This window comes from Castanea sativa, chromosome 12, assembly GCF_040712315.1.
Source record: "Castanea sativa cultivar Marrone di Chiusa Pesio chromosome 12, ASM4071231v1".
In the NCBI taxonomy this organism is placed as follows: Eukaryota; Viridiplantae; Streptophyta; class Magnoliopsida; order Fagales; family Fagaceae; genus Castanea; species Castanea sativa.
This window is the reverse complement of record NC_134024.1, coordinates 18,519,709-18,591,797: the sequence shown is the minus strand read 5'-3', so window position 1 is coordinate 18,591,797 and position 72,089 is coordinate 18,519,709. Positions and strand designations below refer to the sequence as shown.

At 34.2% G+C, this 72,089-nt stretch overlaps 3 protein-coding genes and 4 pseudogenes across 3 annotated transcripts; 4 read left to right on the top strand and 3 right to left on the bottom strand.

Moving 5' to 3' along the window:
* LOC142620297 (benzyl alcohol O-benzoyltransferase-like) overlaps window positions 1–1,184 on the top strand; it is a 1,338-nt pseudogene extending 154 nt beyond the window's left edge.
* Window positions 1,185–5,699: 4,515 nt separating this feature from the next.
* LOC142620296 (benzyl alcohol O-benzoyltransferase-like) lies at window positions 5,700–7,664 on the top strand (annotated as a pseudogene).
* Window positions 7,665–11,769: 4,105 nt separating this feature from the next.
* On the top strand, window positions 11,770–22,603 carry LOC142619348 (benzyl alcohol O-benzoyltransferase-like). The gene is made up of 2 exons (XM_075792424.1): window positions 11,770–12,433; window positions 21,396–22,603. The coding sequence occupies exons 1-2, from the start codon at window positions 11,978–11,980 to the stop codon at window positions 22,326–22,328; spliced, it is 1,389 nt and encodes a 462-aa protein (XP_075648539.1). The 5' UTR covers window positions 11,770–11,977; the 3' UTR covers window positions 22,329–22,603.
* Window positions 22,604–25,018: 2,415 nt separating this feature from the next.
* On the bottom strand, window positions 25,019–29,688 carry LOC142618398 (benzyl alcohol O-benzoyltransferase-like; annotated as a pseudogene).
* A 19,008-nt stretch (window positions 29,689–48,696) lies between these two features.
* On the bottom strand, window positions 48,697–49,128 carry LOC142620295 (uncharacterized). The gene has a single exon (XM_075793689.1). It carries the CDS (start codon window positions 49,126–49,128, stop codon window positions 48,697–48,699), a length of 432 nt encoding a protein of 143 aa, XP_075649804.1.
* A 1,109-nt stretch (window positions 49,129–50,237) lies between these two features.
* On the top strand, window positions 50,238–59,369 carry LOC142620294 (benzyl alcohol O-benzoyltransferase-like; annotated as a pseudogene).
* A 2,273-nt stretch (window positions 59,370–61,642) lies between these two features.
* LOC142618432 (benzyl alcohol O-benzoyltransferase-like) lies at window positions 61,643–65,844 on the bottom strand. Its single transcript, XM_075791371.1, has 2 exons — window positions 65,389–65,844; window positions 61,643–62,542 (listed from the first exon to the last, which is right to left on the bottom strand). The coding sequence occupies exons 1-2, from the start codon at window positions 65,842–65,844 to the stop codon at window positions 61,643–61,645; spliced, it is 1,356 nt and encodes a 451-aa protein (XP_075647486.1).
* Window positions 65,845–72,089: the final 6,245 nt, after the last annotated feature.

The following is a 72,089-nucleotide window of genomic DNA, read 5'->3' as shown; positions in this document are numbered from 1 at the left end:
TATGTCGCTATGATGTGTCAATGGAAGGAAGAGACCCTGTGAAGATCATTAGAAAGGCACTTGCACAAACACTTGTGTTTTACTACCCATTAGCAGGTAGGCTTAGTGAAGGTACTGATGCTAAATTCATGGTAGAATGTACTGGTGAGGGTGTTATGTTCATTGGGGCAGATGCTGATGTTACAATGGAGGAGTTTGCAATTGGTGGTGCTCCTCATCCTCTTACTAGTGATCAGGGTGTAATGTCCATTGAGGTTGACAATGATGTCACACTGGAGAAGTTTGGTGATGCACTTCATCCTCCATTCCCTTGTGAGGAAGAACTCCTTTATGAAGTGCCTGATTCTGGAGGGTTGCTAAATTGCCCATTGCTGCTTATTCAAGTAACAAAATAACAATACAATATAGTACAACTATAACTACCTATATTGCTTTCTTTTGTGGACACAGACCAACACTTTGAACCATATTATTTGTGCATATTTTGTTTCTGCTTTTTCTTTTCTTACTCTCAAATTCAAGGTCACTTTTAACATTACATATATTGGAATATGATTTTTGAAGCCCCTAATTAAACTCATATTTCTTACAATGATGACACCATTGATGGTTTGATGGTCGTGTCTTGTGAAACGAAGATCATATATTGGTATTGTTATGCAATATTAATTACTTCTATATAACACATAACATGTATTTGACCATATATATCTACTCCATGGTAATTTAGCAGAAAGTCTTTACTCTACGTTAATTGGTATGATACAGGTGACGTGGTTAAGGTGCGGAGGCTTTATCTTTGCAATGCGTTTCAACCATGTCATGATCGATGGTACCGGCTTAGTTCAATTCTTGAATGCCATGTCTGAGATGGCACGAGGAGTATGTGCACCTTCCATCCCACCTGTGTGGCAAAGGGAGCTTTTGAATGCGAGAAACCCACCAAAGGTCACACATCATGAATTTGATGAACTGGATGAGACCAAGACTTTATCACCCCCACCGATCACATGGCTCGCTACTCTTTCTTCTTTGGCTCAAACCAAGTAACTGCTATTCGAAAAAGCATCCCTGAACGCCTGCACAAATCTACCACATTCGAGGTATTAACTGCGTGCTTATGGCGATTCGTATCGTACAAGTCAATTGCAAGTCAATTGCAAGCAAAATTCTACAGAAAATGAAACCCCTTTTGGAGAGGCAATAGATCTTACCTACTGTTGGAGTAAAAAAGGACTAATAATAATGGTGAGTCGAATCAGGCACGGCAGCCATTCCAAGGCTTTTATGCCACCATTCCGGCCTTATTTAAGATAGGAGAATGAGGTTCAACTAAGAGACTCCTGGTTTTGCCTAAGCCGAGTAGCAGATTCCTAGTTGGATCGGTTCAAGTGATTGAAAGAGGAAAGACCGATCGATAGAGGAAAGACCGATTGATAGAGGTTGGACAGATGACCATCTTACCAAATCATTAACATTTCACCAAAATACATCCTGTCTTTATCTTTCCGAGTATCATCCCGATGTTCATTGCTATACCATCATTTGCTCTCTTATACTCAATGGACGAGGTAGTAGTAGATCCAGCCATTACTAAAGGGGTAAGCAATGAAAGAAGCAAGTGAAATTTTAATGAATACCTTAATACATAATTAAGTGCTAAATGTAACCAATGAAATATAGACAAACTTGACTTACATCTTAGGACTCTACAACCTTAATTTATCTGTCTTTCCTAAGAACATCAACAATCTCAAGAAACACATTGGATACAATACTACAAAAAACTGGGGATATAGCAGCATTTTTAAACCTCGGCTACAACCACAAAAATTGCTGGTATAGGTCTAAATGGGCTATCCCGACAGTTTTTTCCCCGTGCTTCCTAGCACTGCTTAACGAGTGTGACAATAGGTCCCAATGGTTTTGAAACCCTACCCCGACGCTTTTAAAATCTAAGAAATGTTAACACTTATAGCGGCGGTTTTAAAATTGTTGTAATCGGTCATTTAAAATATATATAAAAAAAAAACTAATTTTAAGCCTATACTGGCAGTTTTGAAATGCCGTAATAGCTCTACCTATTGTGGAAGTTTCTTAAAGTGCCTCAGTAGGGTATCTATAGCAGTGGTTTAAAAAGTACCGGCTTTAAACTGCCATAATAGGTCAACCTATTATGGTAGTTTTTAAAAGCGTTGTTTTAGGTCTCCTATAGTGATGGTTTTCAAAATCCCTGGGGAAAAAATGCAGCTATAAAACTAGTTTTTTGTAGTGAAATAGTATAAAAATAAACAAAACCATTAAGTATATCCAAAGATAATATGATTAAACCACATAACATAACCATATGCTAAACAATCAAAATTCGACTATAATGATCAATAAATCATTAGAGTGATCATTCAAACATGTTCATCAATAAGCGCAACAAGCAATGATTCCAATGTATATCAACATGCTCAACATCAATAATGGTTACATAGCTCAATCTAGAGCAACCAAAGTATATAATCAATGCTACACAAGCATATGAAATATCAACTTAATGCATTGAATAGAGTACCAATTTTTTAGAAATTTTTATAATAATAATAATAATAATAATAATAATAATAATAATAATAATAATAATAATAATAGGTAAAACTGAGAGAAAATTCAATTAGATTTCAAATTGGAATTCAATTAGAGTCTAATTTTGCGCCATGTGTCCCATCTAATCTAAGTTTTTAAATTTTGGTACTAAGTAAGTTAATTTAATGTAAAAATTTGATTTCAATTAGAGTTTTAGTTTTGCGACTTGTGTCTCTTTAATCTAAGTTTTTTAATTTTTGTGCCAAATGAGTTAGTTTTGTGTAAAAAAACGAGGAATCCAATATAAGTAAACAATAAAAACATAATTTTTGAATGATTTTATATTTATGAGCTTTTTTTATAGAACTAAAAACAATTCATGCATATGTATGAGATTACAAGCTAATTACAATTAGTACGTATATCACATTCTAAACTTGCATAGTGCATGCAGCTTGATCCTAGAGTTCCAATGTAAAGTGGATGTGTAGACCTCATCAATAAGGGAATACATTGGTACAAAAAACTTCTTTCTTCTGGGATGTAGTATTGGCATACTTGCATTGTGAGTCTAAGCCTAATCAAAGGGATATAGTGTGAGCACAATCATAAAGATTGTTAAGTACGTGAAATTTGATTGGACATGTGCATCGTTTCAAGTCCATTGAAAGCTTTGATATTTTGGAATTCATGAAAATTATTTGCTAATTTTCCAATTGAACTAAGATACTACTTTCAAGCCTATGAATTTTATCCCAAAAAAAGAAAAAAAAAGAAGACAAGTAGTCTAGTTAGAGAAGAGAAATTAAGGTTTTTTTTTTTTTTTGTCAAGGTTTTTTGGAGTAACAAGTTTGGGCTTTGTTGATGTGGTGTGCGTGACAAGAGTATTAGGATTTGACACTAGTGTTTAGTGACTAATAGAATATTTGAAAATTTTCAATTTATTTGTCAATTGTGATTTTTTAGGCAAATTGTTTTAGTTGTTTTTATTAAAGATTAATTATCTTGAATATTAGCTTTTTTTAAAAGAGATTAGTTAATGAAGTTTTTATATAAAACTGGATCACTTTTAGAGAATTATTATCGAATTCTAGTATTTTAATGCACACTTGTAAGGTAAAGGTTTATGGGTGGTGGTCGTTGTCACAAGTCGAACTTATACATTGATCAGTTTGAGGAAGATACTAAAATTTCACCCTCAAATATGAAGTGTCCATTTCAAAAGTGAATTGAGACACATTTGTCATTTAAACTTACTTTTGTAAAGTTAAACTTAATTACTTGGCATTATTATTACAAAATGGAATTGAGACTCATTTGTCATTTAAATTTCACCCTCAAATATGGCCATTCTCGTTAATTACTTAAAGAAAAATAATAGAAAAGAAACTAAGAGAGAGAGGGACACTATTCTTTTATGATTCATCCTAATTTTTTCATGAACTTCCAAACGAAATGTAAGACACCCATCATGTTATTGTTTTTTATCCCCGTTATTTTTCTTTCTTTGGTCACAAGCTCGTATAGGATGATCCAAAGAATTACTTTGAAGAGCTTCATTTCGTTTTAAGCCGTCCTTTGAACACATCTCTCTCTTTTTTCTTTTTCTTTTTCTTTTTTCTTTTTGTGTGTGTGTGTGTGTGTGATATTCTAAAAAACTTCTTTTGTAAACGCCGTCTCTATTTTTTCTTTCTATGAAGTCTCTCCTCGTTTTTCTTTGTGTTTGTACTCCGTAATTGAGAGAAATTCTGTCTTTGTAAAGTTAAACCCTACTTGGCATTATTATATAAATTTATTGTAGACACACGAAAAGTGAAAAATATTGCTAACATTTGCAAAAAAATGTACAATATTTAATATTTACCACTTTTTGCAAAACATTTGTCATTTTCTGTTTTTCTAAAATGGAATTTTAGATTACAAGTACAATGTAATCAAAGAATTATCCATTATTTATATATATATATATATATATAAATATTATTGACGGACGCAGGTAGGGGCCTAAGGGGTCGGGCCCAAAAAAAAAAATTAGTAAGTAAACTTTTCCCAAAAAAAAACAATAAGAAGGCTTGGGCCCCCCTTGCTTTTTAGCCCAGCCCCCTTCCAAAAATTCTGAACCATCCCACTGAGTCGGCCAGCCCAAAGCAAGACCCATTGACTATGTACCTACTGCTTCCACAAATGGAAGCACAGCCTGTTGAGAAATTTTCTTTATCTCGCTGGAAATAAGGTATGCATAAGTGTCATAACCAACAATAATGAACTTGTTTTTAGTGCTAGAGATGGTGAAATTGAGGCCCAAGTTGAGCCACACTATGTCTCATATACTAGGATCTAGCACACCCTGTTCATCATAACAGTCCTTGGCCATATACATCAAGATGTTGGCCAGCCTAGAGCCCATGTAAATGTAAAAAAAAAAAAAAGGTAATGCTAAATAAATCATATAATATATAGTAGATTGTCATGTAAATTTAAGAAAATAATAGTGATTCACTTGCGCCTATTTTTAACTCATAATGCTAAATTAGATAAATTTATAAATAGAAAAGAAGTGAAAAGGACAAAATTTATACATTGAAAAGGATATAACTTTGACATTTAATTTGGATTCAATCATAGATAATTTTGAAAATTTAAAAGAACGTCGAGTTTTCTTTTTATAGATGATTGTAATAAGAAGCAATAGTGTTTCGTGTCTTTTGTTTTTGTTGATAGTTGATTGTATCTTAATATATTGAGAAACAATGATTTTTGTGTATTTGTCTTGGTTGATAGTTTTTTAATACTATATGAATGCGTATTTGAAAAAAAAAAAAAAATCGCTTAACTCCGGCCCCCCAACTTGAAATCCTGAGTTCGTCCCTATATATATATATATATATATATATATATATATATATATATATATATATATATATATATATATATATATATAGACACACACACACATATATATATATACACTAATCACTCAACGGTATAAATCAACAAGGTGGATTTATATAGTAGCCCACATCCGGAGTATCTCAATCATCCTCATTGTTGCTTAATCAAAATTTAGTTTTTGTCAGTATTATTTCTTTGTCACTGAATACTATCGCACAACCATTTTTGTGGCAATGGAAATTCTGGCACCGTCACCCACTTCTCTAGTGTTCAAAGTTAGGAGGTGTGAACCACAACTAATAGCCCCAGCCAAGCCAACTACCCTTGAATTTAAACCACTTTCCGACGTTGATGATGTGGAACGATGTCAAATTCCTGTCATACAGTTTTATCGCTTTGATCACTCAATGCAAGGGAAAGACCCTGTAATTGTCATTAGAGAAGCACTAGCACAAACACTTGTGTTTTACTACCCATTTGCAGGTAGGCTTAGGGAAGGGCCAGACTCAAAGTTCATCGTAGAATGTACACGTGAGGGTACCAAATTTATTGAGGCCAATGCTGATGTTACACTATACCAATTTGGTGATGCACCCCATCCTCCCTTCTCGTTTATGGATGAGCTACTCTTCGATGTTCCTGGCTCTGGAGGAATGCTTAATTGCCCATTGTTGCTTGTTCAGGTAATGCATGCTTGAGGTTCCATTCAAACCGAAGTGATTTGATCTGTTATTCATCGTTTTGTGTAGATGCCAAACTTAGTTTTATTCGAGTAAACATACAATACCATAGATTGTAACATATAAATGAGTTTATGTGGTTCAACTAAAAGGTTTAAAATTGTTTGATTTAGACTTAAGTTTAAGTCATCTATAATCTGAGTAATTATTAAATACTCAGTAGCAATAAACTCTCATTTCACATAATAATAGGCCCGTTAATTGAAGTAATCAGTCCGTAATGTAAGACGAAGGGGTAATTTCCTTACAGGCTAGCTTAAACGTGTCCACATGATTGATCATTCTTGGTGTCATCGACAACCAGCACAAAAATTTCAAAAGATGTGCTCATTCGATATTGTGCACATTTCATATGGAAATGGATAATTAACTAACAAAGATTAAGTAGCTTGTACGTTAAATCCTCAATTCTTGACTGCCAATGTGCTCACAATAGTCAAATTATCATAAAATGCAATAATTAAGAAATATTTTAATGAAAATGACGATCTGCTTACATATTTGTGTGCTCATGCTAATTGGTATAGGTGACAAGACTAAAGTGCAGTAGTTTTATTTTTGCCTTACGCTTCAACCATTTTATGACTCATGGAATAGGCATAGTTCAATTCATGAATGCCATGGGTGAGATGGCACAAGGCGCAACTGCCCCTTCCATTCTACCTTTGTGGCAAAGGGAGCTCCTCAATGCCAGAGACCCACCAAGAGTAACATGCACACATTATGAATTTGATGAAGTAGCCGACACAAATGGCGGCTTGTCCAACGCTTCCAATGGCATGGCTTGCTGCTCTTTCTTTTTTGGCTCAACACAAATATCCACTATTCGAAAATTTATCCCTCACTATTTGCAAATATGTTCAAGATCTGAAATATTAACAGCGTGCATATGGCGGTGTCAAACAATTGCACTTCAATTAAACCCGGATGATGATGTGCGCTTAATATATATTGTTAATGTCGAGATAGATTTTGTCCTCCATTACCAGCAGGGTACTATGGCAATGCAATTGTAGCCTCAGCAATTCTAACTACTGCTGGGAAGCTTTGTCAGAATCCTATCGAATATGCTTTAGAGTTAGTGAAAACAGCAAAGGCTAATGTCTCTGAGGAAAATGCACGATCCCTTATAGATTTGATGGTGATAAAATCCCGACCAAGGCTTCCCATGGTGAGGTCTTACATTGTTTCAGACTTGACAAGTGTGAGATCCAGAGATGTGAACTTTGGTTGGGGAAAAGCTGTTTATGGGGGATAACCAAGGTTTTCCCAGAGCCTAATAAAGAGCCTATAAATTTTTACGTTCCATTGAAGAATAGTAAAGGGGACAATGGGATCCTGGTGCCAGTTTACTTGGAAAGCCTAGCCATGGAAAGATTCTTGAAGGAGCTGCATTGCATGTTAAAAGATCAATCAGATAGCAATCCAATGTCCAAATTGATCATATCTTCCTTGTAGGATGCATGTGTGTACTTCTATAGAGTTCATTGAATGGTAAAATATTACAGCAAGTATTGCACCAAAGGTATGCATGGTGGGTAAGTCTAAGTTCTTTGAGGCATTCACAAGCTGAAAGGGAAAGATTTTGGAACAAGCCGGCATGGGCTGCTACTGTGTACCATGTGTGGATCCAAAGAAATGATCGGGGGATCAATGCATAGGATTCTCAGAGAGGAAAGCATATATAGTTTGATTGATAAAAAAAAAAAAAAAAAAACTGATGAATAGAATAGCGTTTTGCAAGAATGTACAAAACTCCCTTCTAAACAGGGTCTTTCATATGTGGCAGATGGAATATTTCCTCTTATTCCTAATGGAATTAGTCAAAGCAAAAGATTTGGAATTTGTTGATTGCTTTAGTTGCTTTGCTTGGTCGGTCTTGTTTGTAATGCTTGTCCGATTTTTACTTGTGTTTTAAACTTTTAATTGTTTGTATTGCTTGTTGTTTCGAGTTTGTTGAACTTATTGAACATTATTGTTGTGCAGCAACACCCCCCACATTCAAACTAATAGAGTAAGACAAAAATAAATCAATGAGTACACAGAAAAAAAAAAAAAAAAAAACTTAGAAAATTACATGGTTTGATAAGATGCATATACATCAATGGGAAGTGACAAGGATAAAATTTAACTGTAAAAAAAAAAAAAGTGAGATTATGATATTAGTGGCACAAAAATTCTCTAAAAAAAATACTCAAACCCTAAATATACCCAAAGCTCTGTTTCAAATTAATAAAGGAATTTTCTGTGTGTGCCAAAGTCACACGACATGACACTCTAACAAGTACTAGAAGTTACAAGCAAAAACAGATATTGGGTCCCGTTAAATTTAGCAACACTACAAGCAGAAAGATCCGGACAAAGTTTCCACCCGTATTCCAATGTATTAGTGGAGACAAAATGTAATCATGTGATCAATTTTATGACGTGTTTGAATGGTGTGTAGTGTGCACTGTGCCCAAACCATATCCAAAAGAATAAAATGACTATGAGTCCCTTTAAAAGGAAAATACAAATGGGAGTGCTTGTTATACAAACTTTTTATTAAAAAAAAAAAATCTGAATTTATGAGTTGAAAACCGATCTCAAATTAGAATCATGTCTTCAACTCATAATTTTAGTTAAAAAAAAGTATATAATAGTTTCCATCTAATTAAATAAATAAAAAATTTTAGGACCACCAAAAAAAAAAAAAAACACACACACACACACAACATTTGTTCCAATTGTTTATATGGTAGATTGTGAGAGATGGATCTATGTAAAAGCATAACTTTAGGTATAGTCCTAGGAGTTCAACTTCAAATAAACCCCCCAAGCTGGGGAAAAAATTATATGTAGTTTTTTTTATTTATTTAGCCCTCCTAAAATAAAGTTTTGAACACTTTGGATCTAAATTTTTTTCTTTTAAGTCCAGTTTTAATAAACTTGAATATGATCATCTTAACAATATTTTGGTCTTTTTAAATACAAAAAAGACCCAACTACAAACTAATTTGATCTAAAATTTGATGAAAAAATAGAAAACCCAAGTAGAAATTTTTTCATCTAAAACCTCAGAAAAAGTTCATTTAAATCTTAACAATTTTGAAATAAAAAATAGATAAAGGTTTATTGTATTTAGATCTCGCTTGCAGTTCACTTAACAACATTTTTTTAAGGAAAGTTAACAGCATTAATTAATAGAGAAGTGTTATATTCACAACATTTTTACAATACTTTTATAACAAATTATAAATGGCAAGTTGTTAGATTGTGAGAGATAGATCTATGTAAAAGCATAACTTCAGGTACAATCCTAAGAGTTCAACTTCAAATAACCACCCGAGCTGGGCAAAAAATTATATGTAATTTTTTTTTATTTAACCCTCCTAAAATAAAATTTTGAACACTTTGAATCTAAATTTTTTCTTTTAAGTCTAGTTTTAATAAACTTGGATATGACCATCTTAACAATAATTTGGTACTTTTAAACACAAAAAAGACCCAACTACAAACTAATTTGATCTAAAATTTGATGAAAAAATAGAAAACCCAACAACAAAGTAGAAATTTTTCATCTAAAACCTCAGAAATAGTCCATTTAAATCTTAAAAATTTTGAAATAAAGAATAGATAAAGGTTTATTGTATATAGATCTCGCTTGCAGTTCACTTAACAACATTTTTTTAGGAAAGTTAACAACATTAATTAATAAAAAAGTGTTACATTTACAATATTTTCACAATACTTTTATAACAAATCATAAGTGACAAGTTGTTAGTGGTTCTAATTTAAAGCTACTACTAAAATTACTATTTTTTTTGTTAATAACAACCCATAATAACCTGGTTCTTAATATTTGTTGTGAAAATATTGTGAACGTAACATTTCTCTAATCAATAAGTTTATTGTACATAGATATAATAGATGATTTTTAAAATTTAATCGTAGCAACAATAATTAGTAAGGTCATTGTACTAAGAAACAACATGTCAAATGAACTTGTGGTTTGTGTTTTATGAGAAATGTTATGTCCACATTATTTTCATAACAAATCATAAGTGATAAATTGTTATTAGTTCTTTTTGATGGGATAGAAAAAGTAATTTCAATAGTAGGTTTAAATTAGAATCAATAATAACTTATCACCTAAAATATGTTATAAAAATGTTATAAACATATTACTTCTCATGTCTTGCTAGTATGTATTTGTAATAATGAAACTACATAAACTTCAATTTTTTTTATTTTTTATTTTATCCAAGATTCATTTTTATACTGACACTAAGGCTGTGTTTGTTTTGGCTGAAAAATATTTCAAGAAATCATTTTCCTTTCCTTGCCGTGTTTGGTACGCTCAGAAAATTGGGTCAACGAAAATTATTTTACGCGTTGACCGTAAAATAAGCCTCCTCACTAGGAAAATGATTTTAGTTTCTATTTTACATTCAAATCACATTTTATGGACTAAAAACAAAGAAAGAGAGAGAGCACGAAGAGAGAGAGAGAGAGAGAGAGAGAGAGAGAGAGCACGAAGAGAGAGTGAGATCGAGGAGCGCCGTCGAGCTCAGACCACCGCCCCAAGCCCAGACGCGACGTCGAGCTTGCGTCGGCGAGATCGAGCCGCGAGATTGCCAAACTGCTTTCTCGATCGCGCCATAGAGCTCTTCGATTTGCTTTCTGGGTTAGATCATCTCCTCTCGATCTTGTCGTCTGCCACTCGCCGATCTGCTTTCTCTTTGTGATGTTTGATTTTTTTTTTTTTGTTGTTGTTGTTGTGGTGGTGTTTTGGTGGTTTTTGTGTTGTGTGGTGGTGGGTTTTGTGTGGATGGTGGTAGATTTTTTATGGGTGCTGGGGTGTTGGTGGTGGTGGTAGTAGATCGGAGTCCTGCATCTCGTTTTCACGTCGTCGCTGAAGATCGTCACTCAATCTCTCAATCTTTCTCTCTTTGATCTCTGATTTTGTTGTTGTTGTTGTTGTGGGGGTGGTGTGGATGGTGGTGTTTTGGAAATTTTAGTGTTGTGTGGTGCCGGTGGATTTTCTGTGGGTGTTGGTGGATTTTCTGATGTAAAATTTGTTTGGAACCTGAGAAAATGTGAGAAATTAGTAGAAAATTTATATTTTCAAAATGTTGTCAAACACTTAAAATTATTTTCTAACATAATTTTTAAAATGTAACCTAACACCAGAAAATATTTTTCTTTTCTAAAAATATTTTTACCTAAAATTATTTTACACTCAAAAAATATTTTACATTAAACCAAAGGCTGCGTAAACAAAAATCTTGAAGCGGTCACGATGCGAAAATGATAAATAATTAGTTACAAATCGGGATAACTGTGACAAAAAGTCGCGAACTTTTAATGAATAAGAAAGTTTGCCTAATTGCTCTAGTCACGAGGAGCGTTCAGACGTCAAGTCGCGAACTTTCAAAATTGCACAACATGCGCTAGCATAGCCCTGCTGACTATTTGATCTTATCACATATATCACCGGCTCGCATGGGGCGTTTGGAAGAGTTCAAAATTCAAACGCAACTCTTGTTGGCCTTTCTTACCCAAAAAAACAAAAACTCTTATTGGCCTTTAGTATTAAATAATGAAACAATGAGTCTGACACAGTGATAGTTCTGACAAGTGTTTTTATAAAAAAATAATATTTTCCGAAAGATGGTCCAGGATTGTACTATTACTAAAATTTCCCTATGCTCGAATCCCAAGAATCAAAACTTTACTAAACTCCTCTCTTCTCATAGTTGCTGTAAGCTCTGACTCCCGTTTGATCATCCATGGCAATCATGGCTCCATCATCCCGTTCTCTAGTTTTCACAGTGAGAAGGTGTGAACCAGAACTTTTAGCTCCAGCCAAGCCCACCCCTCATGAATTTAAACAGCTTTCAGACTTGGATGACAGAGACAGTCTTAGATTTCAGGTCCCAAATATACAATTCTATAGATACAATCCCTCAATGCAAGGAAGAGATCCAGTGAAGATCATCAGAGAGGCACTGGCACAAACGCTTGTATTCTACTACCCTTTTGCAGGTAGGCTTAAGGAAGGGCCTGGGGGGAAGCTTGTGGTAGAATGTACAGGTGAAGGTGTCATGTTCACTGAGGCTGATGCTGATGTTTCACTAGAGCAGTTTGGAAATGAAATTCATCCTCCATTTCCGTGTATAGATGAGCTCCTTTATGATGTTCCTGGCTCCGGAGGAATGCTTGATTGCCCATTATTGCTTATTCAGGTAACATGTAGTGATTTACTGGTTTTCCTCTTTAATCAATTGAAATGATTTGATGTATTAGTATGCCTAATCTCACTCGTTTCAATGTTTTTGATCAAATAATAAAATTCCCGTAAGGTGTTTTTTTTTTTTTTTGATATGCCCGTAAGGTGTTTGATAAATAGCACCATTTGTTATTATTGTTTTTCTATTCTGCAATTTTTTATATGTTTATTGCTTAAACACGTATAAGAATCTTTAGAAATTAAGGTCAGTTTGTTATAGCTTAAACAAACTTTTTTTTAAAATTTTTTTTAACAATATTACATATATTTTTACCCACGCATATTTCAAAAAAATACCAATAACGTTACTCAAACTCAAACTCTTCTGGGCGCTAATATTCTTTCGTATCTGATCTTTTAATATGCCAAAAAAATTCCATAAAGAGGCACGCAAATTAAGGTTCAATAGTTGAAAAGTTATTTTAATCTGAATCAGTAGCTCACGTGGCGGGGTATGCAAAAGAGACAAAACATGCTAGGCACACAAAGCAGAGAAAAAGAAGTAAAAAATATAGTAATCAAAATAGTTAGAAGAAAAGGCAAAAAAAAAAAAAAATATATATATATATATATAAATATATATAGTAATCAAAATAGTTATATAGAAGAAGAAGATGGGGGTGACCAATGACATTGATGTGGCCTATGGAATTGGCAATTTTTATTTATTTATTTGATAAACTCAAAATTTATTTTATATCATTAGGATACATCATACTTTGGAATTTTTGCTGTTGTTGAGTTTTTTATTAGTACATTGACTTGATTGTTAATAACATTGTGTGATTCATGCTAATAACTAGGAGACATTTGTTACATGCAATCTATATATAAAATAATTCTCTCCCCTCCCCCATAAAATAAGTCCTACTTAATTTTTATTTAGATATAGAAATATTTTGTTTGTGGTGTCTAAAAACTTCTCTTTCATTCAACTAGAGTCTCTATATCAAAAAACAAAAAGCAAAAACAAAAACGAGAATCGTGGTGCTGTTTCTTACCACTATACCATTTTTTTTAATTTTTATAATAGTGACTTGTCATAATATATTGCTATGATTCACACATTAGTTCTCCCAAACTTCCCTATAAAATAAAAAGTTCTCCCAAACTAAAAGTGAAAAAAAAATAAAAAATACAAAAAACAAAAAAGAAATCGCCTAAACTTTGTTTGTATGTCTTTTATCTCTACTTCAAGGCTTCTCATCAAACAATGCTTACATCCAAAGACACCTCTCAATTATCAAGCTTCTCCTCTCTCGTTTTGTTTTTCTCTTTTATATTTTATCGAATTTTGGGTTTTTTTTTTGGGTATGTAATTTGATCACAAAGTTGGGCTCATTTGCTTATTTAATTCGTATACTTTTATCAAAGTTTTGTTTTTAATTTGTAGGTGGTTTGAAGTAATTCTTCGTGACACTATATATATAATAAATGAGTTCAAGTTACATCTATTGTAAATTTTATAACTCTAAATTTGTTAGAGATCTTATAATTAAAATAGAGGTCAACTGCCCATGTTATTATTAAAAGTTTATTGCTTGCTACATCAGTTAACTTAATTATGGAGCTTTTTTCCATCTTTTTACCTTATTTATTACAACCTCCTATAGCAATCGAGAGAGAGAGACATTTAACACGGTAGAATTTACAAACAGATTGAAATGTGAACTGTTGTCATTCGATAAGACTATTTTTATAACAATATTAGAATTTGATAGTTTCTATTTAATAAGGATTAGATTTTGATATTTTTGGCTACCTAAAAAAAAGGTTTTTCATAGTTTCTATCTTATCAATAATCTTTACAATTTGATAATTTCTATCTCATATCTAAGGATCAGACTTGGTGTGAACTTTTGCTTTGATTTCGGATTCTATGTGAGGAGGGTAATGATTTGAAAGCTTAGATTTGTGCTAAAACACAGGAGCTTGTTTAGACTCCCAATTAAAAATTATGGCTAGAGTGCTTTTACTCTTAACTTAAACAAAGTGCGTTACAAGAGTAAATAAGTCCAATGAACCAATAACATTACCCTAAGCCATATTTAGCCATCATCAACAATATAATGAAAGCTTAAAGAGTAGGGAAGAGAGATGCAAATACAAGATAACACCAAGACGTGTTATCGAAGAAGTCGGCGAAAAACTTCTCTGCGACCCTCCAAGTTGAAATCAATCCACTAGAGAATAAAGTTGGAGTACACGAATAACAAAAGGCCTTCCAAGCCTAGTTTACCTCATGTACTAGAGCCCTCCAAGCTTCTGCTACCAATGAACTTCTCGAAGTCTTGTCTTCTCTAACTTTCTGAATCTCGCAATTTATCCCGATTGCATCCGCCACTAAATGGCTCCTTCCAATACTTTCCAACAGCACCGAAATTTCACTTGACACTCAGAATGGGTGTAGTAAGTGTTTGAGCTAACAACCTTTCAAGAATCTAAAAATTGAGAGGTAGGAGTTGAGGAAAATCACAAGAAAATGTGTAGATGATTGTGGTTATAACAATCTCTAACTCTCAAGTGTATTTGTTAGGGTTTTCTATCTGAAAAACACTCCTTACAATTCATGGGTAATGAGGGTATTTATAGTGTGGGTAAAGAATTTGGTAAAGCAAATGAACTTTTTGCCAAACAAAAAGTTTCGTGGGTACTTCCTGGGTACTTCGTGGGATGGCCTTTCTTGTGAAACACTCGCGAATTTGACAGTCTGACATGATTCTTCAGCTGAAGAATCATATGCTTCACACTCGGCCTTTTCGCGGGGCAGCTTCTTGCGAGCTAGTCGCGAATTCCACTGATTCATATTTTGAAGCTTAATTCTTTACCGATCTTTTACACTCATCCCTTACAAATAAACCCACATACATATAAGAAAAATGATTGAAGAAATTACAATCAAATTTGGTACGGAATTAAGGTTATTACAAGTTAGTTGGAAATCGCAAAAGAGTCGTGAGAGAGTTGCAAAACTCTGTGTAGAATTTTGGAAGAAATAGAAATTAGCTTCCTCATTTTCGCGGATAGGTTGCGAGATGACTTACTTGCGAAAATGCTTCTGATGGAGTTTTTCAACAAAATTGATATGAATTTTTGGAAACACTCCTTAAAACTCAAAAATGCTATACAAAAATACTTTAAAAAACTTATAAAATACTCAAAAATCTTTTTGGGTTTGATCATCAAGCAATTGAGTATACACAAGTTACATTTGAACACATACAAACACACAAATGAGATAGACATTCGTTAAACATTAAACTTGTGTATTGTGTGTGTAGATTAAGTATGAACTAGTCCATAGTCTAGTATGAAGCTTCAATGATCAATATAATTAAGTAACCTATCTCACTAATAGAAATGAACATATATGATCCCCCACCAAAGTGTTTATATTTGATTGAAAGCTTTTTACTTGGCTTCCATTTTTCATACTTTTTTATCCATACAACTCAATTGTTTGAGAAGCAATGCCATAGAATTTTTTATATTTCTTTGACAAATAAGCTTTTGGCTTTGGCACCATACATTTTGAATACAATTTTTGCTCCACCTTTTCCTAGTCAAACTAGTTTTTGAAGTAGAACTTTTTCAGTTCTTTCTCTTTTATAGGTTGACGTTTGTAGAACTTTTTGACATAAAAATAAATGTGAGGAGATATATAGGCATAAGTTTACGCATGTATCAAGATAAAATAAAACTATTGACTAATAATTCATGACAAGCTTAAAGATCTATTTACAACAATCAAACGTAGATTTTTAGATGTTGCTCACGCTTAAGATTGTGTATACATAACAAGCTAAGCTTGTAAATGCACTACGCCATTAATATGAAGGTACTAGGATAAACTTAACATGTGATATACACAACACAAACAATCAAACTTTATGAGATTTTTTACTTTTTATGGGTTTTTGAATTTTTTAACACACTAAAAAACAAGGCATTAAAGTAAGATTAACAAAACATGGTAAACATACAAATACCTAAAAAGAAACATGCTAGGATAGAAGCAATGATACAAGAGAATTGCATATATCATGATGCATGAAATTGACCCTAATACGTTGGAAGTATTAATGCATGAGCATAATGAGTGATTATGTAGGAGTGCATTTTTTCACCTACACTGTACGAGTGCTTTGGGTGAGGCCCTTAGAAGGAGAGGTACGACCGACATAACTCTCAAACCTTGGGGTGAAGCTAGCTAGGCATGATGAATGTTCTTCAACATCTCCAATGAGTTGTCTCTCATTTTCTCCTTTAGCTTGATTTCTTTTTTGGTATTCTTCTTGAGTTATCTTGACTACGTAGAGAGTCAGCCTTTTTAAGAGCATGAAACTTGAAGCAATTTGGTTTTGTGTACTCTCGCACACCACAATGATGACAAACATATTTCACTTGAGGTCCCTTTTGACTTTTGGGCAATGACTTTCTTTTTTCCTTTGGTTTTAGACCAATGGTTCTCTTTACAGCAGTGGGGATCTCAACCTTGGGCTTTTCCATTTTGGGCATCTCTACATTCTTGGCCAACACGAACTTCTCTTCCTTTTTGGGTCCGCTACTTGAGCTTCCTTCACCGGTATAGCCTAAACTGGTCTTTTCATTTGAAGGTTTTTGAGAAGAGAGAACACTGTCAAGCTTCTTGGTGGAAATGCGCTCCACTTTGACATTTGCTTGAATTATTTCAAGTTCAAGGAACTTGATTTTAGAGTAGGCATTCAACAACCCTTCCTTCAACTCTTCAACTTCACATTTAGCTTCCTTTAGTTGCACAAGAATAGATTTGTGCTCTTCTTCAATTTTCTTCATCTTTTTAATAGCATTCTTCACAACTTTGTCATATTTCTCACAATCTTCAAGCAACGCATCGTATACTTCTTGAAGATTCTTTTCACCCTCGTTGAGATACATATCCTTATCTTTTGAAACATCAACTTCTTCACCTTCAGAATGTACACCTAGTTCATCAACCAAGTCGCTCAACTCATCTCTAGAATTGATAGTGGTAATTTCCATGAAAGCTGAATAGTTTCCATCACCATCACATTCTCCTTCCGCATCGGAGTTTGAGCTCTCCAAATTACTAAGGGTAGTAGCAAGTATTTTACCATTTCCTCTCAAATTGTTTGGACATTCTTTTTCTTTCTTTAAATGCCCATGACCATTGCATTCATAGCACACAATTCCTTGGATTGATGACGAGTCTTTTCCATCCTTCTTCTTGAACTCCCTCTTGTCATTTTTGAAGGATGAGAACTTTCCATTGCCAAACGACTTCCCATTGTTCTTCATCTTGAGAAATTTCTGGAAGTTCTTTGCAAGAAACGCCACCTCTTTTTCTACATCGTCTTCATTGGAGGAATCACTAGTTCTCTCATTTATGGTTTTGAGAGCGAGTGATTTACTGGACTTGTGAGAGGGCAGTCCGAGCTCATAGGTTTGGAGAGAGCCAATGAGTTCTTGAATCTTGATCTTGTCCAAATCTTTGCTCTCCTCAATGGTGGTTACCTTTGCTCGGAAACATTTGGGTAAGGATCTCAAGATCTTCCTCGCCACTTTGGCGTCTTCAATCTTCTCTCCAAGATTAAGCTTGGCAATCACAATCTCATTTAGTCTTTTATAAAAGGAATCAAATGACTTATCGTCACTCATCTTCACTTCCTCAAATCAAGTTGTGAGCATTTGTAGCTTGGTGTCCTTAACCTTCGTAGGTTGTCTCAAGAATGGTACACGCCTCTTTGGCCGTCTTCACATGCGAAATCCTGTGAAACTAATCAATAGAAACACCACAGAAAATAGTATTAATAGCTTTGCTATTGGCGTTTGCCAAAGCAAGAGCAGCCTTATCCCATTTAGATTTGGCTGTTGTGGGTCTTACCCATCCATTCTCATCAAATTCCACACCGTCTCATGAATAGCACAAAGAAAAGCACACATTCATGCTTTCCAAAAAGCATAGCTACTCCCATCAAAGTAGGGAGGTGCAATAAGGGATTGAGATCTATCCATCTCACACGGGGTCTTGGATCACATTAGGATATTGAAATCCGACAAGTGTACCCGCTCTGATACTAATTGAAAGCTCAGATTTGTGCTAAAACACAAGAGCTTGTTCAGACCCTCAATTAAAAATTACGGCTAGATTGCTTTTACTCTAACTTAAACAAAGTGCAGAACAAGAGTAAATAAGCGCAATGAATCGATAACACTACCCTAAGCCATATTCATCCATCATCAACAATATAATGAAAGCTTAAAGAGTAGGGAAGAGAGATGCAAACACAAGATAGCACCAAGATGTGTTATCCAAGAGGAAACCGAAAAACTCAGCGAAAAACTTCTCCGCGATCCTCCAAGTCGAAATCAATCCACTAGAGAATAAAGTTGGAGTACACGAATAACAAAAGATTCTCCAAGCTTAGTTTATCCCATGTACTTGAGCCCTCTAAGCTCCTGCTTCCAATGGACTTCTCGGAGTCTTGTCTTCTTTAACTTTTCGGATCTCGCAGTTTAGCCTGATTGCATCCGCCACTAAATGGCTCCTTGCAATGCTTCCCAACAGCACCAATATTTGACTTGACACTCAGAATTGGTGTGGTAAGTGTTTGGGCTAATAACCTTTCAAGAATCTAAAGATGGAGAGGTAGGAGTTGAGGAAAATCACAAAGAAATGTGTAGATGATTGTGGGTCTCTAACTCTCAAGTGTATTTGCTAGGGTTTTCTCTCTAAAAAGCACTCCTTATGATTCATGAGTCATGAGGGTATTTATAGTGTGGTTAAAGAATTTGGTAAAGCAAAAGAACCTTTTGCCAAATAGAAAGTTTTGCGAGTACTTCGTGGGATGGCCCTTCTCGAAAAACACTCGCAAAGTTAACAACTTGGCATGACTCTTTCGCTTCTAGTCATGTGCTTCACACGTGGTCTTTTCGCGGGTTGTTTCTCGCGAGCTAGTCGCGAATTTCACTGATTCATGTTTTGAAGCTTGATTCTTCGCCGATCTCTCACACTCATCCTTTACAAATAAACCCACATACATATAGGGAAAATGATTGAAGAAATTACAATCATATTTGGCACAGAATTAAAGCCAACACAAGTTAGTTGGAAATCACAACTTTACATGATTAAACTTAACAAACTATTGGCTGGAAAAGAAAAGAAAAATCCTGCCATTTAACCGAGTCATCATGACTACAGGAGGAAATTTGACTTAACAAAAAAATCTGATACATCTACTATATGATGAATGTAGCATAAGTGCATAACTCACTTTGGTGTATTGCTAAATACTACTAATTTAATCACACCACAGTACCTTTTCTGTCTTCCTTATAATATCCCTAACCTCTTATATTATTTAGTGTTACAAATTAAGCATAGATGTGTACAGATGTATAAGTATCACCTAACCACAAGTTTTTCAACACAACTTAACACCTTTACGTTTCAAATCATATCACATCACAACATGGGCAGCTAACTAATGACTGGGATGGGAAGAATTATAGAATTCAGGTTAATATTCCCATTCCAATATACACACACAGACCCTTAGAAGGAAATGGGAAACAGAGAGTGGGTGTTGTTGCAGTAATGAGAAAAATGAAATACAGCTGTTGGTGGTGGCACTTTGCAGCAGATTAGCAGAGCTAAAGCTGTTGTTAACAACACTTGTGATACTGTGCAGTTTAGACACCTTTTCAGTTTCCTCCTTCTCATTTCATCATCTCCATTTCCATTGGATGGTAGATTTAAAAGGAAGTTATCGATTTAAGCGTGAGGTTCACAATATCTGATGTTATTTATTTTGTTCAATTTCCTCCTGCTATGGGAGTAGATGGATCATGGATGTACTATATATTGTGGAAGCAATTCTTAATATTAAGTTTCTTGGGGTTGAAACTACAGAGGAAGTGTTCTTGACGTCTTGCTTTTCTTTTTCTGCTGGGTGTTCGGATGGTTCAGTTCAATGAAGGACAATTTGCTTAAATTGATTTTCAGTTCAATGAAGGATAATTTGCTTAAATTGATTTTCTTCTCTTGCCGGGTGTTTTTAATTTCTCTCTAAACATAAACGTTCAGATTTTGCATAATAATTTTATTCTTCCTCCCTCTAAACATCTTTAGAGAGACCCAAAAAAACAAATGTCCATAAATTTTTTTTTTTTTTTGTTGAGAAGGAAATGTCCATAATTAAGTTAGCTAAAGTAGTAAGCAATAAATTTTTAATGATAATATGGGTAGTTGACATTTTTCTAAACCATTAGATTTCCTATAATCTACAGTTTAAAAAAAGTATAATTTTATACATAAAAGTTACAGCAAGTGTAACTTGAACCCTTCTATCATCATAATTTTAGTTCTAGTGGTAATTGATGGTTATGCAATTGAAGATATGAAGTTTCAAATGATGCTTTTCCATTGGTTATGAATTTATGGCTTTTGTTAATGTGTGCCATGATGGCATAAGTTAGGGTGCATTTGATGATCAATTAATTGATTTTATTAATAATTTTTTTTTAAAGTCAAACAATACCAACAAAAATACACATAACAACAATAAACATGCTATTAACCACTTTGACAATGTGTATTTTTCTTTTTTAAAAATGTCCGTTGCAGTTTGTAATTGCATATTCATTATTCTTTAATATGTTCTTAGTGGTATAAACCCATATGACATAATGAGCTAGAATGAATTTTCTCAAATCTTATTGTATCTAAAGATAACAATACTAATAAGAAATTGTATGTGTTCTTTATTCTCGCTGGTCGCACCAACATGGGAGATGCATTACACTACTAACATATGTGAAATTAGACTAACCAGACAACCAATGTATTCTTTACTGCCGAAAATGTCTCTAATTAATGTACAAACACCAATGTTTTTAATTGTGATATTTGGCAGGTGACCCGACTAAGGTGTGGTGGATTTACCTTTGCCCTACGCCTCAACCATCTCATGAGTGATGCTCCGGGCTTAGCTTTATTCATGAATGCCTTGGGTGAGATTGCACGAGGAGCATGTGCACCTTCAATCCCACCTGTGTGGCAAAGGGAACTTCTTAATGCTAGGAACCCACCACAAGTGACATGCACACATCACGAATTTGATGAATTGGTTGAGCCTCAGACCTTGATCATCAACCCTCTTCATGAGCTAGCCTGTTGCTCTTTCTTTTTTGGATCAACCCAAGTATCTGCTATTCGTGAAAAGATACCTCACCACTTGGGTAAATATTCCACATTTGAGATACTAACTGCGTTCTTGTGGCGAAGTCGTACCATAGCACTTTCACCAAACCCAGAAGACCAAGTGCGCTTGATATTTATGAATAGTGTGCGAGCCATATTGAACCCTCCATTACCAAGAGGGTATTATGGCAATGCATATGCGATCTCACTGGCAGTAACAACAGTTGAAAAGCTTTGTGAGAACCCTTTAGAGTATGCATTGGAATTAGTTCGAAAGGCAAAAGCTAATGTCACTGACGAGTACGTTCGATCATTTATAGATTTGGTGGTGACTAAAGGCCGACCTCGTACCACCATTGTGAAATCCTTCGTTGTGTCAAACACGGCACGGGTGGGGTTAAGAGATGTAGACTATGGGTGGGGAAAAGCAGTTTACGGTGGACTAGCTAAGATTTTTGAAATCCAAAGTACTAGTGCAACTACATTTTACATTGAAGCAATGAATAGTAAAGGAGAGCGTGGGATTATGGTGCCTGTGTGCTTACCAACCCCAGCCATGGAAAGATTTGTTAGGGAGCTGAATAGTATCTTACAAGACCAATTAGATGGCGGTCCGATGTCCAAATTTATAATTTCTTCCTTGTGACTTATATAAACATATATCTCTGGAAGACATGATGGGGGAGAGTAAAATGTAGTCTGCATATGCTAATATGCATTAGGCAATTACTTGAATTCATGTTTTACGGGTACTATATATCATGCATATGCAATACACATGATTCTAGTTTTCATCTTTTGCTAGCTCTTTGCTACTTGTGCAAAATCACTAGAACGTGATGATAAAAGAGGGTGGTATATGTAATGTATATCATGTATATGTTTTATATGGTTAGTAATAGAATCTTTGTGTTTGCCATATATGGGGATAACTTTAGATTTAATCTTAATTCAGCAGAAATAATATCTACATTACCTACATAATTCTAACTTTAAAAATGATATATGAATAGGAAAAAAAAGGACCGTATATCTATACATCACATGCTTTCCTTTAAAGGTATAAAATAGTAAAATAAAAAACAAAAAATTATAGCCTTTGCTACTATTCGAAAGAGATTGAAAACACTAAAATCAAAAAAAAAAAAAAAAAATTAGAACCTTTGCTACTATTCAAAAGAGATTGAAATCAATATGTACTCTCAACTCAAATTTGTTTTTTCCCACCAAAATTGACCGACCAAATAGACCAAATGGACCGAATGTTCCAAAAAGACCAAATTGAACCACATAGACTGAAGTTGACCTAATTGGACCGATGGAGACCGAATATAGTAAATAAACTAAAATGACCGAATTAGACCAAATTAGACCGAAATACTATGTTTTCAGTTTTTAGGTATTAAACTTGAATTTACCTAATGAATTTTTGTAGGACGTGTACAATTGCACTCCAAAAAATGAAACAAATAACTAGTTAAAAAAATTAGTATTAGAATGATAATAAAATATGTAATGTTGTTATTAGTTAAAAAATTGAAAATAATACAAGAAAAAGTGCAAACACGAAAAGGACTGAGTAGCCTTTTTTTTTTTTTTTTTTTTTTTTGGGGAAAAAAAGCACCAATGGAACTCAATAACTTGATTTTAATAATATCGTTTTCCTTTTTTTGAAAAAATAACATACAACTCAAATTTGATAAAGTCAAGTTCCACTTGGCAATTTGTTTTTAAGATAGCCACATCAACCACTACCACCTCAATAGAACTCAATTATAAAAAAAAATAAAAAATCAAGATGCAAGGGGAACTCAATTTTCGCAAAGTTGAGTTGCAGAACAGAGCCACTTACCCAAATATTTCAAGAATAGGGCTTTTGGCTAAAAAAAATTACCAATGAAAGTTAAACGGCTGATGTTCCTTGTTTTACTAGGACTCACATTGCCAACAAAAAAAATTAGATTTTCTAAAGTTTAGATTAAATGAACTTGTTAGGGTTCATCCAAACTTCAAAAACTTTTTAACGAATTTAATTTTTAATCCAAATCTTAAAAAAGTCAAAATGAAGCAAATAAAAAGTTTGTAGAATTGAAGTGTATTAGGGACAAACTAAAACCGGTAAGTTTTTTTTATGAATCTTTTTTTTTTTTTAGTTGTAATTACCGTTTGAGTTCTGCTTTATGTGTATGTTTCTGAACATAGCTCTGCTGTATTAAAGCATCCTCGTAGTTCTTGTCACAGTCCCTCTTAATTTCTGCACTTTTTGACCATACAGATCATAAAATGAAGACAATCTTTTTTTTTTTTTGCCCTCACTAAATTCTGCCAGTAATTAAGCTCAGGTTTGAAGGCAAGAGTAAAATTTTCTAGCTTTGATATTGCACAGTACTCCCCAAATTTTAGGGTATCCCTTGTGATCTGATGGTGCAGAATATCATTCCAGTAACTACTCACGAAGCAGTCTAAACTTGATGAAAAGTTCAAAACATTTTCTTTTCTAACTTCTGTTCTCTTGTGATGCTAACTCCCAAGCTAACTTCGTTCTACGTACATTCATCAACATGAAATTATGAAATACTTTCAACATTAACTTCCCAGTTGAAAAACATGGTTAAATAACTGCACCTCAAGAATATGATTTAGTTGAGCAGAAAAATGAAAACAAAGTCTACACATACGCATGTAGTAATACATAACATCAAATACATGTATATTGCCTATATTTTCATTTCAGTCATCGCATTTAGCTTCTCGAATCCAGCTCACAACGTGCACATTGCTTATCTTCATTTAGTCATCGCACTGGCTATCTCATACTCTAGCTCATCACAACAGTCATTGGTAAACGGCTTTCGCTATTAGGTGTCTTTACACACAAGTTATGAAGACTTTAAAACGGTCTAACTTTTATTAATAGACAATAAAAACTAATAAAAATTTAAATGTAAGGACAAATTCCGTTAACCTACCTTTAGGTTAGGGTTAATGTCAAACAAATCCAAAACATTTCAAATTTGATCAATTTGAACCCTTAATCCAATTTGGTCACTACTAAGAGAGGAGAAAAATAACTAATGAATTTAATAATGTATAGAGTAAGTTGGGTTTAGAGACCAAACTATTCATTCTTTTATATATTTTAGACCTAATTGACAATAATTCAAGTCTCATGATAAGTTAATGGAATCTAACCCATCTTAGGACGAAAGTTACTCGATTTCTTAAAAAAAAAAAAAAAAAAAAACTAATGGATATAAAATTCAAATTTAAGGCACATGCACAAATTAAGATATCTACTCTTAGTAAATTTGGTTCAAAAGCTTGAGCAGTGAATTCTTATAAGTGACTAGTTGGTCCTTCAATAAGCAATATATTCAACTGGTTTTCAAATCTTTCCATGGCTTGGACTGGTAGGGAAATTGGCACTAATATCCCATTCTCTCCTTTACTATTCTTACTAGGAATATAGAAACTGGGCACTCCGGGTAAGGGCCCCCCCTCACCCTTGGCAGGCCCACCATAAAACGGTTTACCCCACCCAAATTCCACCTCTCCAAATTTGGTACGTGTCACATCCGACACAAGATACGACCCCACCCAACAGAAGTGAGGCCGACCCTTAATTATCATAAGATCAATCACCGACCGCAAGTACTCCTCTGTTACGTTGTTTTTTGCCTTCTTCAGCAATTCCACAGCGTAACCTAATGGATTCTTACAAAGCTTCCCTGCTGTTGTGAGTGCCACATAGAACGCACAAGCATTACCGTAATAGCCATTGGGTAAAGGAGGTTTGAATTTGTCACGTGCATTGACAACGCTCAACACACGAACCTCTTCTTGGGGGTTTGTCTGGAGAGCTATGGTACGACAACGCCAGAGGCATGAGGTGAGCAACTCAAAGGTGAGCATTGTTTCAGGTGATGTGGCATGAATCTCCGAAGGGTAGAGACCTCTGTGGAGCCGAAGAAAATGGTACGATAAGCCATGTCATCGTTGAGTTGGATTGGGACAACAATGGTGGAGGCCATGTCATCGTACTCGCGGTGCATGCATGTCACCTGAGTTGGATCTCTTGCTTGAAGGAGATGTCTTTGCCACACGGGTAAGATGGAGGGGGTACATGCACCACGTGCCATCTCGCCCATGGCCATCATGAATTGCACCAATCCATTGGCATCACTCATGGTGTGGTTTAGGCGAACGGCAAAGATGAAACCACCACATTTAAGACGCGTCACCTGCCCATCTCCACCAATCAAAATGATTATTGGTTTATTTAATAATAAAGAGTGATGGTATAGAGATATATATATAAATTTTGAGTAATGCTATATCACAATATTTTCATAACATTTTCATAATAATTTCACAAAAAACTTAAGTAACAAATTGTTAGTGGTTCTAATTTGGCCTACTACTCATGTCATTTTTTTACTTAACAATAATAACTTTATTATCTAAGATTTGTTGTAAAATTATTATAAAAATATTGTAAAAGTAGTAGTACTCATAAATTTACTACATAACATTTAGATATATCACCAATTACATTAAAATAACGTTGACCATCATATTTTCCATCTACAAAAGAACAAGGTACCTATAATTTTCTATCCCAAGATTCATATATATATATATATATATATATATATATATATATATAACCGAAACCTTTGAATTTTGGTTGACCTCACCACAATTTTCCACATAAGTATTTTTTATTTATATTTTTTAATTTGATCTATTTCTTTCGATTTTATTGCACCAAATTATAGAAAATTTATTAAATTTATTTAAAAATAATAAAAAATTTAATTGTTTGGTACCATACAACCACTATACTTAAGGAGACCTAAATTATCACCTAATCAAGAAATTTTTTGATAATCCTAACAAACTATATAATAACTCCATTAATATAAATTTATCCCAAAAAAAAAGAATATATCTTTACTAATTATGTTGACATTAAAAAATATATATTCTATCATATTTCCTTATATCTATCAATCACATTTTCTTTCTCTTTTTTTTTTTTTCATTTTTTTATATTAACGTTGATAAGAAATTATAATTTCAATAGGAGCTAAGCTCTATTATTATATCAAAAGAGACTCAACAAATATATATCATTTTTAATTTCAATAAGATTTAAATTTTATATCAAATGGACTCTACCAACATATCCTTTAAAATATATATATATATATATATATATATATATATATATATATATATATATATATATATATATATATATATATATATATATATAACCAAATTTGATTAGGAATCCATAACCCTATATTATATTATAAATAGTTTTTTTTTAGGAATTATTTGTTAAAATTTCAACTCGGCTTTTCATTCCTATATTATATTTTAATTTATTTTTTTTGGGATTATTCTTCCAACACTACTTTGCTATACAGTCTTTTACATTGATTTTGGTTTTTGAAGCGCCTTCCAAACAAAAGGTATGTAAATTTTTCTTATCAGTTTAATGTTAACATAGATGAGAGATATTTTGGTCAATTAGAAAAAGTTTGATGAATCATAAAAGGAAAAAGAACTAAAGAATGCATAATTTGAAAAAATAAAAATAAATAGTGACTGTATTAGATAGAGGCTTTTAAAGATTTTTTTATTTTATTTTTAGAATTCTTTACGTTCATGCGTATGTATGTACTGGGTTTAATTGAATTGAAATTATATTTGAAATTTTGGTTTTAATTGAATAATGAAAATGGTAGAAGAAGTATGTTCCAATATTTGGAGTCTTTTGTATATATGTTGTTGTAGTTTAAACTTGGTATTTAAATTGTTAATTCGCAATTTCATTGTTCATCTATTAATCATAAATAATAATATTGCTATTTGTAACCATCATGATATGGTATCAATGATGTGATCATTTCGAATGCTTTCTTTTAGAGTTTAGATAGAGTTTATTTTATGATTAAAAAAATTTACAATTAAAAGCCTTTTGAAATTACATTTTTTTTTAAATGACATCATAAATGACTTCTATGAACTCCATCCTTTATGGCATCATTAAATATAAAACTCATACAAATAGCTATAAGGATATTATTTGGAGCTATTATAATGGACTAACGTATTATACATGGTACGGATCTAATTGTAACATCTTATGCTATAAAATAAAAATTGGGCCTATGGTTATCTCTTTGCAAAAAATGTTTAAATTCTCATTAATTGTGATAGTTCACTTTTAAGTAAAATAGAAACTCTATTAACTAAGTTTTAAGAAATTTAAAATTCTATTTCAAAAAATTTTTAGAACATTAGATTTTATTTTAATTATTTTAATAATTTTATATTGTAAAAGTATAAAATTTATACATTATATACAATCATTACTTCAATTACCTTCTAAATGATGAAGGATATGAGAATGCAATTTGTAGATCCACTATCAAGATAACATAGATTAGATTGGTAGTGGATAGTAGATTTAATTGTAGTTGAGTATTATATGAATTCATCATCATAGAATAACTCATGTTGGGATGTGTTATGTGAAACTAATGATATAAAACAAAAAGAATTTTTCTATACCATTATATTGAACAAAAAATTAATTATTTTAATTCATTTACAAATTATACATTTTTTTAAGTAAAGTCATAGACCTTTAGGGTATGTTTGGTTAGGTAGATTTTAGGGAGGATGGAAAAAAAAGTGGAAAATATGAGAGAAAATGAGTGGGAAGGGTGTTTGGTTGAGAGGAGGCGGAGAGAAAAGTGGTGGGGCTTACAAGTTTTCTCTCCTCCCCCTTCAAAATACAATCTCTTCAAATTGGAGTGAAAAGTAGGAAAAATATTTGGACAAAATTGTCTCCACCTCTTTTAACGTTTCTGGCTCTTTTTTTTTTTTTTGTAATGTTGACTTTTTTGTTTGTTTTTTTTTCTTTTTTCTTTCTTTGATTTTATCAGGTGGTGGGTTCTTCTTCTTTTCCTTTTTTTTTCTTAATTTTTATTATTTTTTTAAAAAAACACCTTTGGATGATTTCTTATGCTATTTTTTGAAATATCCACTTTCATCTATACACAATTTTTTAAAAGTGTATAATGTATTACTTTTTGTTTTATTTAAGAGAGACGTGATGGTAAATTTATACAAACCTTATTTTCAACCAAACTAAAAAGTTTTTTAATCCTCCACTTTTCCATCATCTCAACCAAACACAAATGAGGAAAACTAAAAAATTTTCTATTCTCCCACTTTTCCATCCTCCCAATCAATAGGACCCTTAAGCAAAATAAACACTTTTAATTTTTATTTAACTATTTTGTGTATCACACAAGTTAGCGACTACTTACGTATAAGTGAAGTTTCCTATTATAAAAGTTTTTGAAAGTTTATCATGACCTAGAAAATGCAAAGTTAGCTGATTGTAGTATTTATCTCTTACTTTAATCATCCAATGATACATCAATTTAGATGCACACACACACACACACACACACACACACACACACACATATATATATTAATGAGTTTTAGAGGCGCAGTATATGAACCTGAATAAGCAATAATGGGCAATGAAGGATGCCCCCAGAGCTGGGAACATCAAAAAGGAGCTCGTCCAAGCATGGGAATGGAGGATGAAGTACGTCACCAAACTGTTCAAGCGTAATATCAGCGTTGGCCTCAATAAACATGACACCCTCACCGGTACACTCTACTACAAGCTTTCGGCCAGGTCCTTCCCTAAGCCTACCAGCAAATGGGTAGTAAAACACTAGTGTTTGTGCAAGTGCTTCTCTGATGACTTTCACTGGGTCTTTAATCTCTTGCAATATTGAGGAATCATGTTTATAGAAATGTATGGTTGAGATTTGAAATCGAAGACCCTCTTGGTCATCAATATCAGAAAGTTGTTTGAATTCATAAGGTGTAGACTTTGCAGGAGCAACCAGTTCTGGTTTGCACCGTTGTACTTCGAACACTAGAGAGGTGGGTGGTGCCAGTGCCATGCCAAGAAAATGGTTTGAATACGAGACTAAGAAACTTGGGCAAGCTTACAGGTTGTAGTGTGTGTTATGACTTATGATGGACAGGAATTTATAGCCACAATTGACGTAATCTAGAAATAGAAATATCCTTCAAAATAGGGAAACCATGTGCAACAACTCATAAAAAAAAGGAAAAACCATGTGCAACAACTCATGTATAAAATTATTTCCTTTCTTTAAGTACAGTATCTTTTCAATAGTAATACTAAAGGTTGTGAGTGGGTGGCCAGCTACACAAGATAATAAAAAAATAAAAAAAATACAATCAGTTTGACAAAAAAATGAATAGGAGTTTTCAAATGGTTGTAGCTACTGTTCCCCCCCCCCCCCCCAATTTTTTTTAAAAAATACTTTTATATATATATATATATATATTAATTTTAGCAGTTCAATAAAATTACATTTGAGTCCTCTTAACAATATTAATGGCACTCTAAAAGGCCAAAAAAAAATTTATGAATCTCATATAGAGGAAAATTTAGCAAGCTCAAAAAATTTATCACAACAACAAAAATCACAAATAACAAAACTAAAGAAAATTTAACCCAATCAACTAATTTTTACCAAAACCAAATAGTCTGGCCTTTCAAAAATTTAAATCAAAACTAATCAGTCATTCCATCAAAGACAAAAACCAAAAAAAAAAAAAAAAAAATCCCACAAACAATGAAACAAAACCCTAAGCCTAACCTAGAGACAGAGGGAGAATGGCTAAACTGAAGCAGTGAAGGGCTAGGTAGTAGCACCAGCACGGCAGCAGAAGCCAGACTCACCCCCAGCCCTGACTCACTAGAGCTGGTATCTCTCTCTCTCTCTCTCTCTCTCTCTCTCTCTCTAAAAGTCTCTTTGTTACTTTCTGAAGCAGGAGATATAGAGAGAGCAATTTCTCTTTTTAAGAAACTTAATTAAATAATGACTTTAAAATAATAATAGAAGTGACTAGTAATGGATTGATCATTGATATCCACCACGTGTTATGCATTGTGAGTTGAATTTTATCTCTCTGTGCTTATATAAATTAATTTTTTTTTTAATAGTCAATAGTTATGCTTTTCTGTCAGTGTATGTGTCTTCTTTAAAAGTAAAAGTTAAGTTTGTTTGAAACTTTGAAATTGATTGGAGCTTGAGGTGTAATAAAGTCAATGAATTGTAATGTTGTGTTTTTTTTTTTTTTTTTGGTAAACAAAAATGGGGGTGCTTATGGTTGTATTAAACCCCCGGACAGGGCGCCGCGATTTTTTGATTATTTGTTCCGCGTGTGAGGGTTATCTCATTGCTGAGAACACCCCTCACTAAGGATGTCCACCAACGAAAGGCCGTTGGCAGGACTCGAACTCAAGCCTTTCAAGCAGGGAAGCGAGAGCCTAACCAACTCAACCAACCCCCCGTTGGCAATTGTAATGTTGTGTTGCCTACATAGCACGACAACTTTTTTATTTTTATTGTTTCTGTTTGTGACTTTATTTCTTTGTTCTATTTTTTTTTTTTGGTAAACTTTATTTCTTTGTTCACTTGTTTATTTTGTTTGCCTATTTGTGATTTTGATTTGTGCTTTTATATTTGTATATATATACACACTAAATGGAAAACTTATTTAGAGTTTTATAATGATTTTTTTTTGGTTATATTTTGCCCCCTAAGAGTATCTACGTCAGAGAATGTAAATTTTTTTTTTAATCTATTTTGCAAAAAAACAAAAAAAAAAAACTTTTTTCTATTTTATACACTTACTTTTACAAAACACCCAAATCAGTTTATCTATTCTACCATCTATTTTATTTAAATAATAATATTTCTTTAATTTTTTATTATATCAAACAAACAACTACCCACATCACTCCACCCACCTCTTTCTTTCTTTTTCTCACAACATCCCTCTCTTTTTCTCTGAACCATCTCCCTCTTTCTTGTTTTCCTTTTTCTTCTTCCTTCTTCTTCCTTCTTCTCTTTATTCTTTCTTCTTTTTCTTCAACGGATTTCTCAAACTCAAACCAACCTCACCACCGCCATCATCACATTGCCGCCATCATTATACTGCCGCCAACAACCAAAGCTAGCCCTAGTTGTAGCGACCCACTACCACCACCTCCGATCTTGATGTAGTGCTGCCATGGTCCTCACTTGACTTCATTTGGGTTTTGGTTAATTTTGGAGTTTGATTTCATCTGATTCTTGCTGGTTCTATGATGGGTTATTGCTAGTTTTAGTTTTGTGTTTTTGTATTATGATGGGTTATTGCTAATTTTAGTTTTTGGGTTTTTGTATTTCGGTGGTTCCACCTTGATCTGTGGTTGAGGCTGGACAGGGGTGTTTTTGTGATTTTGTTGTTGGAAGAAGATAGAGATTGGCGGTTGAGGCTGGGGCAAGGGTGATTTTGTGGTTTTGTTGTGAGTAGAAGACATAGTGGAAAAGCAAGATGAAGGGGGGAGAGAGAAAAAATAAATAAATAAATTCATTTGCACATGAACAGTAACTGTGCATATATGCACAGTTATTGTAGCAGTTTTGTATATTTGCACACTTTTTGAAGCACTGATGTGGGTGTTTTTTATTTATTAAAATATACAAAATTAAGCACTTTTTGTATTTTACAAATTTTTACAACCACTAATGCGATTGCTCTAATACCAAGTTTTGGCTCCATCCCTGTTACTTCATGCGATGGGTAGTGGCCTAGAGGGTAATGTTTTTCCTTTCAAACAACTGCAATCACAAGTCATAACAAAGTACATAATGTTTGCTGCAATTCAGTGGAGGTATAAATTCACTATTTTTTTTCATTATTTACAACTTTTTCCCCCTTAACTCTTGAAGTACAAGAAAAAAAAAATCTCGGCTTTTGTAAAGTCAAAGTTCATGTGATGTGCACACCAATGAAGAAGCCCCCTACACTTTGCCCACAAAACAAATAAATATGAAGTAGTAAAAAAAAATAGAGGAGAGATAGCCATAACCAAGGTTCAGGCCGGTTGAGAAAACGAATAAAGAAACGGCAAAGAAGTTGACAAATTGAAGAAGAAGGATCCAGCAAAGGGATTTTGGGGTTAAAGCGATATTTAAATTGAGACATTTAATATATTTAACTTTAATTAAATAATCCTTTTTACTTAAATCTATTCTTTTTATTTGTTAGAGCATTCGCATCCCATTATTTTATCTTATTCTATTTTACTATCTCAAAAAACTATTTTATTAATTATACCATACCATTTTACAATACTCCCAGCATCCTAAGTTTTATTTTACAATACAACACATTAAAATAATATAAATTATACAATAAAATATATTTCATTCTCTCTCTAATTTCTGTCTCCCTTCCTCTCTCTCAACCAGTGGTCAAGTACCATAGAGAAAACCCAATACCCCAGCACAGATACTCATCCCAAACCCCAGACAAACCCAGTACAGAAATTCATACCAAACCCCAAACAAACCCAACTCAGAAATTCATCCCAAACCCCAAACAATACATCCACCTCCTAAACCCAAATCAACCCAACCATCAACAACACAACCAAAAAATTCATCCCTCTTAGAGCATCTACATCAGTTGGTGGAAACTCTTCTTAAATACAAAAACTCTCTCATTTTACGCATTTTGGGCAAAAAAACACCCACATCTGTGGGTGTAAAGCTGTGTAAAGTTGTGCAAATATTTCCATGAGCTACAGTAATCGTGTATATATATACGGTTACTGTAGCTCTTCTATACATTATTTTAATAATTTCTAGTTTTGCTCCTTTTTTTCTCTCTCTTCTCCAACTGCAAAACCAATTCTCTCATGATCTACTTCTTCCTATGATACACACACTCCCACAGGCAAAATTAAAAATCAACCACAAAAATCAACCACAAAATCAACAACAAAATCAACTAGAGACACCACAAAACCAAACACACCCACAGACGGACACACCAACAGAGACAGAGAGAATGGATCGGCGCTTGTGGCGGATCGTCGTGCTTGGATTGGCGTTCTTCTCGCCATGCTCCCTGCTTGGATCGAAATTTCAGAGAAGAGTTTGGAATAGAGAGGAGTTTCAGAGAGGAGTGAAAATGAAGACTCTAGAATAGTCTCGTGAGTGAAGTGAGTGGGATAGGGGAAAGTGAGGAAGATACTTTATGGGTTAAGTGGGGTAGGTGGGAAATAATAAAAAAAATGAGGAAAAATATTATTTTAATAAAAAAGTGTGTATAATAGATAAATTGATGTGAGTGTTTTGTAAAAATGATGGTGTAAAATAGAAAAAGTAGGTTTTTAGTGTAAAATAGATAGAAAATTTTAAACGAACTGGTGTGGATGCTCTTAGTCTATTTTCGTGCTATGCTTTTATTTTTAGAATACATGCTCACATGTTTATAGTAGCCCGAGTGTACACATGAACGTAGACACATGGCAACACCTATTCCTGTTCTCACACATAGTGAACATTGATTCCATACAAATAGAGCATGCTTGCACAAACACATTTTCAAACACACATACAAACAACCACAACAAAACTCATAATCCCATCACCCTAAATAAAACTGCACCCACAACTTAGACGCACCAACAACCACAATAAAATCCAAATCCCCTTTTCAAACCCCCAAACCCAAACCCAAATCAATTTTTTTTTCTTCCAAATCCTAAACCCCCAAAAAGAAAATTAGATCCCTAAACCCACAAACAGGCAAGCAATAAAACGGGGAACTTTCATAAATCAAAGAGCAACGGAAAAATAAAAAGAAAATAAGAGAAAAGAAAAGAGAAAATAGAAAATAAAAAATAGATAGGGAACCCAAGAGAGCCATTGGTCACTGCTTGCGGTGGTCGTAATTTTTGGTTTATAGAGAGAGAGAGAGAGAGAGAGAAAGCGCTACGGCTTAGAGCTTTGGCCATGGGGTAATGCCATTGTGGGAGGTTGAGATAGTGAGGGTGTGAGAGAGATAGAAAGGGCACCGATCCACGCCGCCGCAACCATCTGCCCACACCGCTGCAACCACCAATGCACGGGCACCGATCCAAACAGAGAGGGACAAGAGAGGGGGAGGGATTGAATGAGAATCAAAACTGAAAATGAAGAAAAAGAAAAAAGAAAAAGAAAAAGAAAATAGAGAGGAGATGAGACTGAACGGTGAGAGAGAGAGAGAGAGAGAGGAGACAAAATATCAAATCAGCTAAAGCAAACTGTAAAAAAGGAATAAAATATTGTAATTTTGTTTTACAATTGAGCTATAGTTCGATTCTACATTTAGAATCGCACAGTAGGACAATTACAATTTTTTTTGCAATAGTAGCTTTTTACAAGTCCGGATGCAGAGGTTGTTTTGGGCTTTTATGTTAAATTGAACCAACATATGGCATATGACATTCCTAATGTGAATGCTTTTAGGTGTAACAAAAATTGTATTTTTTAAATAATTTCTTGTTCATATGTGAGTAATATTCTAAATTTTTTATTCATCATTTAGATTTATCTAGAGAATTATTTAGACTTGATTAATACTTCATAAAGCTTATTATTTTTTTATTAACAACTAGTGTGTGTGTGTGTGTGTGTGTGTGTGTGTGTGTATTAAGCTACTAAGAATTCAAAAAGAACTAATTAATTCAATTACCCAAGTCGATTAATTAGGTTCAATTGCATGCAAATTGTGGAGGCACCAACAAATCACCAAAGATACTAAATGCAGTGGAAAATAAATTTGACATGGTGATTTGTTGACAAATGAGGAAAACATTGCAAGGCAAAAACCCCACTGAATGATTTTAAGATCACCACTTCCAAGAATCTACTAATCAACGATCAATTGGTTACAAGTATAAGGAATCTTATCAACTATCCTAGCCTATCTCAAAATATCAACCTACAATTGAACTTTTGCTCTAATATCCAATTGGACTTGATCTTGTAGTAGTCTTCTTTCTCTCGATACGCAAACCTCCAATTTGTGACTAACCCTTTGTACGGATTCCAATACGTGATTAACTCCAGCAACTAGAATAGATGTTGTTGGCTACAAAGTTCTTCACTTTATCAATAATGAAGATTTGGAAACACTTGGTTACAAAACCCTATGGCGTACAAACGCAGTAAATTCTCACAGAGAAAATAAATCTCTTGGTCTCTGTATTTGTGTGTAACGGTTTTTAAAAATAAGCCTTATATATGTCTAGGGTTGTGAGAAAAGAAACCCTAAACAAATCCAAAATCTTGGGCCGAAATTCAGATCTGGAAAACTGAAAATCGTAGTTCTCGATAGATCGAGTTGCTGTCAAACTATCTATCGAGCTTCACATTAAGTTTCAATAGCAGGCATTTGTCGAGCTATCTGTTGAGACTAAATAAACAACTTTTCTTCACTTGTTTCTTAGATCAATCTTCGTGTCTTTAATACTTGACTTGAACAACATGTTTCTTGAAGTACCAAACCCATCTTAGATTTACCCAATTACAAGTAAAGTACATTTTGTGAAAGGATTAGCTAATTACAAAAAAATATGACCCTAACAATCTTCCTGTTTGGAAATCAGTGATAAAACCACAAACAACAATTATGAAAGAAGTTTAACACAACTGTCCCATAACTAACAAAAGTACATAAGTCTAACCCTACTACGAACTCTTGAAAAACTTTGCAAGAAGAGAGATTGTGGCATGGTAGACTTGCAACCTGTCTTAATTGAAACACTTAAATAATATTCATTAAGGCATCAAGTGTGAAACATAGACAAGTTGTATACAAGAAGAAACATGTGTATAAAGAGAGAAAAGAAAAAACACAAGAGAGAAAAGGTAAAAAACATGCATCATCATTTATATAGAAAGAAGAATAAAATGTATGTAAAAATGGTCACAAGACCACGGTACATAAAGCGAGAAAAAATACACCAAAACCTCACTATATTCCTTAAAGCACTCTCCCCATATCTAGTATATCTTATGCTAGCTCTCCCCCTAACACAATGGCTACTCTCATATACAGAACTACTTCCCCTTTTGTCACAAGTGATAAAAGGTGCATCACTGAGAGGTCGTCATCTCATCATTATTGGAAGATCGAGAGTCATCAGCACCATCATCATCATCTTCACTAGAAGAGGACTCCTCAGTAGGCTCAGGTGAAGGTGAGGGTGCGAAACCACCAAGCCGAGGCTGGTGGTGAGCGATGTGACCAATTTTGGTGTTCATTTGACAAATCTCATTAGACATATGGTCAAGATGACTACTAAAATCAGCACGCATTTGTTGAAGCTGATCCATGATGTTAGTGAGGGAGACATCCGCCCTAGAGGAGGAATAAGTGGCAGATGAAGAAGAGGGTCAAGGAGTAAGGGCTGCATCCGTCGTCTCCACACTAGGCTGCTTCGCAGCCAGCTGCGCTGCACTCCTTCGGATGGACTCCTTGCTAATGGCACCCATGACATGGAAGAGAGGAGAGGGAGGAATGGTGACGTGCAAGTGTGTGAGGATGCGTATGATAGCTAAAGAAAAGATGAGCTTATCACATGTAGTAGTGTCTTGATAGCAATTTATAATGAATATTATCATGTGTGATGGAAAATCTATAAAGAGAACCTCCATGAGAAAAAGAAGGAAACGAGAACGAGGCTCGGTGATAGTGTTATAATGTGACCATGGAGTGAGTACAAAAGTCATCACCATATTAAGGATCTGTGGACCCTTAGCAAACTCGGTTGTAGAGAAATTTAGGGTACCCTCACAAAATAGTGAGACCAACTCGTCTCTAGAGATAGAAGAGAGACGCTCATGACTAGGGTAACTTGGATGATCTGCCCTAGGAACGCGTAGTACCTCAAAAATGAGCTTTGGGGTAACTACAATACGTGTACCATGGAATACCGTAGTAAACCTAGGTAAAAAGGTATCAATGGCATGCATGTTGAAGTAAAATTCCTGTATGACCACATCGGAACACCTTGATAGTTTCTCACATAGAGAAGCCCATCCTCGAGAGTTAAACACCCCGAGTAAAGGAGTGTTTGGAAAGTCAGACAAAATGACCTAGCGTTCCGAATAAATCACCCGGTCAAAAAAGTTCTTAAAGAAGTCATCTCAATCATGGAATTGAACAGAATCAGGAGGGAAGGGAGCAGAAGAAGAAGAAGACGAACCGCAACGTCTTATTGGGTTCTTAGAAGGGACAAAATTTTTAGGTGTCATGAGAATGAGACTAAATGAGAGAGAGAGAGAGAGAGAGAGAGAGAGAGAGAGAGAGAGAGAGAACACAGCAGGAACATAAGGCACAAGAAAGAAGAAAAAAGCAACGTGCAATGCATGAATATGTTACGTGCTAAAGAAATTGCATCATGGGAAAATACCCAATCCAATCTAACAGCATTTACATTGTATAAACAAGCACACAACCTAAAATGCGTGAAACATGGTTATAATGAACATAGAATGCAATGCATGAACATGTGAGATCATATTAACAAAACTCAACCCAAAAATTTTCAAAAAAACTCTAAAACCCCAAATTTTCGTAAAAACTAAAACCTAGGTCACAAAATGCATGAAATGCATGAGGAATGAGAAAAAGAAAGATTTAGAGCACTTACCAAGGGATTGCGGCTTGGATTAGGCTAAAATCTTGTGTGGGAGAAGGTTTTTGGTGAAAATAAAAGGTTTGGATCGAGAGAGAAAAGGTTTGTAATCCAAGCATGAAACATGTTGGATTACATTATTAAGTCACATATTCATCATTGGATTACATATTCATCATGCTTGCAAAATTACAAGCATGAAGAATAAATGCACTTTACTTGTAATCCAATGATGAATATGTAATCCAAAACATGCGAATTTTGACATATTCACCATTAGATTACATTATCTTCATATATTCTTCATACTTGCAAAATTCCAAGGTGATCAAAGACCAATAGTAATATCATCAATCAATTGCATTAAATATGAGTTTATCAATCAATTGGTAAATAACATCTAATTTGAATGAAAATCGGCATGCCTGTTAAGAACATATAGAACATATAAAACATATAATCAAACGGTAAGATTTTCCAATTGAAAAATTATTGAGTGGTGTAACATTGATTACAGTTACACCAAGTGTCACTTGTAAGAGATCCAATTGATATCAATGACTTTATTAGCGGAAAAATATCTTACAAGTGAGGTTAGTCTCACCTTTGCCTATAACCCAAGAAAAAAAAAAAGCATACATAAAAGAAAAGGAACCCATTCCTAACACAATCCATACCAAACCAAATACTTAAATCAAATCCAAAAACCTAAATCAAAACCAATCTAACAACAACACCTAGAACACACCTAAACAAATCAAATTTTGAAAGTTGAGGGAAAATGTTATATTGTACCAAAACAAAACAACTATTGGTGATAGTGATGGAAGAAGTTAATTTGGTCTCTGTAATTTTCAACTTGCAATCAATTCGGTCCTTACTATTAACTCACTTGGCAAATGGTATGCACTGTCGGCACACAAATGTCATTATTTATATTATAAAATAATATAACAAATTTTAATTGCTATTTGAAAATCCAATGTTAGCATTTATATTAATAATTAAATCAGAATTTAGAAAGCAAAAAAGAAAAAAAAAAATCTGAAATATGAATTTTTAAAAGATCACCATCTTTCTCTTTTTCTTTTCTTTTCTAGGGAAATAAACACATCAACAATGTTTGTGGAGAAAATCTGTAACAATATATAAGCATCCAAACACATCTCTCGTAGCCATTTGCTAGTTCATTTAAAAAGCTCAAGAAATTAACAAACAAAATTCAAATAAAGAACCTAAAATGGTGAAGAGAATTCCAAACAAAGAAAATCAAAATGTCAAAAAGAACCCATCAACAACAAACTCCAAAATGCGAGAAAAAAAAAAAGAAAAGAAAAAGAAGAAGGAGAAAAACATCAACCCCATTGGAGAAAGCATTAACCAAAATTTGCATTGATTCTAAGAACAAGAAGTGGTTGGTTTGCTAGTCTTTGTGTTAGATCTGATGCGGCTGAGGTGGAGCTTTTACTGTTGGGACTGATCTGCTATTGCTGACGCCAATTTGGTGGAGATTTTGGACTGAGAGGGCTCAATAGACTCTGGTGTAATATCAGTCCCAACAGTAGCATTAGCCATAGAAGTTGTTGTAGAAGTTGTAGTAGAAGAAATAGAAGCAGAGTACAACACTAATGGCTCTTTGGGAATCTTCGTGGGGTTATGACTAGGTGTGAGTGTTAGTGTCATACTGTGAGAGGCTAATAGGTGATTTGTTGATGTGTTTGGCTCCCTAGAAAATAAGAGAAAAAGAAAATAAAAGAAAGGTTGGCGTTTGGGTATTTGGGTTGATTTGTGAGGGTGGCATTATGGTGGTTAGGTTCACAATGGGGTTGATTTTGATTTGGATTGATGACTGTGATGAATGATTGCTGGGTTTGATTTTTGTGTTTTTAGATTGTGTTTGGTTGCTAAAAAAGATTGAGAAAAGCTGGGGAAATTTTTGTTAATTCAAAGTTTCAAATTATTTATTTTAGTTTGTAGGCATGTATAATTTTTTTTTAAAAAAACTTATTGACGTGGCTTTTTAAATAGCAATTAAACATTTTTTTTTATTAGCCACTTTATTTTTTTGCTGAATTATTTTATTAACTATTTGTATATCCTTCTAAAAAAAAAAACTATTTGTGTAAGGACCAAAAATCACATACAAGCCTAACAATAACAGCCTTTTATAACTTAAGGTCCAAAAACAATGAATTTGTAGAGAGAGTATCAACAACAAAGTTTTTGATGTCCCGGTCCCCTTCCCTGCATCTCTCCTCTCTTATTTATACCCCTTGCCCTTATTATCTCAGCCCTACACCTCTCATCTACTCAACCCCCTTTACTGACACTTGTCCATTCCCTTGTAGTCGGTAATGGAGAGAAGCTTTAGCTCTGTGCCTTGTATTGTTCAGGTCATTTTCACATTAATGCAACGGATAAAGCTGGTACTCCCTATTCAATGCGGCCAGAATGTTTGGTGCAGAACATTCAATGCAATGTTCATAGTTATCTACCCCAACACAGATATTTGCAATATACCCTATACCTCACCAATCTATCTTTAGTACTTTTCCGGACCACCCCACTTCATCCTTGGGCCCTTGACTTTTATTCTCCTCTTCCCCTTACGCTTCCCAGTATGTCTTCGGGTCTTTAGATCTTCGGGTTCTTGGGTCCTCACAATAGCCCCTTAAAACTTAGGCTAATAACCACAAATTAATAGCCAAGTTTTAACTCCTCGGATACACTTTTTACGTGCATTTTGCTTTCACACGTACGGATGTCTTTTCGCTGCCCGTGACACACTCTTGACGCCTCGTAGTCCATGATAAATCATTTATGATGTTAGGCGGTTCCTTACCTCCGCACGTTCTACGGCTGGATTAACATCGTACGGTTCAAATTGTGATCTCAATTATGAGCGGGAAAATTACCGCCCCTTTTGTTTTTTTTACCCCTATAAAAGCAACCCTTGGGGTTGGCTGAGGTTCATTTTGGCGTTTTGAAGGATTAAAGGAAAAAGGACCTCCCAAGGAGTAGTTTTAAGCATTCTTTAGAGGTGTGTCAGCTCTCCTATTGCTTCTCCTTGATTGTTTATTTTTTCTCTTTCTATCGTAAAGTTTAATGGGTAGATACGTTAAACTAGTGAAAACGAATGAGGCAAATGCCGCTTTTAAGGCCTAATATAGGAATCCTGACGATGTAGATATTCAATATTGTGAGGAAGAAGATTGTCTAGTTGTACCTCGGCCACCTGAGTCAGTTTTAATTCCCATGATTGCTTTTATCGAAGGCGGAATGGAAATCCCCATGGGTAAGGTGACCCGGGATTTTCTTATAAACTATAGACTTATCCCAGCCCAATGTTCTCCCAATGTCCTTAGGATCCTAGGATGTGTAGATGTCCTAAATCGTAAAATGGGGACTAACTTAACTTGGCATGATGTAAACTGGGTGTACAATTGCCAAAAAAGGGAAAAAACCAAATACTACATGAAGTGTAGGGTCCCAACTGTTAGGTTGATCTCCTGCTTGCCTGATTCAAGCAAAGGCATGGACGAGGATTACCTCATCATCTTGGGGAATTGGCATGACAGCTTACACTGACCTACCTAAGATGGGGTGCCAGGTAGGGTTCCTGAGGATCGACATGATACTTAGGAATATCAGTTGTCTTCTTTTATAATCTAGCATTGATTAATTCTTCCTAACAATTTTTATTCCTCACTGTAGACGACTACCACACCGCTCCAAACAAATCCTCTGTGAATCGTCAAGATTTGAATAGAATTCTCTGGTCAGAAATATTTTTGCACAAGGACGGTCAACTTAGGGCAACCCACGTCATTCTCGGCTTCACCCTTTCCACCAAAGGTATTCAAAGTCCAAAGAATGTAATCCGGGCCAGGAATCTTCGTTTAGCTCGTATTGATGTTGCGGTGCCTGGCTTCTTACTACCTACACCCCCACCAGCAGGAACACAGGATGCACAACTTCCCGCCCCTCTGGCAGCCAGACTACTTTACCCCCAATAGCCATCCACTGATCTTGCGGACGAGGAAAAGACTTCAACTCCCGAGCTGAGTCACCCCAAGGTGACGGATAAAGACTTTGAAGTTTTTTATCGTGAAGATGCCCCTCACGTCTCACAACTTCCTTCAACAAGCAACATGGGCTTCCAAGAGAAAGAACCTAATCTTCTGGCCTTGCTACAAGCACATGCCGGTAGTTCTTCTCCTACTGTGACCGTACCCCCTTGCCCCATCACCCCAGTAGTGACACGTACCCCTCCCCCTGAGGTCGTGGACAAGAAAAGGAAAAGGGGTCAAGGTAGCAAAAATGTCATAGAGATCGAAGAAGGAGAGAACCCCGACCTCCCTTCTAAAGATACTAGGGCGAAAAAACCCCTCCAAGAAACCCGCTCATACTGGACCTTCCAAGGAAACCAGTGGCAATCCCTCAAGGAAAGCATCCATTTGGCGCCCTAGCTTTACCCTAAGTTTAGGCAGCCCCGTTCTTGATGATGCTAATCTAAGAGATCCAAAAAAAGGGAGCTCTAGTTTGGTGGCTGAGTGTTTGGAAAAGGCCCTATGCCTTCCCGAGGACATGGTTGAACTGCGGTCTTTTCGCAAAAGGGAAGTCTTTCTGTCTTTAAAAGGTATCTTTCACAATTCTATATCATTTTATCTTTATTATTTTTGAAAGCATTACTCATATGACTTTCATAATTGATGTACATTATAGGCTGTCTAGGCTTCGTTCATGGCTGAGGAATGGGTGGGCCATTCCTTGGACTTAGCCAAAAAAGCTGAGAACAACGCCAAAGTTGCTGCGAGGGCTCAGAACGAAGCAAAACAGATTCTAAAGGAAACCCTCATTCGATTAGCCGAAGTGGAAAAGGCTCATAAAAACGCAGAATCTGCCTTGCAAAGTTATGAGTCGTAGGCAAATATTGCCCTTAAAGCCCAAAAGCAAGCCCAAAATAGACTTGCTCTCACTGTGGTGGAGCTTAAACAGGTGCAAAAGGAATTAGTATCTAAAGAACAGGAGAAGGCTGATGCTGAGCAAGCAGCATATGATGCCGAGCAAGCAGCATATGATGCCGGTATGAAGAAAGCTACTGATAGTCTCACAGCTCAACTCAAAGGTGTTGCCCGTGCATTTTGTCTAGAAGTTTGGGGTCGGGCCTTAGACGCTGCCGGAGTATCCATTGAATCTGAGCTTTGACATCCCGACAGCGTTTATTACCCTTCTGCTTTACAACTGGCACCTACTCCTCCCAAACCAATGAGTGACTCCAGCTCCATTCCTCCTTCATCTACAACCACTCCGGACCTAGAACCTTTTTCTGTTCACTCTAAGGGCAAAGAAATAGCCGAGAACCCTTCTCCTAACACCGAATTGGTGAATGAAGAAAATGAAGCTGATACGAAGGAAGTGGGTCAGACAAAAAAGAAGAAGAAAGAAAAAGAACCAGAGAAGAAGAACACCAAAGAGAAATAAACAAGCTCTTGACATATGAGTTCAAGAGTTTGTTAAAAGCTGTTCTAAAATTTGATGCTGTTACTTTTCTTTTTGTTGTCGTTTTTCTCTCTCTCTTTTTTTTTGTTTGTTAAACTGAATTTAAGGAATTAATAGTTGTGCCAATGGTGCATATTGTCTATTGTCAACATATCGTGATGCTCAAATATTAAATTTTTGTTTTTGCTCATTGCCAATTACAATTCCTTACTGCTAAAATAATCACTTTTCATATACACATAAAACATAACACGATCATCAACCTTGCAACGCAAGCCAGAATAATACGTATGGTACACCTACAGTACACCTTTTTGTTACCTTTTTTTTTTTAAACGGTGTTAATTTTTCGTAAACTTATGACTCAAGGAGCCGAACAAGAGCTATGATTAAGTTAACACTTAACTTTTCTTTAGGGGTTAATTTTTCTTAGACTTGTGGCCCGAGGAGTCAAACAAGAGCTAAGATCAGTTTAACACTTGGATTTTCCATAGGGTGTTAATTTTTCTTAGACTTGTGGCCCGAGGAGACGGACAAGAACTAAGATCAGCTTAACACTTGGATTTTCCTTAGGGTGTTAATTTTTCTTAGACTTGTGGCCTGAGGAGCCGGACAAGAGCTAAGATTAGCTTAACACTTGGATTTTTCTTGAAGTGTTAATTTTTCTTAGACTTGTGGCCCGAGGAGCCGGACAAGAACTAAAATCAGCTTAACACTTGGATATAATTTATTCCAATAAAGAAGCACAAACTAAGGAAATAAAATAGGCCTTCAACTTATACAAAAGAAGGCTCTTCCTTTAATAATAATAACGTCGTAAGTTGCTTACATTCCAGGGGTGATGAACTACTTTTTCATCTAAATCTTCTAAACAATAGGCCCCCACACCTGCTACAGACGTAATTTTATATTGTCCTTCCCAATTAGGCCCTAACTTACCCCAGGCAGGATTCTTTGCTGTCCCCACCACTTTTCTCAAAACCAAATCTCCTGGCACTAAAGGTCTCGGCTTCACTCCTTTATCATACGTTTGCTTGAGTTTCTGTTGGTAGCTGTCCATCTTCACACTGGCTACTTCTCTTCTTCCTTCAATAGTATTCAAACTATCGCATAGCATGTCATGATTGCTTTTAACATTATACTGATTAGATCTCAAGGTGGGAAAGCCTGACTCCAACGGGATTACTGCCTCCATTCCATATGTCATTGAAAAGGATGTCTCACCCGTTGACCTTTGGGGGGTAGTACGATAAGTTCACAACACATGAGGCAACTCTTCTACCCATCTTCCTTTAGCATCGTCTAATCGCTTCTTTAACCCCGCCAAAATGACCTTATTTGTAGCCTCAGCTTGACCATTTCCTTGAGGGTAGGCCGGTGTTGAATATCCATTCCTTATTCCTAGATCCCTACAATACCTACGAAAAGCCTTGCTGTCAAACTGAAGTCCATTGTTAGAAATCAAAGTATGCGGGACTCCAAAGCGAGTTACAATATTCTTCTAAATAAACTTCTTGGCGTCTGCATCCCTGATATTAGCTAATGGTTCGGCTTCCACCCACTTAGTAAAATAATCCGTGCTGACAAGGAGCCATCTTCTATTACCAATTGCCCGAGGAAAAGGTCCGAGGATATCCAAGCCCCACTTAGCAAAAGGTCATGGGCTAGATAATGGATTTAAGACTCCCCCTGGTTGATGAATGTTTGGTGCAAACTTTTGACATTGGTCACACTTCCTTGCATACTCCTGGGAGGCCTTTTTCATATTTGGCCACCAACACCCTTAAGTCATGACCCTGTGGGCTAACGATCTTCCCCCCGTATAACTTCCACATATTCCCTCATGTAACTCTTCCAATAAAGGCTCAACAACTTTAGGATGCACGCAGAGCAGATATGGCCCCGAGTAGGAACGTTTATACAACTTATGCTCCCCAGAAAGCTAGTAACGAGGGGCACTTCTCCGTACCTTCTCTACTTCCACTTTGTCTTCGGGTAACATACCATGTTGTAAGAAGTTCACAATCGGATCCATCCAACTCGGGCCAACGTGAATGTTGTGAACCCCAACTGCCGAGATACCAGTAAGACTAAAAGTCATCAAGTCCTCTACCATTACCATCCGCGGTAATTTTGAGCCCAAGGATGTGGCTAACATGGCCAACGAGTTGGCATGAGCATTCTGCTCTCTCGGGATTTGTCTTACTTTGAAGCTTTTAAACGTGACTAACACCCCTTTGACTCGGTCGAGATATTTTTTCATTCTTTCATCTTTTGCCTCAAATTTTCCATTAACTTGCTCGACAACTAATCTGAAATCACAATAGAGTTCCACTATTTCTCCTCTCAGATGCCTAACCATTTGAGTGCCTGCCAAGAGAGTTTCATACTCGGCCTCATTATTAGTGGCTACAAATCCTAGCCGTAGTGACTTTTCCATGACTAATTTCTCAGGGGTAATCATCACAATTCCAATCCCTGTTCCCTTTCGATTAGATGCCTCATCCGTATAAACTTCCCAAAGAAGGACACTCCCAAGCCCAATAGACATCACGGCTAGCATAACATCTTCCTACCTAATGCCACCTTCCGTGAATTCAGCCACGAAATCGGCAAGCACCTGTCCTTTAATAGCTGTCCGGGGCATATACTTAATATCATAAGCTCCAAGCCTAGTTCCCCACTTAGCCACGTGACCAGTGTAATCTGACTTCCTCATGATAGCTTGCAAAGGCAGTTGGGTAAATACCACTATCGTATAGGCTTGAAAATAATGGGAAAGCTTCCTTGTTGCATGTACAATGGCTAGAAGAGCCTTTTCCAAAGGAAAATATTGCCTCTCGGCCTCTTGTAAAGATTTACTAATGTAATACACCGGTTTTTGAATTCCACCATCATTCTGTATTAGGACAAGACTTACAGCATAATCTGTAACTGCTAAATAGGCATACAACACTTCTTCCTTCTCCGGTCGTGATAGTATTGGCAGATTCGCCAAATATTGCTTCAAATCCTCAAAAGCCAAATTACACTCATCCTTCCACTGGAAATCTCTCCATTTATGCAAAAGGTGATGAAAAGGTCGACACCTGTCCGCAGATCGTGAGATAAACCGATTTAATATCGCAAACATTCCAGTCAGCTTCTGTACCTCCTTAGGATTCCGAGAAGGATACAACCCCAAGATAGCCTTAATTTGGTCAGGATTAACTTCAATTCCCCGGTGCGTTATCATATACCCGAGAAACTTATCCGAACTTACTTCAAAAGAACACTTGGAAGCATTCAAACGCAATTTATACCTCCTAAGGATTGTGAAGGTTTCTTGCAAGTCCCTCAAATGGTCCCCTACTTCCTTACTATTCATTACCATATCATCGATATATGCTTCCATATTACGCCCTAGCTGCAACTCAAACATTCTAGTCACCATTCTTTGATAAGTGGAGCCTGCATTCTTAAGACCAAAAGGCATTACTCGATAATGATAATTGCCATTAGGAGCACGAAAAGCTGTCTTCTCCTAGTCACTCAATGACATAGGTATCGGATGAGAACCTTGAAAAGCATCTAGGAAACTCATCCGAGGATGCCCAATAGTTGCATCCACCAACTGATCAATTCTTGGAATAGGGAAAGGGTCCTTTGGACATGCCTTGTTCAGATCAGTAAAATCGACACAAAATCTCCACTTTCCGTTCTTCTTTTTAACCACAACAGTGTTGGCAAGCCACTCAGGATAAAAGATTTCCTTGATTGCCCCCGCTTGCTTTAACTTATTAATTTCTTCTTTAACTGCCTCGGCATGCTCTTGGGACGCACGCTGAGGAGGCTGCTTATGGGGCACTGCGTCAGGACTAACATTCAAATGGTGACAAATGAATTTTGGATCGATTCCTAGGACATCATAGGTCGTCCATGCAAAGACATCAATGTTATCCCATAAGAACTTAACTAATTCCTCCTTTTCCGATACTAGTAATTGGGATTCCACCTGAAAATATCTCTCCTTACCTTCTCCTATAAATATTTTGTCCAATTCTTCAGCGGAACCTCCATCCACATCGATACCCATCCCCCGAGCAGGTTCCTTTAATTGCTATAAAGCTTTCAGAGTCACCCCTGTTGCTGAACCTTGCCCTGTTCTAACACTTGCAGACATCAGACACTGCCTGGCTACCGATTAACTGCCATGTAATACTCCCACCCTTCCTTGGATAGGATATTTCACCATTACGTGCAAAGTTGAAGAAATTGCCCCCATTGCATGGAGCCAAGGCCTAGACAGAATGGCCGTATAAGGTGAATACGCCTTAACTACTATGAAGTTAACCTGGACCTCTGCATCCTCAACCTGTACAGGCAGCCTAATCATCCCCCGCGGAATCACCTGTTTCCCATCAAAACCTACTAACGGAGAATCGTACTTCTCCAAATCCTCATCTTTTAACTTTAAACCATTAAACAAGTCGAGATACATAATTTCTACACCACTTCCATCACCCACCAAGACTCATTTCACGTCATATCCCCCAATACGAATAGTTACTACCAATGCATCATCATGGGGTTGACACGTCCCCTCCTTATCTTCCTTAGAAAATGCCAACACTGGCGTTGCCGAGAACCTCATTCTTTTAGCCAGTTGGTTGGTTCCCTCCATGACTTCATTCCCAAAACTACTATGCACGGACATGATCCGAGAGGGATCCTTGGCTTCTCTTCTCGGTTGTGCCAAAATGACGTTAATGGTGCCTAATGCTGGCCGAGGAATATTTCCATGATACATTCTCGTACCTTGATGTCCAAATTACCCGTTTGGCCTAGACAAGAAATGATTGAGCTTTCCCGCCTTGGCTAATTGGTTCAAATGGTCACACAACGTCCGACAATCTTCTGTGGTATGTCCCTAGTCTTGATGATAATGACAATGAAGATTTTGATTCCTCAAAGATGCATCTCCACTCATCTTGTTAGGTTGTCTAAAGTATGGTTTGTCTCGTATTTTCTCCAATATTTGATGTATAGGTTCCTTGAACAGTGAATTAACCAAAGGAGTTTCAGCTGGCAATGGACGACTTGGAAAATCTCGCCTAGGTCGACTACCTTGATACCCCATTCCCCGAAGATCTTTCTTCTCCGGATATAGCTTTGCTTTACCTTCGCCTTGAATCTGGTTCTCCTCAACCCGTTTATATTTGTCTATACGATCCATAAGCTGGCGCATGTCTACAACTGCCTTCATTGTCAAGGACTTCCTCAATCCGTGCTCCGTAGGGAGCCCCACCTTAAAAGTTCTTATAGCCACATTTTCAACATCTCCGTCAATTTCATTATACATTTCTCAATACCGATCGGAATAAGTTTTGAGCGTTTCTCCTTCCCTCATGGCCATAGATAGTAATGCATCCAAAGGTTTTGGGATCCTCCTACATGTTATGAACCGAGCTCCGAATGCCCTTGTCAACTCTTCAAAGGACTTTAGGGAACCTTCCGCCAAAGCATCAAACCATCGCATGACCATTGGTCCCAAACTGGAAGGAAAAACTCTACACATCAACGCTTCATTATTCGAATAGACTGCCATTTTTTTATTAAAATGACTGACGTGTTCTACAGGATCAGTCTTGCCATCATAAATGGTAAATATAGGTTGAGAAAATCTTTGGGGAGTCTTGCCTTATTTATTCGGACCACGAAAGGGGATTAAGAGATTTGCCTCAAGGCTTTACCCATTGCATCATTCCCCTCACCTTGGTATGACCCATTTTCACCTTGCATCTCCTCCCTCCTCTTTGCCCTAGCACTAGAAGAAGTAATCAAACGGGACTCACTGTGAAGAGACTCAGATGCTTAATGATCCTTTCCTCCTCATTTTTCCTCGGAGCTATCACTAGACGAGTAAGACGGGCTCCTCCTACCATGCTTCTTACGATCTAAGCGTTTGCGCAGATAATCTATCTCGGATTGCATTTGCTGCAACACATCATCACGAGACATTTGCCTCTCAGTCGGTGATCGTCGCCCAGCCACTTGATCACTACGATATGATTCCACCACCACACTTGGGGTGTGTCTCTTTCCAACTCCCCGTTGCATGTTTATAGCTGGGTTTCCCCTTTGTAAACCTACTGATTCTTCCCTTTCCTGATTTGCCTCAGCCATTCACCTTCAAACTAGAACGCCTTACTTTATTGTTCTCAGAGACGGCGCCAATTGTAAGGACCAAAAATCACGTACAAGCCTAACAATAACAACGTTTTATAACTCAAGGTCCAAAAACAATGAATTTGTAGAGAGGGTATCAACAACAAAGTTTTTGACGTCCCGATCCCCCTCCCTACATCTCTCCTCTCTTATTTATACTACTTGCCCTTACTATCTCAGCCCTACACCTCTCATCTACTCAACCCCCTTTACTGACACTTGTCCATTCCATTGTAGTCGGTAATGGAGAGAAGCTTTAGCTCTGTGCTTTGTACTATTCAGGTCATTTCCACATTAATGCAATGGATAAAGCTGGTACTTCCTTTGGTGCAGAACATTCAATGCAACGTTCATAGTTATCTACCCCAACACAGATATTTGCAATATACCCTATACCTCACCAATCTATCTTTCGTACTTTTCCGGATCATCCCACTTCATCCTCGGGCCCTTGACTTTTATTCTCCTCTTCTCCTTACGCTTTCCAGTATGTCTTCGGGTCTTTAGATCTTCAGGTCCTCGGGTCCTCACAATTTGTATGCCAACTATTCACACCTTTTGTCACTAAATGTTGTTAGGTACCTCTGATCGTTCAATGAATCGGAAAAGGAAAAAGTTCAAAATTTTTAAAGTCAGACCGAAGTCGAACCGTAATTACGTCATAATTAATTTATTAATTAATTAAAATATAAATAAATATATTAAATTAATAAAAATTGAAAAACTGCCTAAAATCGTTCCAAATATTTTACTATTCAATCCAATAAACTTTTTTTATTTTTATTTTTATGAAACCCAATATAAAAGTTAAAAATAGGCACTTCTCATGAAATTAATTTTTTTTAAAAAAGTTAAGAGACATTTCCAGTTTCCCTATAATAAAATTATATTAAAAAAAAAAAAAAAACCTTGAACAGTGGCGACAATGATTCGTCTCCCATTTTTCCATGAAATTTTAAAAATAAAATATAAACTAAAACTAGAAGCCTAGAAGAGTGAGAAAGGAAAACATTGTTTTGTCCGCCGGTTTAAAGTCAAAACCCAAGATATAAGCTGTTAACACATATTAAACATAGTTAATAGATCTCACCTAATATAGGCTGTTAAAATTACCTAACATCTCATATTACGTGAGATATGAGATATTAGGGGAGATCTATAATTATAAACTCATATCTCACCTAATATGCCAAAAAAATATTAGAGCAAAGCGGCACATATTATTGGTTAAACAAGTATTAAGGTTCAATAGTTGCAAAAGTGACAAAACATCTTAGGCACACAAAACAAAGAAAATGAAATAAAAATGATAAGTTGACAAAAAGTCCGTTTGGATAAGCTGAGAGATTAAAATAACGTTTTTAAAACTCAACTTATTTTGGAACTACAACTTTTCATAGTTTTTTACAAATAAATATTTTTAATTCAAAACATAGTTTTATAGCAGCTAATAGAAACGCATCTAGAATAAGGACAAATGATATTGTCGTGCACAATGGAATTGACATTTTTTTTTTTAATATCATTAAGATGTATATATCATACTCATCTTACATATCGGAGTAGGTTCTATAGGATGGGTCGATGACTTTGAGGATTTTTTTTTTGAGTTTTTTATTAGTCGATTGATTCGATTGTTGATTTCCGATCGAACTGTCCATACCCCATTACATATATTTGGTATATTCTAGTATTAATAAGCATTTGGAACTTTACCAACCGGCATGATACAATATTAACAACATTGTGTGATTCATGCTAATAACAAAAATGCCTCCTAACTAGGAGACATTTGTTACATGCATGATACAACCCATATATAAAGTAATTCGCTCCCCTCCCCATAAAATATATCCTACCTAAATCTTTTTAAATGTTGAAAAACTTTTTTTGTGGTGTCCAAAGACTTCTCTTTCATTTAAATAGAGTGCTTATATCATAAAACAAAAACTAGAGGCTTGGTTCTGCTTTTTCTATTATTATACAATTTTTTATAATAATATAATGTTGAAAGAGTTATATTACAATTTTTATAATGTCGGATATATTAATTAAGAGTTGAGTAAAATTACGATCACAAACTATTTTACAACATTTTTACAAAATGTTGATATGATCAACTTTTTATTGGCTTTCACTTTTCATCTAGATTTACTATTAACATCACTTATTCATTTTACCAATAACCACTCACTATATCAGTAATTTGTAAAATTTTTTGTAAAAAAGTTTGTTTCTATAGCATTACTCTTAAGAGTTATAATATCATTAGCATATGCATTCCACCTTGTTATTTAACTAGGTTAGTCATATATGTGAAATTATAATAACAAGTCTAAGACATCCAAAGTATTATAATTAGCTAAATTGACATCTTTCTATACACAAAATGCTTAGGATTTTGCAGGGAAGGGTTCGAATTGTTTGCATGATTAGCAATGATTGTAACTATGTCAAATATATATATATATATATATATATCATTAGCTACAAGAAATGTTCCTAATAGTTGTAAAAGAACACGTGCTTTTTTAATTGGTTTTAATTGTGTTAATTCACAGGTGACATGAATAAGGTGTGACAGATTTATCTTTGTCCTACGCCTCAACCATCTCATGAGTGATGCTCCCAGCATAGTTCAATTCATGAATGCCATGGGTGAGATGGCATGAGGAGTGAATAAACCTTCAATTCCACCTGTGTGGCAAAGGGAACTTCTCAACGCTAGGAACCCACCACAAGTGACATGGACACATCACGAATTTGATGAATTGGTTAAGCCTCAAAGCTTGATCATCAACTCTCTTCATGAACTAGTCTGTTGCTTTTTCTTCTTTGGATCAACCCAAGTATCTGCTATTCGAAAAAACATACCTCACCACTTGGGTAAATATTCCACATTTGAGGTATTAACTGCGTTCTTGTGGTGATGCTGTACCATATAGCACTTTCACCAGACCAAGAAGACCAAATGCGCTTGATATTTATATATATCTAAAAGCTGAAGCGTAACATTTATTGTTGCTATGCTCTAGTTAAGCCACATCAGCGTCCATCTCATTATCATTTTCTTTCCAATTTTCCTATAATTGTTTTTAACATTTACTTTTTATTTTATTTTAATATTTACACATTTTCCAATATTTCTCCACCCTTACCTTTTTATCTCCCCACTACTCTCTACATAAATAATATTCTTATTTTTTCTCTTCATCTTCCTTTATTTTGTCTCTTCTTATTCACACCCTCTTACTATAAATTTGTAACTATCTATTCCATCTTATGCATGGTTTTGTCTCACAAAAAAATGTTCTCTCTCTCTCTCTCTCTCTCTCTCTCTCTCTCTCTCAATTTTTCGATGAATTTTTTATACATTCTTCTATTTATGCCAAATTACTAATCTTTGGAAATCCTTTCTTTTTATTTTTTTTATTTTTTATTTTTTATTTTATTTTTTATTTTTTCTACACTAGAATCATTATGGTCATTTTGTCACTTAATTTAATCGGGTAGTTTGCTAGAATTCAAAAAAAAATGTTCCCTCTATCTTTCTCTCTCAATTTTTTGATGAATTTTTTATACGTTCTTCTATTTATGCCAAATTACTAATCTTTGGGAATTCTTTTTTTTTCTTTTTTTTTTTTCTACACTAGAATCATTATGCTCATTTTCTCACTTAATTTAATTGGGTAGTTTGCCGAAATTCAAGTAAAACCAAACAATAAGGAATTTTACAGCATTAGAGAATGCCTGAATATATACCAGCCAAAAGTTGAAAGTCAGCAAATTAGTAGAGCTATGATTAAGCTTTAAACAAGATTGATGGTATTGCCAATGTTCTTTAATTAGCATCCTTATTTCTATTTCTCTATATATGTTTCCTAGAATTTGTATTAGTCTCATTTTTATTTTCTCTATTATATTCTAGGTAAACCAAGAGTTCTTTAAAACTCGACATTGGTTAATGCCATTTAGATTTTTTTAAAAATTGTTTTTTTTTCTCTTCAATTGTTAAATGTTATCCTATTTTTGTTTTTTCTTATAACTCTAATTAATGTTGATGGTTTTTTTTTTTTTGGTTAGTTAAGGTTGATGATTCTTTCTTACAGAGAAAAGAAAAAATTGAAAACAATTGAATTCCGTATAAACTTGTACCGAAAGGGGACATGAGCCTTTGTTTATTTGATTAGAGACAATATATTAAAGTGGCATATCCTTTGGCCATTGCATTGCATTTCTTAGAGGTTTAAAGATAAAGCTTGTCATTATAGGAAAACATTTTGGGTGGGGATAAGGGCGTCATTTTGTTTGCTCTAAGAGTAACAAAAGATCCTATTATAAAGGAAGCCCACAATCATATCCCCTGCTTATTACACTAACCTGCATGAGCACAATTCATTATTCTTTCTCACCATATTTCTACTACATTTGCATTTAGCAACTGAAGACTAGAATTTATTCCCAATAGATGACTTGTAGAATCGTTCAATTTTTATAGGAAACTAGCCGTAGACTCGTGCGATGCATGGAAATATAAATATTATGCAATGAAGTGTAATATATAAAAAGTAACAATTACTTCAAGCATTGTCTTTTTTTTTTTCAAAAAAAAGAAGAAGATTTTTACACTTATTTTTTAAAATCTTTTTATCTCTACAAATATATTATTTTAATAGTTTTTGTGTATTTGATTAATATTTTTTAAGGTGAACCATATTCTTTTTTGTTGTAGTGTGTTACATTTGCTTAATATACAACTCATCTATTAAGGAATAAGGAAATTATCATAATAATAAAAAATCATCACAAAATTACAATGTTAACATAACCAAAATAAAAATAAAACTAAAGAAATAAAAAAAGATTTTATAATAATTATTAGTCAAAAAATTGGTAGGCATATTTAAATTCCTATTTCCAAAAACAACTAAGTATTAATCCAAATCAAAATTCAATCAAAATTATAAAAGGGAAAGAAAAGACTTTTTGATCGGAAATTAAAAAAACACAATACTAGAACACATAATAAAAAAAAAACCATCAATCTTAATTAGAGTTATAAGAAAGAACAAAAATCTGTCATGTGTCATTGTTCTTTTTATTGGTATTTATTGTTATATATATATATATATATATATATATATATATATATATATATATTTTATTTTTACTTTTTTTTTCTTCTCATCTTATGTTATTCAATATTTAAATTCATTCACATCTTCCACGTCATTAAATTATTTATATTTTCTCTTTTTTTAATAATTAAATGTGGAATATTTTATTTAAATTCAAATCAATAAAATTATCCTTAAAAAATTGTACTTTTTTTTTTAAACATTTACACTTTGTCCAGCTTTTTCCTTACCTTTATCTTTTCATCTCCCCACTACCTTCTACCTTATTATCACTATTCATCTCCCCACATCTTCTATATCATTAAGTTATTTATATTTTTCTCTCTTTTTTATTTAAAAAAATTAAAATTTTACTTAAATTCAATAAATAAAAGTGTCCTCATAAAGTGGAGTAATACTAGAGACACACTCATTCTCAAACCCAATACATCAAAGAAAAAAATAATATAATATGAAACAAATGCCAATTGGGAAACAGTAAATTTTTTTAAAAAAATAATGAGGATATCAAACCAAATATAATATAAAGAAACTAATAGTCATGGATATACTAACTTAAGGGTAGCAAAATTAAATGAAAAAAAAAAACTACAATGCATATTTAATGCAAGAAAATCATTATCAAATTTTGGAAAATAGTTGGTTGCCTATGGAGAGAGAGAGAGAGAGAGAGAGAGAGAGAGAGAGAGAGAGATGGTAAAGAAAAAAAAAATCAAATGTCAATTAGTAACTATTCATTGGAAAACAAAGAGGTTGTAAGGAGAAGTAAAAATAAAAAATAAATATGACCAATATGAAGAACATTAAAAACTTTACAATACAATAAAATCAACTGTTATATTCACTTAAAAATTAAATCAATAATCAATAATTAAACACAATCATAGCAATATATTTAAACTTAAAACTAATCCAACTCTAATTCATAACTAAAAGGAGATGTTCTCATGTAATAATAGAAATTACATAAGAAATAATGTTAGAAAATTTTAAAATCCCTTTTTTGACATTTCATTTCATTTAACTTTATATATATATATATATATATATATATATATATATATGTATGTATGTATGTATTTATGTATGTGTGTGTGTGTGTGTGTGTATATATATATAATCTTCATACAAAATTACATTTAAAAATCTAATAAACGATGCTACATCTCATTTAACACCTCTATTATGAAAATCATTAGCTAGTAAATATATTATAATAGTAAAAAAAAGGTTATAAATGAAATTATGATAAAAAGTGATAAAAATAATTAGCTACTATCATTATGAAGTAGTAGTCTATGATTTTACACATCTAAAGAAGTGGAATATATAGAGTTTACTTAAGGTATATGTAAAGATTCACATTAAAAAAAAGATATGTAAAGCTTAAAAAAATGTATATTCTATAAATAAATAAAAAGGTATATGTAAGGTTTTTATTAACTTAAAAGAAAATGAAAAATCAATTATTAACAACAACAACAACAACAACAACAACAACAACAATAATATAGAAGTAATTACATTCCCTTTCGTTGAGGTTTGAAGAAATGACACTCTACCCAAAACTTGAAAGGAAAAAATATTTTCACCCTTTACATTTGTTTGGTCAAACTTTGTTAAATTAATATTAAAATATTGTGTACTAACTTGCCTATGCTTAAGGTAGGTTCCAAAATTGTCCTTAATTTTAAAATTAAATTATCTTATTTTAAAATTTTAAATTAAAGTGTATTTCAAAATATTAAGTAATGTCTTTTGCTTTTTTCCCCCCCTTTTCTTTTCCCAATGAGTTATGGAGAGATTTGTTATTTCAAATGTTTTGGTATTTTATAAATTTGTATTTAAATTCTAAAGTTATGAGTAATGTCTTTACTAACCATGGTTAAACATTTATAAATAAATTTAAAATACTTTGTTATTAATATAAACAAAATGGGAGAGTGTTATTACTTATTACCCCAAATATATTTAATAAGATCACCCTAAAAAAAATTATCTCGCACAATGCGCGGGTCTGCGACTAGTTTATGAATAATATGCGAGCCATATTGAACCCTCCATTACCAAGAGAGTATTATGGCAATGCATATGCAATCTCACTAGCAATAACAACCAAGGAAGTCAATACCGTACCGGAGGCTGTACCGGTTTGGCCAGCGGTACGATATATTTCGGATACCGGTCAATACCGGTGTACCGTTTCGGATTTATCGCTATTTTTTTTACTATTTTATACGATATACAAAGTTATATTTCTAATAACTCAATATATCATTTTGGCAACTTTTTATATTTTTTTATGGAATTATCAAGATATAAATATATAATAATGAGAAGACACTTACCTCAAATAAAATAAAATATTTAAATCATCTAATAATTTAAAAATTAAAATAATTATTTAATAATTTATAATTATAAGTATAAGTATATCTATTTCAAAAAAAATAAAAAACTTTAAATATCATAGAAACATTAGTATTATAATATTTTACACAATTTTTATCACAACTCATTATATGATAAGTTGTGAGAGGTGAAAAAATTTGTGGGTGTATGTGGGTTCACATTTTCATCACTTACAACTTTTTACACAACAAATTATGACAAAAATTGTTTAAAATGTTGTAATATTAACATTCTTTCAAATATAAATTTGTTGCAATGCAATGACAATTCGGCAATACGTGTATGTTATGTCACATCACATTGGGTCAAAAACCAAAGCTGAAAAGAACAACTGAATTCAGCTCATCCACACATTTTTTTTTTTTTTCTTTTTTCTTTCCTCTTTTTTTCTCCACCACACCTTTCCATTAGCTGTATCTCCACTTTTCTTTTTTCTTTTGTTCTCTAGTACTCTCTGGACTTCACTTTCCTTTTCTTTTCTTTTTTTTTCTTTTTTCCTTCTCTTCTCTTCTCTTCGTCTACTCCACCGGAGCTCTCCACATTTCTTTTTTCTTTTCTTCTCTTCGTCTACTCCACCGGAGCTCTCTTCACTTTTCTTTTTTCTTTTCTTCTCTTCCACTTCATCTCCAGCTCTTTTCGTCTACACCACCGCAGGTCCTCCTCCCCACCGAGGCTCAGATGGGTCAGTTTTGTTCTTTCTTTTTTTTTTTTTTGTTCTAATTTGATTAGTTTTAAAATTGTGATTGGAGTTTATATTTTGATTGAGAGCTTCGTCAATTTTGTGCTTCACCGTTATTTTCTGATGAGAAGCAAATAGTGAGTTTTGTTCTTCATTTTCTCCTTCTCCTCTGTTTTCTATCCTTGCAAATGAGAATTTTTGTGTTTCGGTCCGGTATCCATTTACCGGCCGAAACAGCCGAATTTCGCCGGTACAGCCGGTATGCGGCCGGTACGGCCGGTATTTTCTCCGGTACGAAACAGGGGTGTACTTGTACCGGTTCATTGGCCGGCACGGTATATACCGGCCGTACCGGCCGGTACGGTACGGTATCACCCACACTGATAACAACAGCTAGGGAGCTTTGTGAGAACCCTTTAGAGTACGCATTGGAACTAGTTCGACAAAAGGCAAAAGCTAATATCATTGATAAGTACATTCGATCATTATAGACCCGGTGGTCAGTAAAGGCCGACCTCGTACCACCATTGTCCAATCCTTCATTGTGTCAAACACGACAGGTGTGGGGTTTGGAGACGTAGACTATGGGTGGGGAAAGGCAATCTATGGTGGAGTAGCCAACATTTTTGAAAGCCCGAGTACTAGTGCTACTTCATTTTACATTGAAAAGATGAATAGTAAAGGAGAGGATGGGATTATGGTGCCTATGTGCTTACCAACCCTATCTATGGAAAAATTTGTGCAGGAGCTGAATTGTATTTTACAAGACCAATCAAATGGCAGTCCGATGTCCAAAATTATAATTTCTTCCATGTGCCTCTTATATATATATATATATATATATAGAGGTAATTAAAAATGGGCTTTTGCCCATTTCGCCCAAAAGATGTAACAAAATGCCTGTATTTTTAGAAAATCGAGTTTTAGAACAAGAGTATTTTACTAAATTATTTCAAAACAAAGACATTTTACTACATCTTTTCGGCGAAAGGGGGAAATACTCATTTTGGCCTGTGTGTGTGTGTTTGAAAGACTTGATATATATGCATGAAGTCTAGTTTTATGTTTTACAAGTACTATCATACATGCAATATATACATAGAATCCATTTTTCATCTTTTGTCGGCTCTTTGCTCCTTCTGCAAAATCACTGAAACGTGATGATAAAGTATGGTGGTAAATGTAATGTATATCATCTACATGTTATTGTTAGTAATATAATCTGTTGTGTTTGACATATATAGGGATAATTCAGTAGAAATAATATCTACTTTTTCAAAATAATTTTTACATTAAAGCAAAGTACCTTATATTCCTAACATATTTGTAATTTGTCACATGCTTTCCTTCCAATGTTAAAAAAAAAAAAAAAAAAAAAATAGAGCGTTTCCTGCTATTTGAAAAAGATTGAAATTTATATTGTTTTTAATAAATTTATATTTAGAATAGATACTCCCAACCCTAATTTCCTTTTCCCATGCTTAAGTAAATGGACAGATAAAATGGAATGTATAGACCGAAAGGACTGAAATGCAAAAAACAAAAAATATATCACCTAAACTTTGTCTGTATTTCTTTTGTCTCTATGTCAAGGCCTCTCATCAAACTATGCTTACATCCAAAGACATCTCTCAATTATCAAGCTTCTTCTCTCTCGTTTTGTTTTTCCCTTTTATATTTTATCAAATTTTGGGTTTTTTTTTTTTTTTTTTTTTCTTTTGGTATGTAATTTGATCTTAAATTTGGACTCATTTGCTTATTTAATTCTTATACCTTTATCAAAGTTTGTTTTAATTTGTATGTGGTTTGAAGTAATTCTTCTTTGACACTATATATATATATATATATATATATATATATGAGATGGGTTCAAGTTACGCCTGGTGTAACTCTTTAGAGTTACACATTTTCTAAACCATTGGATTTATGTAGATCCAACGGTCAAAAAAATGTACTCATTAATGCTAATATTCTGATAAGAATCTCATTTATTATCTTTATTTATAACATTCCATACCTATCTCTAATTCCAAAAATAGATATATTTTTCTCTCTTCTCTCTCTTTCTCATCCGCTACACATTTCTCTCTCCTCCATTGCTCTTCCACCTCTATTTTCATAAGGTTCCACCTCCACAACCACATAGAATCATAATGGACCGAGAAAGTCTCGTGTGGTTTTCTGAAATTCATTTTTTTTTTTTTGATCAGTAGTTTTCAGAAGATCTTTCTACATGACACCTCTTGTCCATAATGGGCTAACACAAGCAAGCACTGTCTCATAACTTCAATTTCTTTTTCTTTTTCTTTTTCTTTTCTTTTCTTTTTTTGGCACATTGAAAGGGGGAGCAACAACGAAATTGATAAGAAAAAAAAGGATAATAAATGAGATCTTTATCAAAATATCAGCATTAATGAGTTCATTTTTTTGATCGTTGGATCTACTTAAATCTAATAGTTTAGAAAATGTGTAATTCTTTAGAGTTACACCAAGTATAACTTGAACTCATTTATATATATATATATATATATATATATATATATATATATATATATATATATATATATATATGAGTTCAAAACATTTTCTTTTCTAACTTCTGCTCTCTTGTGATCCTAACTCCCAAACGTGTTAAATTCGTTCTACGTACATTCATCAACATGCAAGTATGAAATATTTTCAATGTTTAACTTCCCAGTTGAAAAACATGGTTAAATAACCGCACCTCAAGAATATGATTTAGTTGAGTAGAAAAATGAAAATAAAGTCTTCACATATGCATCCAGTAACATCAAATACATGCATATTGCCTATATTTTCATTTCATTTATCGCATTTAGCTTCTGCTCACAACGTGCATATTGCTTATCTTCATTTAGTCATCGCATTGGCTATCTCATACTCTAGCTCATCAGTCATCACATGTACAACAATCATTGGTAAACAGCTTTTGCTATCAGGTGTCTTTGCACACAAGTTATGAAGACTTTAAAAAGGTCTAACCTTTCTTAATAAACAATAAAAACTAATAAAAATTTAAAATATTAGGATAAATTTCATTAACCTACCTTTAGATTTGGGCTAATGCCGAACAAATCCAAAACATTTCAAAATTGATCAATTTGAACCCTTAATCCAATTTGGTCACTAAGAGAGGAGAAAAATAACTAACAAACTTAATAATGTATAGGGAGTAAGTTAGGTTTAGGGACCAAATTATTCATTTTTTAAATGTTTTAGACCTAATTGACATTAATTCAAGTCTCATCATAAGTTAAGAGAATCTACCCATTTTAGGATGAAAGATACTCGATTACTTAAAAAAAACTAATGGATATAAAATTCAAACTTAAGGCACATGCACAAATTAAGATATCTACTCATAGTAAATTTGGCTCAAAAGCTTGAGCAGTGAATTCTTATAAGGGACTAGTTGGTCCTTCAACAAGCAATATATCCAACTGGTTTTCAAATCTTTCCATGGCTTGGACTGGTAAGGAAATTGGCACTACTATCCCATTCTCTCCTTTACTATTCTTACTAGGAATATAAAAACTGGACACTCCGGGTATGGCTTCCCCCGCAGGCCCACCATAAAATGGTTTACCCCACCCAAAGTCCACCTCTCCAAATCTGGTACGTGTCACATCCGACACAAGATACGACCCCACCACATAGAAGTGAGGCCGACCCTTAATTATCATAAGATCAATCACCGACCGCAAGTACTCCTCTGTTACGTTGTTTTTTGCCTTCTTCAGCAATTCCACAGCGTAACCCAATGGATTCTTACAAAGCTTCTGTGCTGTTGTGAGTGCCACACCGAACGCACAAACATTACCGTAATAACCGTTGGGTAAGGGAGGCTTGAATTTGTCACGTGCATTGACAGCGCACAACACACGAACCTCTTCTTGGGGGTTTGTCTGGAGAGCTATGGTACGACAACGCCAGAGACATGCGGTGAGCAACTCAAAGGTGGAGCATTGTTTCAGGTGATGTGGCATGAATCTCCGGAGGGCAGAGACCTCTGTGGAGCCGAAGAAAATGGTACGATGGGCCATGACATCGTTGAGTGGGATTGGGACAGCAACAGTACTGGAGGCCATGTCAACGTACTCGTGGTGCGTGCATGTCACTTGAGTTGGATTTCTTGCTTGAAGGAGATGTCTTTGCCACACGGGTAAGATGGAGGGGGCACATGCACCACATGCCATCTCGCCCATGGCCATCATGAATTGCACCAATCCAACGGCATCACTCATGGTGTGGTTTAGGCGAACGGCAAAGATGAAACCACCGCACTTGAGACGCGTCACCTGCCCATCTCCACTAAGCAAAATGATTATTGGTTTATTTAATAATAAAGAGTGATGCTATATATATATATATATATATATATTAAGTAATGCTATATCACAATATTTTCATAATATTTTCTTAATAATTTCACAAAAAACTTAAGTAATAAATTGTTAGTGGTTCGAATTTTTCCCACCAATAATGTCATTTTTTACTTAACTATATATATATATATATATATATATATATATATATATATATATATTAAGTAATGCTATATCACAATATTTTCATAACATTTTCTTAATAATTTCACAAAAAACTTAAGTAATAAATAGTTAGTGGTTCGAATTTTTCCCACCAATAATGTTATTTTTTACTTAACTATAATAACTTTATTATCTAAAATTTGTTGCAAAATAATTATAAAAATATCCTAAAATTAGCATTACTCATAAATTTACTACATAACATTTAGATATATCACCAATTACATTAAAATTAAGTTGACCTTCATATTTTCCATCTACAAAAGTATAAGGTACCAATAATTTTCTATCCCAAGATTCACTTATATATGTGTGTGTGTGTGTGTATAAATAAATAAAACTGAAATCTTTGACTTTTGTTTGACTTCTCCACAATTTTTCACATCAGCATTTTTTATTTATATTTTTTAATTTGATTTAATTCTTTCGATTTTATAGCACCAAATTGTCGAAAATTTATTAAATTTCCTTAAAAATAATTAAATTTAGTTGTTTGGTACCATACAACCACTATACTTAAAGGAGACCTAAATTATCGCCTAATCAGAAATTTTTTAGATAATCCTAACAAACTATATAATAACTCCATTATTATAAATCTATCCCAAAAAACGGACTATATCTCCATTAATTTTATAATTTCTTCGTTGATGACGTTTTAAAAAAAAAATTATCATATTTCCTTATATCTATCAATCATGTTTTCTTTCTCTTTTTTTTTTTATGTATTAATTTTGATTAGAAATTATAATTTCAATAGGATTTAAACTCTATAATTATATCAAATGAGACTCAACAAAAATATATCATTTTTAATTTCAATAAGATTTAAATTTTATATCAAATGGACTCTACCAACATATTCATCCTTTAAAAAAAAATTATATATATAACCAAATTTGATTAGGAATCCATAACCCTAACCAAATTTGATTAGGAATCCCTAACCCTATATTATATTATAAATAGTTTTTTTTTAGGAATTATTTACAATTTCAACTTGGCTTTTCATTCCTATATTATATTTTAAGTAGTATTTTTTTTTTTTGGATTATTCTTCCAACACCACTTGCTGTACAATCTATTGCATTGATTTTGGTTCTTGGAGCCCCTTCAAAACAAAAGGTTTGTAAAGTTTTCTTATCATGTTTAATGTTAACATATATGAGAGATATTTTGGTCAATTAGAAAAATTTTGATGAAAAATAAAAGTAAAAAGAACTAAAGAATGCATAATCTGAAAAAATAAAAATAAATAGTGACTGTATTAGGTAGAGACTTTTAAAGGTTGATGTTTTTATTTTTGGAATTCTTTATGTTCATGTGTATGTATGTACTGGGTTTAATTGAATTGGAATTATCTTTGAAACTTTGGTTTTGATTGAATAATGAAAATGGCAAAGAAGTATTTTCCAATATTTGGAGTCTTCCGTATATATGTTGTTGTAGTTTAAACTTGGTATTTAAATTGTTAAATTGTTAATCCGCAGTTTCATTGTTCATCTATTAATCATAAATAATAATATTGCTATGTACAACCATCATGATATGGTATCAATAATGTGATCATTCCGAATGATTTCTCTTAGAGTTTAGATAGAGTCTATTTACAATTAAAAGAGTTTTGAAATTACATTTTGTTTTTTAAAAAATGACATCATAAATGACTTCTATGAACTCCATCCTTTATGGCATCAATAAAAAGAAAACTCATATAGATAGGTATTAGGATATTATTTGAAATTATCATAATGGACTAACGTATTATACGTGGTACAGATCTAACTGTAACATCCAAGGTTATAAAATAAAAATGGGGCCTATGGTTATCTTCTCTTTGCAAAAAATGTTTAAATCCTCATTAATTGTGATAGTTCACTTTTAGGTAAAGTAGAAACTCTATTAACCAAGTTTTAAAAAATTTAAAATTCTATTTCAAAAAATTTCTAGTACATTAGATTTTATTTTAATTATTTTATATTTTAAAAGAATAAAATTTATACAATACATACAATCATTACTTTACTTACCTTCTAAATGATGGAGGATATGAGAATGTAATTTGTAAATCTACTATCAAGATAATATAGATTAGATTGGTGGTGGATAGTAGATTTAATTGTAGTTAAGTATTGTGTGAAGTCATCACTATATAATAGCCCATACCGGAATGTGTTATGTGAAACCAATGATATGAAACAAAAATAATTTTTCTACACGATTATATTAAACAAAAAATTACTTATTTTAATTCATTTTCAAATTATACATTTTTTTAATTCAAGTTATAGACCTTTAAGTAAAATAAATACTTTTAATTTTTATTTAACTATCTCGTGCATTGCACGGATTAGTGACTAGTATTTACGTATAAGTGAAGTTTCTCATTATAAAAGTTTTCGAAAGTTTATCATCACCTAGAAAATGCAAAGTTAACAGGTTGCGGTATTTATTTTCTTACATTAGTCATCCAATGATACATCAATTTAGATGTAAACACACACATACAGATATATATATATATATATATATATATATATATATATATATATATATATATATATTAGTGAGTTTTAGAGGCGCAATATATGAACCTGAATAAGCAATAATGGGCAATGAAGGATGCCCCCAGAGTTGGGAACATAAAAAAGGAGCTCCTCCAAGCATGGGAATGGAGGATGAAGTACGTCACCAAACTGTTCAAGTGTAATATCGGCGTTGGCCTCAATAAACATGATACCCTCACCGGTACATTCTACTACAAGCTTTCGACCAGGTCCTTTCCTAAGCCTACCAGCAAATGGGTAGTAAAACACTAGTGTTTGTGCAAGTGCTTTTCTGATGACTTTCACTGGGTCTCTAATCTCTTTCAATATTGAGAAATCATGTTTATAGAAATGTATGGTTGAGATTTGAAATTGAAGACCCTTTTGGTCATCAATATCGGAAAGTTGTTTGAATTCATAAGGTGTGGGCTTTGCAGGAGCAACCAGTTCTGGTTTGCACCTTTGTACTTTGAACACTAGAGAGGTGGGTGGTGCTAGTGCCATGCGAAGAAAATGGTTTGAATATGAGACTAAGATTTTTGTAGTTTTTTGTAATTTTTTGAAATACATGTGAGTGAAAAAGTGTGTGAAAAAGTGTGTAATGTTTAAAATGTAAAAATGTGAGTTTGAGATGGGAAAACAAACGGCCCTAAGAAACTTGGACAAGCTTACAGGTTGTAGTGTGTGTTATGACTTATGATGGACAGGAATTTATAGCCAGAGATGACGTAATCTAGAAATAGAAATATCCTTCAAAATAGGGAAACTATTATCACACACAATATTAGTATTACACACCAAAAATGGACACTTATAAAAACAAGAAAAACCAAGTGCAACAACTCATGTATGACAAGTATTTCCTTTCTTTAAGTACAATATCATTTCAATAGTAATACTAAAGCTTGTGAGTGGGTGGCCAACTACACAAGATAATATTAAAAAAAAAAAATACAATCAGTTTGCCAAAAAAATGAATAGGAGTTTTAAAATGGTTGTACTTCATGTGATGGGTAGTGGCCTAGTGGTAGTGGGTATTGTTTTTCCTTTCTAACAACTGCAATCACAAGTCATAACAAAGTACAAAATGTTTGCTGCAATCGCGTTTTGACTTTTTCTCCCTTAACTTTTGAAGTACAAGAAAAAAAAAATCTTGGCATTTGTAATGTCAAAGTTCACGTGATATGCACACCAATTAAGAAGCCCCCTACACTTCGCCCAAAAAATAAATAAAGACGAAGTAATAAAAAAATTAGAGGAGAGATAGCAATAACCAAGGTTCAGGCCGGCTGAGAAAACGAATAAAGAAACAGCAAAGAAGTTGACAAATTGAAGAAGAAGGATCCAGGGAAGGCATTTTGGGGCTAAAGTGATATTTAAATTGAGACATTTAATATATTTAACTTTAATTAAATAATCCTTTTTACTTAACTCTATTCTTTTAATTTGTTAAGTGTAACAAAAATTGTATTTTTTAAAGAATTTCTTGTTCATATGTGAGTTATTATTCTAAACTTTTTATTCATTATTTATATTTATCTAGAGAAAATTATGTAGACTTGTTTAATATTTCATAAAGCTTATTATTTTTTGTTAGTCAACTAGTGTGTGTATGTGTGTGTGTGTGTGTCTATATATATATATATATATATATATATATATATATATATGAAGCTACTAAGAATTAAAAAAGAACAAAAAAAACAAGAAATGAGTGGACAATAGTCCACCTACAATTTGCTAATCTTTTTTCTCTATTTTTTTTTTTTGGGGTCTTTGATAAACAATTGAGTAATGCTACATCTAAAAAATTTAGACAACAATTCAACAACAAATCTTAAGTAGTAATCTGTTATTGATTATAATTTAGACTTGTCATTGATATCACTTTTTTACCTATCAATAATAAATTGCCACCTAGAATTTTTTTTTTTTTTTTTATAAAAATGTTGTGGACGTAACATTATTGTAAACAGTTTCTTTTGAGTAATGCTTGGGACACAACAATTTCACAACATTCCTAAATTAGCATAGCAAAAAATTAAAATTAGAGATTATGGAGAGCCCATGTGTAAGTTGGCATGCTAATTTAGGAATGTTGTGAAGTTAATATAACATTATTGATGCCCATTTTTGGTAAGAGGGCCCAATGGCAGAAGAAGCCCAATAATATGAAAAAATGTGAAGAAAAAAAATAGCAAAGTAAAGACCATTGAGCCTGAATGGCAGGAATAATGGTCCATAAACCCTAAAAATGATAAAATGGCTCCAAAGAAAGCAAACGGGCCAAGAAAGCCCCAAAGAATGAAGTAGCAAGCCTATGAAAATCATGAGAAATAGAGAGAGAAAAAAAGGGGCTAGAGGAGCCCAAAGAAAAGAATTGATAAAGAGGATTGGTTCAAAAGCCAATAAACCCAAAGGAAAAGAATGTGGAAATTGGGCCAGGGAAGCCCAAAGGATTTAGCAAAAGCTCATGAGAATGTAAAAAGTAGGAAAGAATGAATGGGCCAAGGATGTAAAAAGTAGGATACCCAAAGAATGAAACGGGCTGAGGATGCCCAAGTGTCGACGCCTGGCCTTGATCGGTAGCGGAAAAACTGTTGCCGCCGTGCCTTTGTTCGACCACCCGCCGTGGCCACAGCTTCCATGCGTGCGGGGCCCGTCGGAGGCCCCTCTAGATAATCAATGCGTGTGTTTTACGTGGAGTTTTGGGTGCTCTCTCTCTTGGTGGAGGAAAGTAGATCTATCTTTGGTTTTATAGTAGGAATCTGGGCCAAATTTTAAGGGATTACCAAAGGTAAATGGAGTCGCCACCAATCATTGGGTTTTTCTAAGGTGTGATTGGTCACCTATTTCTAGTTGATTTTATTACTGATCCTAAGTTAAGAAAAAGGGCATTTTCCTAATTTAATGTGGATGACAAAAAATTTTGATTCTTAGGTCCGGAAGTTTGGTTACGTGTGGGGAAGGTGTTAGGCACCCCACAACGCCTGTCCAAGGACAGTCCTTTATTTTGATAAAACCTTAATTTTTGAAAATTGGCAGTAAAAACATGATTTTGACATTGGCTTTCGGGGCTTTGCATACATGGGGGCTTTGAGGTTTGGCTTTTGAAAGGGCGTGGTCCCAATTTATGCTTTCCTATGGCATTCGAGCCAAGTACCAGATTTCCACAGTGATAATCTAGCAACACATCACCTTACTTTTGCAGTGAAAATTAGGCATTGCTTTGCCTTAGGTGACATGGACTGTGACGATCACATCGAAAGGGATGAGCAAGTATATATACATACATCATGCATAATGCAAGCACACAAAGTAGGAAAGTAAATGCCTACATCCTTAGAGCATGACCCAAAATATAAGTGCAGGAAAATGAACAGGGGTTGCCATACTCTAGAGATGAGGACGAATGGTAGCATGATATGCCTAATACAATCCATCTAAGAGAGAAAGGGGGGAGGAAGGAAGGGGTTTTAAAAGAGTACATAACCAAATGAGAAAAACTAGACTCCTAAACCTACTGAACATAGCTGCTCACCTCATATCGACATGCTTGTGCCCATGCTCTTTTTTGCTTACGCCTAGGAGACTATGGCCTAGCTCCACGCGTCCTCGCTCCATGTGTGTACATGTAAAGGCAAAGACAAGAAACCAGCAGACAAGAAATGGAAGGAAAAAGATGCAAAGAATATATGAAAGAGGCATAAAGCAGATAAGCATGGTAGACATGGCAAGCATAGAAGGAAAGCAAGTAAACAAGTAAAAAGGCAAACAAGCGAAAAAGCAAACAAAAGGTGGTGTCCACGGGGGACAAATGTAGGTTTGGATCGGATGTCCATAGTTTCATTGTGTTAAAGCATGGACGACACACTAGCAAGCAAGACTTATGCATGGACATGTAAAAAAGCGTGTAAAAATGCATATTAAGCCAATGGGTGGCATAAACAAGCATGGTAAGCAAATCATCGCACAGAGCGGAAAAGGGGAAAGGTATGCACGAAGCAACCGGCATCATGGCGATGCATCCTATGTGGTTACATCCAAACAAGGCCTTATGGGAATCGGGTGTAATTGCACAACCACAAACCTGCTGAGGGCGTTAAACGTGGCAAGGCCTAGAACTATAGAGGCTAACACAAGCATAAATCATAAAAGCAAGTAAGCGTAGACATGAAAATAGAGTGATCCAAACCCTTTAATATAGGCCTAGGTGTCCAGATGTAGACCTAGACCATAGGATCTAGATCTACACCCTACTGGAAGGGCCAAAACACAAGAAAGAAAGACGAAAGCCACAAAAGGACTACAATAGCACATGGCATGATAGACATAGCCTAGGTCTAGGCACACAAACATGGCATGGAGCGCACAAGCACATGGAAGATAGCATAAAGCATGTAGAGAACATAGATCCTAGTATACAAACATGTGAAAACATAGATCTAGACATATAGGCATGGAAATATGCATGTGGGCATGTAAGTGTACATCTAAGCATGTGAAGGCATAGACATAGGCATAGGAGCATAGAACATGCACACAAACATGTAGATGTATGCAAGGCATAACCATAGACATGATATCAAGCATGTGGGCATGTAGATCCAAACATCAACACATAAGAAAGACGGATCTAAACATGGCATAAAGCATAAAACATGTTGAAAAGACAAATAGACATGTAAACAAGCATAAAAACATGTGGATCTAGCCAAACAACACATGGGAAAGATAGATTTAGGCACAAACACATGGTATGAGACGTGGAAGCATGTGGATCTAACATCAAAAACATAGAAAAGAGAAGATCTAAGCATAGAAAGCATGTCATAAAGCATGAAAACATGTAGATCTAAATATATAAGCATGTAAGGATGTAGATCTAAGCATAAAACATGGCATAGGTCATGTTATTCAAGCAAGGAGAGTTAAGCTAGAAGCACAAATAAAGCAAGAAACACGCTAAAGAAAGCAATAAATCATGTTATTTAAGCCAAAAGAAAGGATAAAAAGCTTGATGAAGCTTTAAAGAAAAAGGGGTATGGATAGTAGCTAAAAAGCTACATCCATACCCCTTAAACCTCAAATCCAAGGTATGGAACCAAGGAGAGGAAGATGGAGGGTATGAACATGATAACGTCTTAAAATGTATACTTGTTATATATTTATATGGGCGTTATCTCCTTATTACTATGCTTAATTTGTATAATTAAGCCATGATTTGCATTAGTCCCTATTATTTATCTTTACATAATTTCTTGAATAAGATGTCATTCATTGTGTGTAATTTTCTACTATTAGGAAATCATGTGAGAAAGATGAATTTACAAGAATTTGTGAGAGAATAGAGGCCAAATTAGAATTAAGTGGAGCTAAAGGACCATGCTTAAATGTCTAAGGAGGTGCAGCTGGAGTGCTTGGATCATCTACTCTAATTGGAAGCTTCAAATAAGGAAAGAAACCAAAGAGGAAGAATCTGAAAAGGAAATATCTGATTTGAGTACTGATTAGTATTTTGGGTGTATCTCACTCATCAAAAATCCAATTGACATAAGGTCACATGGGTTGGAACCGTAACTTAATTATCTACAACTTTTCAGTTTTGAGTGTTTCGAAATTCACAAGTTTTGAAGGCCGAAATTAACTCACAAGTTACCACTGTAAACCTGGACGGAAATTAAAAATAGTAAAAGTTTTATTTTCTTTGGACACTTTTATGTTAGGGTTTGGAGGGGAGGCTGTGAGAATGAATTTTGGGCAGAGAAAACTTGTATTTTCCTTTCTGTAATGGCAGCCTAAACTCTTTGCTAGGGCTAGGGGTTATGTTTCTTCTATATGGTATGAATATTCAATGTGATTCTTTCTAGGATTTTATCAACGACATATTTGATTGTTCAATTAGATTTCTTTTGATGTATTAGTTCTTCCATGCTTTCAATAAGTTCAATCATGTTTTTCTTATTGTTTAGATGAATTTCTAATAGTTTCAAATAGAAATCAGATTTTAAAGTGAATGAGTTTTTCTGATAAACTTTTTTAACCGCATTATTAATCAAGGTTATCATGCGTTCTTGAATTGTCTCAGTTCAACCGAATCATAAGTTTTTAATTGTATAAGAACAATCAATTATGAAATAGATATTTTCTTAGATCACAAAGAATCTCATATCGATATAGGGAAACACCTCGATGCTCTAGTATTTACACTATTGATTAAAATCAGTTTTTATTATTATTCTTGTTAACAGTCACCAAGAAAAATTATTTTTCTTCTTCACCCAAATTGTTATTTAATTATATTGTCTTTGAATTTACCCTGCTCCTTGTGGTTCGACATCGGTACTCCGAGAATTATATTGCTACGATCTCCTGCACTTGGGAGTGAGCAAGCAGAACACTACCTTGTATTTTTGGAGAAGAGAGAAGAATCAAGAAACTTTAATGTGTTTTTGTGTTTTTTTGGGAGAGAAATATGGTGAGAAAAGAGAGAAAAAAAAAAGCCCAAACAGTTCCCAAAAACCCAATTTTTCAGTTTTGATCCAATTTGGGGTGCTAGGGGCTATTTATAGCCCTTGGATCGCTTTTTGGGGCTTGACGCACCTTGTAGGGCCGCCGCTAATGTCATCATGACATTGGCAAATTCGTCCTATTGCACTTTTTTCAGTTTTGACTTTGGACGCACATTTGGAGGTCTTTTAGGACTTGGATTGAGGCGATCTTAGTGTCTCTGGAAAGCTTGGATGTCT

Coding starts and splice junctions, on each gene's coding strand:
- LOC142620295 (XM_075793689.1), bottom strand. CDS start 49,128: ATGTATAATGAAATTGACGGAGATGTTGAAAATGTGGCTATAAGAACT.
- LOC142618432 (XM_075791371.1), bottom strand. CDS start 65,844: ATGGCACTAGCACCACCCACCTCTCTAGTGTTCAAAGTACAAAGGTGC. Junction 62,543..65,388: donor GCCCATTATTGCTTATTCAG/GTTCATATATTG, acceptor GGAGATGGGCAG/GTGACGCGTCTCAAGTGCGG.
- LOC142619348 (XM_075792424.1), top strand. CDS start 11,978: ATGGCAATCATGGCTCCATCATCCCGTTCTCTAGTTTTCACAGTGAGA. Junction 12,434..21,395: donor GCCCATTATTGCTTATTCAG/GTAACATGTAGT, acceptor GATATTTGGCAG/GTGACCCGACTAAGGTGTGG.